Source organism: Sebastes umbrosus, chromosome 17 (assembly GCF_015220745.1).
Source record: "Sebastes umbrosus isolate fSebUmb1 chromosome 17, fSebUmb1.pri, whole genome shotgun sequence".
Lineage (NCBI taxonomy): Eukaryota > Metazoa > Chordata > Actinopteri > Perciformes > Sebastidae > Sebastes > Sebastes umbrosus.
In genome coordinates this window covers 27,425,102-27,497,190 of record NC_051285.1, presented here as the reverse complement: position 1 = coordinate 27,497,190, position 72,089 = coordinate 27,425,102, and the positions used below count along the sequence as shown (strand labels likewise).

The 72,089-nt window shown below is 41.4% G+C and overlaps 2 protein-coding genes and 1 long non-coding RNA gene across 3 annotated transcripts; 2 read left to right on the top strand and 1 right to left on the bottom strand.

Annotated features, from left to right (window-relative positions):
- Positions 1-12,820: 12,820 nt before the first annotated feature.
- Positions 12,821-26,370, bottom strand: LOC119476240. The gene is made up of 3 exons (XR_005203976.1): positions 26,196-26,370; positions 24,096-24,104; positions 12,821-12,884 (listed from the first exon to the last, which is right to left on the bottom strand). It is a non-coding gene; the product is annotated as an uncharacterized LOC119476240 (long non-coding RNA).
- jam3b (junctional adhesion molecule 3b) lies at positions 14,904-56,219 on the top strand. The gene is made up of 9 exons (XM_037749569.1): positions 14,904-15,066; positions 50,712-50,780; positions 50,876-50,989; positions 51,078-51,230; positions 52,322-52,524; positions 53,792-53,891; positions 54,042-54,171; positions 54,287-54,341; positions 55,314-56,219. Exons 1-9 carry the CDS (start codon positions 15,018-15,020, stop codon positions 55,347-55,349), a joined length of 909 nt encoding a protein of 302 aa, XP_037605497.1. The 5' UTR covers positions 14,904-15,017; the 3' UTR covers positions 55,350-56,219.
- Positions 56,220-63,480: 7,261 nt separating this feature from the next.
- LOC119476225 (vacuolar protein sorting-associated protein 26B-like) lies at positions 63,481-71,854 on the top strand. The gene is made up of 6 exons (XM_037749568.1): positions 63,481-64,048; positions 65,695-65,851; positions 66,583-66,747; positions 68,129-68,304; positions 68,428-68,570; positions 68,718-71,854. The coding sequence occupies exons 1-6, from the start codon at positions 63,826-63,828 to the stop codon at positions 68,856-68,858; spliced, it is 1,005 nt and encodes a 334-aa protein (XP_037605496.1). The 5' UTR covers positions 63,481-63,825; the 3' UTR covers positions 68,859-71,854.
- The last annotated feature ends 235 nt before the right edge of the window (positions 71,855-72,089 follow it).

The following is a 72,089-nucleotide window of genomic DNA, read 5'->3' as shown; positions in this document are numbered from 1 at the left end:
TCACGCTCACCTGCAAGTCTTTGGACTGTGGGAGGAAACCTGAGAACCCGGAGAAAACCCACATTTAGCATAAAATAGAATTCACTATTTAGTTGCAATATGGGAAATGTAGGATTGCTTTGACCCATACTTCGAACTAAGAGTTAGTATATCTTAATGATAATTTTTTGTATTATGTTTTTTGGGTCGTCCGTACCAATCTTGTGAACGCGATATCTCAAGAACACATGGAGGGAATTTCTTCAAATTTGGCACAAACATCCACTTGGACTCAAGTATGAACTGATTAGAATTTGTAGGTCAAAGGTAAAAGTCACTGTGACAATTTCACACCAATGTCTAACAGGATAAAATGATGAAGCGATGACATTTTGGACAGAGGTGGATGTAACTTGTTGGCGGAGGCATACAACCGCGAGGTGGCCGCCTGATTCTAGTTTTAAAATCTGTTTCTTGTGAATTTTATTGAGAAAAGCAATACTAAAATTGCTGGAATAGGCCTTTATCATTAGCTAAACCCTGTCCAAACTGCAGTGCGGTAGCCTCGCAGTTACTTTACTTAAACCTTGCTGCACAGGCACACATACATAGGTAAGTGTAGTTAAAATTAGTTTGAATAATGCCATTTATTTCATGATTAGAGGCCATTGCATGACAGCAAATAGTTCTCTTTATCCAGAGCATTAACATAGCAGCAAACAACTATTGTCTATGTGAAGATACAGAGGAGTAATGTCTACCTGAGCAGAGAATGAAGTCTCTCTCCCTCTGTGTGTGTTTTAATCCGAGCTTCTCTGTGCATTGTTTATGTAGCCGGGCGGCCCTGTTCGCGTGTCCCACTAACGGCCGCCGCTCTGCACTGCGCTCATACAGCGGTCCCTCCGAATCCCCTCCAGGTAAACACTTTTAGCTCTGACAGCACTGTTACCGCTGTTTGCACTGTCGGCCGTGTTGAAAGCTGTGTTTAAGCAATGCCTTAATCATAGATTTGCTCTGAATTCCGTGCAGAGCTCCATTAATACATCCGTGAATTGTTCTTCGGATTCATTCTCTTCTTTGTCTATAGAAACAGTAACAGCTTGAACTCTCACCCTTTCTAACCTTGACTCTTTCATCTCAATCCCTATTTTTAATTTGATGTAGGTGAAGTAGGCTCATACACAAAACAGCTGCGGGAAGTGAGTGAGTTCACTTTCAGCAGAGTGCGTCAACTTGTGCAGGTTATTTTGGGATTCTCTCCACCTCTGGTTCCTGTCAGAGAAATCCATTTATCCAGAGGCCAGGCCTAAGTTTCCATTTTCTCACCGGTTATCACTGTAATGTGGACTGCTGGGAGTCTGTACATCATTACCTGAAGCCTGCTCTGACTCACTCACTGTATAAGATTTACAGAGCCTTCACTCTCACCCTGTTTTTCTGCATTTCAGTTTGAGGTGAAAGTTACAGCATCACTGCGCTCGACACACACGTTTGATTCATGTGGACTCGGCGTGTCTGTAAGTGCATTCTCTGCAAAGGCAAGTTAAAACATTTATCACATTCAGTCCGTCCATACTCTTTTACGTGTGTCAAATTCAATTTCCTGTGCAGGGGTTACCATGGTAATGGGTTCCTACAGTATGGTGAGTGGGGAAGGTAGCCTATATGCAGAAGTGGTACAGAGCTAATGTTTGATGGTTAAAGCAGCAGTCGGCGAGATTGGAGCAAATATGATTAACAAAAGTTATTTTTATAAAACGGTCGTTATATCCTGACGAAAAACAACCAGTCAGAGCTGATCTGGAGTCTGCCGTCTATGAGAGCCGGCTGTCAATCACTCGTGAACTCCGATCAAACGGTCAAACTAGGCAGCGCTGATCAAATATGAATCAATATTCTGTTCCTGTAATGCCTATTTCTCTCCTCAAATGTTTTCAGAAACATCTTGTAGTGTACTGTTTAGCTGTGAAATGAGAACGTTTGTGACCCGGTAGCCATGTGGAGGAAATACTAAGCACCGCCCACCAGCCTGAGCACAGCCAATAGGAACGCTCTCTCTCTCTGAAATGACCTGTGATTGGCCAAAGTCTGCTGTCACGAACTAGATTTTTTAAAGCCTGTAAACAGAGCCATGAGGAGGTACAGAAGTCTAGTTTTCTCTCAGAACACTTGAATTACAATATGCTGAAAGGTTAATATGGATTTTTTGCCCAATGATGCCAAAAACTTTCTGCCTACTGAAGCAGATTTTCACTTTTATACTGTCGGTCCAACTAGAGTCGTTTGCCGTTGGATGACTGGCTGTCTCACATGAACATGGTGCATGTCTTGTTTGAAGGTCTTAGAGACTAAAACCTGATTCAAAGATTTAGATCTAAGCACCCGGCATTTCCTGAAAAAAGGCAGCTGTGCCTCACTCGAACACGCTCCTTCTTCTTCCTCCTCCTCTGCCGTAATGACTCGTCTTACAGGGTGCGAGAGGGTAAATGTGTGTGCGCATGGATGATCTCACGTATAAGCTCACCGAGGGGGCTTCATCCTCGCTGACCACCTCCCACAGAGCCATCTGGCACCCTTTTTTTCAGATGATGGAGGCCGATACTCTCTCTATCTGCTTGCTAGTTTATTTGAGTGAGTGCGTGACTCTGCCTGTGTGTGTGTGTGTGTGTGTGTGTGTGTGTGTGCACTGATCCGAGCAGCCAGTATTATGCATGTAAACAGCTCTATGCTGTGATTTATTGATCTCACCTTTTATCTCGCAGTGCAACCTGGAACCTCCAGCGATCCAGGGTGCACATTTTTCACCACCGTCTATTTATTCATTTGTTGATTTATTTTGACAGGTAAACAGAAGTGGAAGCACTGTTTCTATTTGTTTGCCATGCAATCAAAACATCCTTTTATAGGCCTATAAATAGTCCCTGATGAGTATCTAGGATCACCTCTTGATGAAATTAGAAAGAAATCCCAACTATCTAACTAAAAACCTGATGTGCTTCGGTTTGTGGGCGTAGTTTGCATGATAATAACCTTTGCACAATACAGGCCTGGTTGTTGTGTTGAGGTCTACCTCCTCACACTCTGTTTGCAGGTCTAATTTTAGCCCTGACTTGCTTTTCCCCCTTGAGGATCAAGGTTTTGCCTTGGGGGGGTGATGGTAGTATAAATAGTGCTAAATGCAGGAGTTAAGCTCCTGTATGATAACAGCATGGCAGCATCATACTTGATGTTTCCGTGACAGATTTGCCAAGCATGAGAAATGATTACTTGAGACATATTGTGTCCCCCCTGAGAAAAACTGTCCTATTTCTTTGATCTGAATTTATTTTATACTTTCTATTTATTTTCCCGGCCCAAGCTTTTGATTCCCCCCCAGCCTGACATTACGGGCCTGAGTGGGAATTACGGAGACTGGAGAAAAGCTATTATTAACCCGTAGAAATCCAAGAGTCCTCTTTATGCTGCAGATTATTTTTCTGTTTTTTACTTTGGGGGAAGGGAGGGGCGGGGGGGCACAGGGCAAGATGCTGCCATGGAGAATTTTGTGTGACAGAAGCTTTCAGTTTGCCTGTCTATCACTTTGTTAGACGTGAGACATGAGGGATATAAATACACTGCCTAGATACCCTTGTCTCCATCCTTCGCCAATCTTCTCTCATGTGGTCCCTCTGATTGCACACTGCCCGCCTCCCCGTGGCCCTTTGCGGAGGCTGGAGGTCCGTCTGAGTGCTGGGAGTGCTTCACCCTCCATGACTCTGATAAGGACCTCAAAATAGCAAAAGCCTCCCTCATTCTCAAATTGGCCGGCCACAGATCCAAGCGCTTTTATTGCATTAGGCTCGTCTTCACTTCTGTGAGGGGACGTACGCTAAGACAACATGACAAATGTGTAAAACGGCAGGCCGGCGGGCTCCCCGGCAGGTTCATCTGATCGACTATAGGAATTATACCTCTCAGGAGGGATGTGACCTCGCAGCACAGAGTTGTTCAGTTCGGTCTCTGCGTCCATGTCTCGTTTGCTGGTCAAACAAACGTGTAGACAGACAAGCTGAGCTGCACACGCTGATGCAGTGACCCAGATCAAACACCTGGGGGGCCAGAGGGGAAAAGACTGCACACAACAAAAAGCCTCTTCTCTCAAGAGTGGGAGAAAATATATTATATATTGAACATTTTACATTTTCATATTACAGGTGGGGGATTTGTTTTTTCTTTTATGTATCTGAACAAAGTGTGTTTCCACATGTCAATCTCACTCATCTCATCTCTCAGCTACATTTTCATTGAATGTTGTTCAGTTGTTTCATAGAATAAAAAAAACCCAGAACAGGTCACTGTGGTGTAATATAATAATCATGTAATCCCTTACAAATCCCAACAGTACATCTAACTATAAAGCAAGGAATCTCTGTCTGTCACTCTGTGTGTTATTCTTTCCAAACAGCCGCGGCTTGTTTACTGCATGCCGTTCACTTTACTCTTCTTCACTTCTCAGAAGTCAACATGCTGTGATCTGTGTATGTGTTTCCCCCTTTGAGTAAGACGGTATTTCCCCATCGTCAGACTTGATACCAACTTACAACACGACTATAACAGGCTGATGTTACCGCCCGCAAAATACCTCCACTATTTAAACCCATGCTCTACTTTATAACGGCAGTGACTTATCTGCCTATTTGTGTATTTTCACTGACATAGATGAGTAATGTCTACCTGAGCAGAGAATGAAGTCACTCTCCAATTCAATCAAAACGTAACAGCAGTGATCGTTGCAGACACACCTGGTGGAGATCTGCACTTAACTAGTCCAACAATTGTTTGTCCCACTGTAAAGGCTGGGCTGGTTATACTGCACGGATCAACACCTTTGTACAGTGTTCCTTGTTCTCTGTTGGCATGTCATCCTGCTCCACAGGGCAGGTTGAGTACCAAAGCTGGCCACCGAAGCTGATTTCAGTGCTTTCACTTGTTGTCGCCCCTCCCTCCGCTGTCTTGTGAGCTGAAACCACTCAAGTGGCTCCCTTTTGTTGCATTATATGCTTGTCTGGTCTCACCCTCAGCCAAATTACTCCAAAAACACCCTGACACAATACAAATAGGAAAAAGAGACATATTATAATATGTAAAACAATCATTTTTCCGATACACTTTGCAACACAATCCCCAACAAACCACAAGAGAAGCAATAAACGAAATGAAATTGAGATCTGGCAGACACGCGCCTGGATAACTGACAACTTCGTTGTCTCAGGCATAAGCCTCGAGAAAAGGTTTCATTTTTCATAAAAATATGCTTGCCGAGTGCAAAAAGTCCTGAAGTATTAATGTGTGGTGCAATAATGTCGGTACGCTTTCAGAGTCAGAGCAGTAAGCCAAACATTTACAAAATGAATCAGGCTTGTTGACCACAGAGTGCATGCATCATATACTATACCTCTGAGGTTAGAGATGGAGTGAGGCTGCATCATGTGAAAAACCATGTCAGCCTGAGTTAACATATAACTGAAACACTCAGCTGCTGAATCTTTATCAATCAGGGTCTCTCTGTCTGTGTGAGGAGCTGGATCAGCAGAGTCCACAGGGCTTTGACAGCCGCTGCTGCTGTCTGCTCCTTTATCAGCGCCGCAATGGCTTGGCAGCAGAGCCGATCAATAATAGCTCAACTTTGGAGTGTATTACCGCCTCCGCTTTGCTCATCGATGCAGTGTTGCTTATATCTGTAGTAATACATTTCCTACATACATTTAGTTTACGTCGCTTCTAGAGAGAGACACCGGAGCTTCAGCCATACAGTCAGTTATTTTTACACTAAGACCGCTGAATAGACGACAACGTGGCCTCTCAATCATCTTTATCTGCATGCATGTTTCAGAGCACGCTGTGATGTCATGACAGACGTTGCTATGAAACATGAAGATGACTGAATACGTCAGGTTGCTATCAGCCAAACTTGAAACATAAATGTTTGCTGTACATACTAAACAGTGCTGTGAATGTTGACTCTTATTCAAGCCAAGCAAACTGAGAGGCTTTCTCTTGTTCAAACGAGCCAGCGTGTCCATCTGTTATTTGATAAAAGCTGCACATCCCGAGCTGCCGGTCCAATCACAACATTGCAATGTGTTCGATACCGTGGGAACTTCCAAGTGGAGATGTAGGCGAGTGTGAGAGGAGAAACAAATGGCTCGCCTGGGGTGAGAGAGCAGCAGAAGGCTTTGCTTGTGTGCAGTCTGGTGGTCCACATGTCTGGGTTTCACTGTAATGAGGACATCACATGAGTCCCAGTTTGTGGTGTTTACAGAACCTGGTGCAGCTCAAGGTCACTGAGTGCTAAAGCTCATCCAGAAATACATATTTATTTTCTCCCATTTACGTCAGCGAAGTTTAAATTTCCACATACGGTGATTTACACCAAGTCATCAATTATATATGCAGCCTGTGCAGCGTAATCACATTTTCTGATGCCAAACAATGATTTGGCTTCCTGAGGTATTCGCTTACAGAAATCAACCTCCCAAAACTACAGGTAGTCGTTCTTTATGTTTCCCAGAGAAGTGTTTTGTGTTGCTTTCAATTACAGGTAGACAATAGGTGGCCAAATAGTTAAAGAGGACCTATTATATTATTTTCAGATGCATACTTGTATTTAAAAACACTAGCCTGCTCTGTTGTGATTGGTCAATTAATCCAAACTCTTTGGACTTCACTCCACTCCGCTCTAACTATCTTTGTTTGGGGGCATGCCAAACCAACTGTTATGCAAATGTCTTACTCGGTGACATCACCATGTTACAGAATAAAAGGCGGGACTTAAAGCGAGGCCTTTCAGGCAGTTCAGGAGCAGTGTTTCTGTGGGAGAGAGTGACTGCCTTTGGCATGGACTTTGTAACTTTACAGACCTTTTACATCAGAGGTGTCACTGGATGACTTTGCAAAGTGTGCAGAGAAGTCATTAATTCCTTATTTTTCAATAAAATGCACTGCTATTCCTATTTATACACTGTCCTAATAAGAGTAGCAGGCCCTATGCTGGATACGCTATTACAGATCCCACGTGCTTACGTACAGGCTACATGACACAACACTATCAAGAGTAGGCTACTGTTCATGCAGGAGCCGCCGGTGGAAAACATCTTTGTCAAAAAGGAGAAAAGTGGACACAGAGTGTCGGGTTTTCCAAGAAAAATTTACCATTTCCCCCTTCTTCACAGAGATAAATGGGAAGCCAGTGTGCTTGGTGTGTTCACAGCACCTTTCAGTGCTCAAGAAATATAATATTTGGCGCCTCTCTTGGGCTCATCATGGTGAAAAATACAAAACCATGCAAGGAGAACCGAGAGCAGAGAAGATAAATTAATTTTTAGTCGTAGCCGACCATTCATCTCTTTTGTAAATGATGAAAAAATAAGTAAAATAGTTATTATACTTGATTTAGAATATCTAAAAAGTATATTAAAAGTGCCTACAATGTCGTTTTTTACCGTATGTTTGAGGAAAAGACCTCAAGATCCTCAAATACCCTCCCTGTTGTTTTATTCAACCCGGGGTTAATGCATCGCTCGACATCTCTCGCTGCCCGCCGTCCGTCCGATTCTCGACGAGTGTAGTAAAAGTGTAAGCTCAGGATAAGTAAGAGGAGAAAAAAAAGATTTGCGAATACAACGTGGGCTTAGTGCCAGCAGCTTGAGTTTTGAGTGAATGGAGAAAGAGAGGGAGTGTTGTTCTAAGTGCTGGAAGTAAATCAGAGAATTCAATAAGTCTCTAGCCACTTCTATTATTCAAAAGACACAAGGAACACAATGGAAACAAAAGAGGCAACGCAGTGTGTATGGATGTGCATGTGGATACGTGTGTGTGTGTGTGTGTGTGTGGTGCGGGGTTCTACTTCTTCCTATCAGGAAAACTTGATGCATTTGGTGCATAACTTATCTGTGTTGTATCTGTGTACTCTTTGTGGGACACGACATTGTTCTGTGGAGATAAGAAGTACATGTGCAGTTATGTTACTCGCCGGGTAGACGTCTACACTCTAGTCTCTCCCTCAACTTTTGTTGAGCCATGAAATTAGCTCAAAAGATGCTTGTTTGGAATTTATTTAGAAGACTTATGTTACGGTAAATCCAAGATTATTTGAATGACTTTAGTTTAGTATTGTTTTAACCTATAGCAGATTCATCAATATCTTTACTTTGGGTTTTTAGTCACGCTAGAGGTTGTACGTCAAGTACGTCAACTACTCGCTATTACTCCTACTACTTCTACTACTTCTTCATTCTCTGGACTGAGGGCAGACTGGACGCTACAGTGACTCACTATCACCTCTCGAGGAACAAGTGGTATTACAACAGAGGACGGGCCGGGGGCTAGCTGGTTGGCATGCTCATTTTAGTAGACATCTCTGCAATTCAATACATGTTTTTTTAAAGTTTTAAACTAAAATTCTGGCCAGATCCTACACATTGCACCTTTAAATGGATTGATTGGATGGATTGCTTCCCATTTGACTCTAAATGGGACCATGATTCACTAAATGAACATCATGCTGTATTGAAGGAGACTTGAAACTAGCGATTGAGACCATAAACTCACGTTTATCACACCTAAACTTTACTGAGGTAATAAATCAAGTTAGAAGTAGGCTCATTTTCCCATGGACTTCTATACAATCAGACTTCTTTTTGCAACCAGAGGAGTCGCCCCCTGCTGGCTGTTAGAAAGAATGCAAGTTTAAGGCGCTTCAGCGTTGGCTTCACTTTTCAGAAGTGGAGGTCGCCCACTGGGACAAACAAAGAAAATGCTACAACAGAACATCACAGAGAGAAGTATTCTTGCATTTTTTCAAGACTGTGGAAGGCCTTGCAGCTTTTTTTTTACAACTCTACTAAACGCACACCAATCTACTTGATGAAGTGGTGAAACGACGCATTCCACGGGCAGCAGATACCAGATGGAACTGAAACTCAAGGCTTGTTCAGAGCATCATGTTCAGACCATCATGTTCAGACCATCATGGCAGGGATGTCTGCATCTGGCAGCGGCGGTAGACATTCTGAATAGCAGCACGTCAAGCTAAGCCTCTTGACTTTTAGCCATCTTTCATTTGCACAACAACAACCTGGGGAGTTCAAGCTTTGAGCTGATCTTTTTTTCACAAATAGATTTTTTTTTTTATATATATGCCTGCACGATGCAGCTGAAGATAAATCGTGCATTTATTGTACTCTGAATCGTAATTTGGTTATACTGAAGGTATACTGCCATGCCTTGTTTGTTGTGAAGGATTAACTTGGTCTGACAGAAAATAAAAAGACTAGGGCTGGAATCTCAGGTCCAATGGGATGCCATTAGATATTACCATCTGGTTGGTTGATCCATGGATGACTGACCTTTGTACAGAGAGATCCACCAACCATGCAGGAGCTATGGCCACCAAAGGCCCATCTGACTGAAATACAAATGGACTTAACCAGGTAAATATTCATGAGTAAAAACACAATTTAAGTGGCATACAGGTAAATTCTAAGTCAAAGGTCATTATGCAAGCAGTATGAAAATAGCACGTCAGCAGGGACATGAAACAAGCTTCAGCTAAACAAAGAATAATCAGCTTCTTATTGAATCTGGCTTGAAATCCTTCATAATCATTTGTAAACTCACACAGTGAAACCAGCTCTTTCAGTTTTACATCATTTCCCCCGTGGGCTGTGGGAGCAGAGTACATGAAAGCCCGTTGGTCTAATTCTGTTAGACCGAGAGAGAAAAAAAAAACTCTTCCATGATGCACAGTTATTTACCAGCAGGTTTTCCAGGCACGAGCACCCAAAGTAAACACGACGACCCGACCTTACAGAGCAAAGTGTTCCAGTGAACAAGAGAACACATTTATGAGGTACAATGACAGTTGAGCTATCCAGTGTCAGTAATAAACCTCAATGATACACAGAGCCAATATCAAACACGCTGGGAGGAAGTATGTGTTTATTAAACAATGCTTTAAAAAAGAACAGACATAAAGTTCTCTCCTGAATCCAAAAACACATAAACTCCAGTCTCCTCTTCTGTGTTTCTGTTTTAATAGTTTTGATAATACTGCTTTGATATTAATACATCCTTTTGATGTAATTTAACATCAATCATCTGGTATACTGCCTCTTTTTGTCCACTTCTATGTACAGAATCATTATTAAAGCTAGGGTCGGTAATGTTGGAAACTAGCAAGAGTAGGCTAGATTTTAAAAATGATCTAACCGACTTTTCCAATGAAAGTAGCAGCACCAGCACCAAAAGTCACTAAATCTAGAGAGAAAGTCGCCAAGTCAGCAACGCTGACAGTCAGTCCGATCAGGCTCCCGTCTAAAGCAAGCCCTCAGGAAATGCGTCGGTCGTTGATCCCAGCTTACGTAGTGGCCAAACGGCGGTACTGCAACTTCCGGGTCCGTCACGTGATGCCATTGGGCCCAAAAAGACTTCCCATAGACTTACACTGGGAAAGAGATGTCTGTAACTCAGCGGATCATTTCTTTTGAGGTAAATAAACTCCCCTGTACGAACACTCTAATAGTCCTTATTTAAATCATTAAGTTTTAAAAGTTGTAAATCGCACTAATAGCCAAATCCAGAGTTATTTCCCTTCATCCGTTCATGTGAATAAGACCCAGACCGAGGATGGAGCGCCAAGCCGTGACCAGGGACCCCATGAACCGAGTCATGTGACCAAGCGGACGCTACTGCGCATGTTCCTCGTGCCCGAGATCCGGGTACTTTTCCAGGTGGAAGTCGAGCCATTTTGTCTTCATGCGCCACTGAGCAACTTTCATAGGAATGACCGGGGCCCCGCCTCCAACGCTGTATCCAGTTCTCTTAATACATCCATGATATAAACCTAAATTTCCTTCTGGATCAATAAAGTAACTATCCATCTATCTATCTATCTATCTATCTATCTAATGAATGTAAACAACCAAGGCTATTGTTAGTACTCACAGCTGTCAATCTAGCAGCTTGTGGACAACTCTGGTGACGTGTAATGAGAGCACGGGCACAGTGCACGCAGGTATAGGTAGACAAGCAGGCTGTCTGATTGGACAGGCTTATTACAGTCCTGCGACAGCCACAAATAACAGATTTTTGTTTTCTTCTTTTTTTCTTGTCAGGGCATTTGATATATTGATTTCTGTCGGAATATAATGAGAATTTCAATAAATATAATAAAAACAATGTTTCTAAAATACATTACCAACCCTAGCTTTAATGCTATTAATTACACCTGTGCTTTTCCTAACATGACTAATCAAAGTGTGTGCCACAACTAAAGGGTCATAACATCACCTTATAGAAAATATAGTTATTAAGCTTTCAAATTAATAATAAAAAGTGAAAGTAACAGCCCAGGCTAAACCCTTTTTTATCTGCTAAAAATGTCGGAATCATTTCTGACTGTAGCTCTGAGACAATGTTTTTATCTTGAACATCTGTAACCCATTTTATCCAAGCCTGTTTTTCAACCTGCCATATTTTAAGCTTTATTCATCCAGGGTTTGACAAACACATGCAGTACCTGCTCAAATACTCTACATGTGTCTGTGATACACAATCAATTGCTATGCATGAAGAAAAAAAAACTCTATAGTTTTAAGAAACGTACATCTTGAAATAAACATCCATTCACTAAATGCATAAATGCAGATTTAAATTCTCATTTATTCTTTGCAATCACAGTGTTCAGAGTGGTTTAGCTTTCACATGTTATTTCATACTTACTCATTTTAATTACAGCACCTAATGTTGATTAAATAATATTCCCCAAAAAGACATCCTTGTAACACATAAGATTGCCACATACTGACTTATTATACAAACCTAGAGAGCTGAGCGTCAAGGCAACAGCGTGGTTAAAATAACTACACCTGATTCATATTGCTGATTTACATGTGTTATGTAACACAATTCATACACATGCTAGCATAATTAGACATAGCTCTATATTTAGACTTTATTATCACGTTAATGATGTATGCAGTACATTGCGAGTATTATACAGTATTGCGATCATCTCAGTCTCATCCCAGCACACCTACAGTACTGATCATGTCCAACTGTCATGGATTATATTTCTGCACAACACAGATGCAGATATAGAACCTTGTATTTGCCTGTTGGTGGAACAGTTTGGAGAGGTTGAAACTGGAACCGGAGGCCTGCAGAGCACACAATATGACAAAAATACAGGATTCATGTGAAAGGGGTAAGAGTGCTCTGGGCTGACATGGCTGTAGCGCTGCCCTGTCACATGGCTTCCGACATATGAGCAGGCCTACGGTCTCTGACAGGGCTAATATTTACAGTCAGGAAAAAAACGGTGAGTGAATATTTTATTGAAAGCCGGCCGTATGCAGTTGGACGCAGTAGTGACAGTGGCGGATTAAGGTGGTCACGGGCCCCTTCTCATCATGCCATGTGTAAAATAGTGCTAGGAATATTACCACTTTTTATTTTCTTTAGTAGACCTTGGTCACAATGTTCTTTCATATTTTTCTTTCTAACATATTGCCGCTATTCTGTCCAGTAGCAGTGACGAATCAGCTGCTTAATTTTTATTTAAATGTTTCTTAAGGAGCCAATAGGGGTCAAGATTGTTCTTTTTTCCTCTGAAGTACATTTAAATAATTAAAAATAATCTGCCCCTAGGCTGTGCATTAATTCACCCCTGGCGACAGGCTCAACTTTTAACATAATGTATATTTCTGGACGTTCAAATGGCCTAACAACATAACAAAATAACATGCATGACAAGAGGTAAAATTACAGATTAAAGCTTCAGTAAGAAGAAAATCTTTTTTGGCATCATTGGGGAAATAATTCCATAATAACCTTTCAGCATATTGTAATTCAAGTGTTCTGAGAGACTTCTGCACCTCCTCATGGCTCCGTTTCCAGGCTTTAAAAAAATCTAGCCCGTGACGGACGACTTTGACCAATCACAGGTCATTTCAGAGAGAGAGAGCGTTCCTATTGGCTGTGCTCCGGCTGGTGGGCGGTGCTTGGTATTTCCTCAACTTGATCTCAACATGGCTGCCGGGTCATAAACTTTCTCATTTCACAGCTAAACAGTACACTACAAGATGATTCTGAAAACATTTGAGGAGAGAAATAGGCATTACAGTAACAGAATATTGATTCATATTTCATCAGCGCTGCCTAGTTTGACTGTTTGATAAGAGTTGGTGAGTGATTGACAGCTGCTCAGAGACGGCAGACTCCAGATCAGCTCTGACTGGTTGTTTTCCTCCGGTCTGTGAAATCTTGCAGATGCCATTAGGAGCACCGGAGGACACAGAGGCGCATGACATTTTTTTCAGATTACCTGTCTCATGCACTACTTTCAGGTACGACGGAGTTAGGGCCACATTGAGGAAAACAAAATCTGAGATTTCAAGAATAAAGTCAGAATATTACAAGAAAAAAGTCGTAATTTAATGAGAATAAAGTCATAACTTTACGTGGGAAAAAAGTAGTTTCCTCCTCCACAGAGGAGTCAGTTTCCCCATCAGCTCCGTGTGCTTCTTTATTCGGGATAAACGCAGTTTCTTGCACATCTTTTCAAGGTCCTGATACTGATGATAATGTGGCTCTGATGAGGCAAAAGAGGAAGTATTTTGTTATTTGTGAAACCTAAACTAAAGTACAACTTCACAAGATGCTCCATGATCCTCATTTTCACACTATTTCCCCATAAAATAACACGTACAATCACAACTTTAAAATATTATGACTTTATTCTCATACACTGATGACTTTATTCTCATAATATTATGACCTTTTTCTCGTAAACTGGTGACTTTATTCTTGTAATATTATGACTTCATTCTTGAAATCTCCGATTTGGTTTTTATACCTCATTGTGGCCCTGATACTCCGTCATAGTCAGGATATAGTGACCATTTTATACAATTTTTTAATCATATTTGCTCCAATCTCACCTATACTCCTGCCGCTTTAATGTTCATTTACTGTGCAAGAACCTCAAACCATTCCTGCAATTATTATTTAGGACAGGGGTCAGCAAGCTTTACTATCAAAAGAGACATTTAAGGCAAAAACAATGATTATAAATCTGTCTGGAGCCGCAAAACATTTGAGCATTGTGATGAAGGTAACACAGTTTATAGTCTAAGTATATAGTATATAAGTCTAATGCAGTGAGGGCCAAAGAGACAATGTACTACGGAGTATTAGGGCCACATTGAGGGAAAAAACATCTGAGATTTACAGAATAAAGTCAGAATATTACGAGAAAAAAAGTCATAACTTTACGAGAAAATAAGAAATAACACGTAAAATTACTACTTTATAATATTGACTTTATTCTCATAATATTACTCCTTTTTACTCAATGTGGCCCTAATACTTGGTCTTGGTCTATTGTAGGTCTATGGTACCGTCGTACCATAGACCTACAAATAAAATTTAAAATGTAAACAAAAAAAACAGTTATTCATTTCCACAATTTCTTTTTTAAAATCCACAAGGCGCCACTGGAGAGGAGCGAAAGAGCTGCATTTGGCTCCTGAGCCACAGGTTGCAGACCCCTGGTTTAGGAGCTTAACAATGTGTTATTCAACAGTGGAACTATTATAGCTTTTAATGGTTTTTCACTACAATATAAATGTGATATTTTATATTTTCTCTTTTCCTTCCTTTAATTTTAATAAGTGTGAATGTGCTCCTTTAAATATGCTTTGCTGCTCATCTCAACAACAACACATAAAGCTGCCTCCTACCTCCAGTATAAGGCCACAGTAGTAAAAACCTCCCACTCTGTGTCAACTATAAATTCTTCCAGTGTGACTGATGCTTTGGGTAGCCATGGAAACCTAATATAATACCTCCCTCCCTCTCTCTCTCTCTCTCTCCCCCTCTCTCTCCTCCCCTCCCACTCCTCCTCTATGTCTCTCTCCCCTCTCTCCATCCACACCAAAGCTCTTTAAGCTATACTTTGCGCATGTACGAGCCAGTCACAGCATTGCATCGACTCCAAGATGGCGAAAACACGTCTGGTTTGCCTCCTGACTCTCTTCTCAACTCACTGTAAGTACAAAAACACCTCAACCTGCTGCTATTTCTCTCTTTTCCCCCTGTGGTCGTCACATAGCTGCTCTCTTCTTTGTGCTGGGTGTTTTGTGGAGATTTGAACCTCGAGCGCGTCAGAAATAGACTCAGAAGTAACCTGGTAACCTTAAACACACGACTGAGAGAACCGGTCCGTGAAGTGGACTAAATATAGTTATTAATTCTCTTAATGAAATTAGAAAAAAAAAAAAAATAGTCGCCATTTTTGATATAAAAAACTTCGCCTGCTGGTGTCAACATGACAATAAACATAAATATACTGGTGCGTCTTTTACGCGCATCTTTTGTTTTGCGTCAAATCCATTCATTATGGTGTCGCTCTCAGTTTAACCCGGACTAGTGTTTAACATCACAAAGTGTTTCTGGATGCAGCACCACATGTTAGCATGTTAGCAGGACTAAACTGAGTGACATCAGCTGGTTCTTCTTTCTGGAGAAAGAAAAAAAGTTTCCAACCTCTTCCAACCAAGTTTTGGAGACTTTGTTGGATAAAATATGAATTAAGGCAGTTTGCGGTTAACTATTTATTGTGGAGGAGGAGGAAGGGGGTTTATGGAGAGAGATGTAGGAAGTAGTGATGCGAGATAACGGATTTTCCTGCGGTGGAATAAAGCAGGCTGTCCGCGGGAGGAGCCAGGCAGCCAGTGAGTCCTCCGCCTCCTCCTCCTCCTCCTCCTCCTCCTCTCAGACCAGCTCCAGACCTCAGCTGGTTTCAGTCTCCCAGCCTTTACCGACCCCACATAGCCCACTAAGTCTGTCCACCAGTCCTGTATAGCTGGAAGCCTTCAATGCACACCTGTAACACCCCAACACTTCATTTTAACACTCTCTGATCACTTTAAGTACCAAAAGTAAAAGTACTTATTATGCAGAATGGCCCATTGCGCAATATTATATATTATTATAATTAATGTGTTCATCACTTCAATGTTGCGGCTGGTAAAGGTGCTCATTTTAACTACTCTATAGGCTTAAAGGTCCCATATTGTAAAAAGTGAGATTTTCATGTATTTTATATTATAAAACAGGTTTAAGTGCTATATAAATACTGTTAAACTGTCAAAACGTTCAATATAAGGAGAATATATAATATAATTATAGCCCGCTTTTACTCCACTACATCTCAGAGGGAAATGTTGTACTTTTTACTTCAATTATTTATTTATTTGACAATATTAGTTACTAGCTATGTGCAGATTCAGATACTTAAAGGTCCCATGTTGTAAAAAGTGAGATTTTGATGTCTTTTTTATTATAAAGCAGGTCTACATAGAGGTGCTATATAAATACTGTGAAAGTATCGAAAAGCTCAATCCATGAAGAAATACACACAGTCCGTATTCAGAAACTCTGCATTTGAAACAAGCCGTCAGGATTTCTGTACATTTGTGACGTCACAAATATACAATATTTAGACCATTACACGGTTTTAAACGTAAACATTCTAAATGTGTCTCAAAGATAATTTCCTGTTGCAGTGTATGTGAATAACATCAGCTGACAGGAAGTAAGCATGGACCCAAACCGTTACCTAGCAACGCAATTCCGTTCCAATTCCGTTGCAATTCCGTTGAAGTGTACTAAAACGGAGCGTTTCAGAGAGAGGGTAAATACTGGTATATTGAATTTGCAACGGAATTGCGTTGCTAGGAAATAGCTTGGGGTTCCATGTTTACTTCCAGTCAGATGATGTCATTCACATACAGTACATACACTGCAACCGGAAATAAACTGGGACACATTTAGAATGTTTACGTTTAAAAAACTGTGTTATGGTCTTTATATATATATTTATATTGTACATTTGTGACATCGCAAATGTAAAGAAATCCTAACGGCTTGTTTCAAATGCAGAGTTTTTGAATACGAGCTGTGTGTTTTTTCTTCATGGATTGAGCTTTTCGATACTTTCACAGTATTTATATAGCACCTACGTAGACCCGCTTTATAATAAAAAAAAAAAAACATGAATATCTCACTTTTTACAATATGGGACCTTTAAGTATCTGAATCTGCACATAGCCAGTAACTAATATTGTCAAATAAATAAATAATTGAAGTAAAAAGTACAACATTTCCATCTGAGATGTAGTGGAGTAAAAGTGGGCTAAAAAGTTACCCAAATCCCCAGCATGTGTCCTAAACAAACCAAGAAAAAATAAAAATTTAGATATCACACTCATAAAAGAAATGGTAGACATATCTCAAACAAATCCTGATTTTCTAATGTGGGAAATGTGGGACACGGAAAAGTCTGTTAAGTGGCCTAAAAATTACCTTAATTAATGTAGGAAACACTCTAAATGTGCAATGATCCCATGCTCAGTGATTGTACCACTTACAATGTTATTGCTGTTATAAAACCGAGGCTTATGTGTGGATGTTACACGGAGCGTAAGACTATAGACTGATTGTATCTTTATCTCTCTAGTCTGGCTTTCTTGTGGTGGTTGTCTTTTTTTTAATTATTTAAATTTTTTATTTATTTATTTATATCTTTTTTATTATTATTATTTTATTTTATTTTGTATTTGTCATTATTTAAATTATGTTTTTATTTATTATTTTATTTTATGCTTGTTTGACATATAAGAATATATTTTGTTTTGATTTAATAATGATTACTCTGCTTCGGTAATGATTTTCTCCTGAAATGTGTTGATTTTCTTCTGGCTTCCACTTGGACGTAGATGAAGCGAGGTGTGAGAGGATCAAACAGAAGTACAGACATAAGAACCTTCCTGTGATCTCTCACGTGTGGCTTATTCTCTTTGCTTTAATTAGGAGAATAGCGGCGGAGTTTGTTAGAAATCTGTTGCTGTATACTATCAATGCTGTCTCTCTCTCCATAACACCTCCAGGCTGTGATATATTTCAAATTCAGTCCTCTTAATGATGTTCCCCTGAGTGAATCTGTGACATGGCATGGCAGCAGCACAACTGACATTTTCAGAAGGGGTTGGGTGGGGGGTTGGGGAATGGGGTGCGGGGGTCAGGCCTGGACAGGCTTAGCCATGTGGCCGACCGGCTCCCAGCCAGCGTTGCCACTGTCTTTAGAAAGAGGACAAATCTGGCTAAACTAAAGCTGGCCACAAGCCGTGTTATGAATTACTACTTGGTGCTGATACTAATAGGCGCTGACTAAGGGCTGGGCGATACGGCCTAAAAATACAATATCACATTTTTTTCACGTCATATCTGATTTTAGATTTTAATTGTTCTTTAAAACGAAATAGGCCTAAAAAGACAAAGGAATTATTAACTTCCATCAAAATTCACATAATAAAAAATCATCTCATATGAGATACGATGAGAAAATGATTCCGCTAACGTTACCTGTTTTTCAGCAGGTGTTTTTACAGTCTTCAGGCAACCGGCAGTGCCACACACACTTCTCCCGCTCGCCTGCATGCCTCTGTTTGAGACGCTGGAATAAATTAAAGTCGTGCTGCTGCTTTTAGTCGCCACAGACTTCAAACAAACATTACAGAGGACAGTGTTTTGTTCGAGATTGCTGAGGAGACGTGTGCCTTTTTTGGGAATGTTTATATTTTACTTGTGTCTGAAGAGAACCTGCATGTTTACTGTGAACTACTGGAGCTCAAGTCCTAAACCATTAATTTTAATTAATTAAAAGAAATGGATTAATTGCCCAGCTCTACACTGACTGTAATTAGAATTTGTATTTTAGAAAATCTCTGCTCAGTTTTTGATGTTTCACAAAGTGATTTCAGAAGAAGGAGTGCGTGTCGTTTGCTTCGCTTCTTGTTGACACTTCTGTGTCGTGAGATGTGCTTGTTATTTTAAATTCATGACATTCTTTGGTAGCTATCATCTTAATGGCCACGCAAACCCCAGCCCACTCCGAGCGAAGGCTAAACCCGACCCGACTGAACATAGACTGCACATATCAGCCCAGTCATCTGTCAGCAGAATGAAAGATGAGGGCCATTGTTATTTTAAGTACAGCAGACTTTCAATACGATCTAATGGAATGCAACTGACATTTTCCATTGTTGGCTTCACCTGAGCCAGTTCACTTAGATAAAATATTCCAAGGAAAGCAGTACGCTACGCACTTTAAGAGGACATCTGCCAGAAACCCATCCTGCCAAGAGCAGAGCCAAGATATATGGGAGCTTGGAAGATGCTCAGATTGGATTAGTACAGAGCAAATATAAACTTTGAGATCACTGTTCTCTTCTAAGAAACACCTGTGGACATCTGTACATGTCAGACGCTATGATGTGGATCAACAACAGAAAACGTTACCTTATAATAGTGATAACATGGTCACAGACTTAAAGAATGCTAATATTGTTTCAGGCTCGAAGTGTTGAAATCGATTTATCTTCCTGGACAATTGACATTTTTTATGACTTGACATTATCTCTGTTTTCAGTCATGGCTGTCGGCCTGATCCAGCTGGAGCCTCCTTTTATCTGAATGGATAAGATAAGGGGAGAAAGCTGTCCGCTGGGTTGTTGTTGAGCCTCCCCTGTGTTGCTCTGCTGATAAGTCATTGCATCACTTAGAGAGCTTTGAATATCCGCTAACCCACACATAACCGGGGTGCTTATCGGGTGACGTTATTCAGCACACTCTTGAACATTTGTCTATATTAGAGCTCGGTGTCGGCACCTCTCTCATTGTTTTGCATGTGTGGCATAGCCGCTTGGCATGGCAGGAGTCGGTGCGCCCCGAGAAGAAGGCGGATAGCGGCTCCCCCGAGGAGGTGCATGTTGTCAGATGTTTCCCTACCCAACCCAAAGCTTGTGAGCAAATGTTTGGAGCACTCTCTGAATGGCATGTACGGCCCCCGCGGGCAAGTCACATACAGTCTGACATTTTACTGCAGAGACAGTAAATGGCAGAGTAAAACAGGGACAGACAGACGGAAAGCAGTCCCTCGTTGCCGAGCATTTGTTTGTTCTCTCCAGACACCCCTGAGTGAGAGGTGATAGTGGCATAACACATTTATCATAGTTGTCATTTTGGTCTCTCAGCTCAGATGCAACAGCAGGAAGAATCTGTGCAGTCACCATGGGCTTGTTTGTGCTTATTTTTCTAACTGCGAGTTGTGTAATTGCTGTCACAGAATCACACCCTTTTGTAATATATTTTTTAAATCACTGTTGTCAGTCATGTGGACGACAGTCCCTCCACGGGATAAAGTCAATGTGGCACATGGCCCTTACTGTGGAATGACCTGAAACAGCTGAGCAGGAGTGGGTGGTGGTGTTTTGAGCAGCGTTGCAGGCGCAACCAGAAATATCTGCGTCGTCCCTCCCAAACCTGAGTTAGCAAATGCAGCATTCCAAATAGAAAACACATGGAGGGAGAAACCTTCTCATCATATGTGCGCTGACTAACAATCATAACCACCTGTTTTCCTTAGAGATAAAAGGGACCCCTGTTGATGAGTTGGCGGAGGTCAGAGCAGAAAGGGGGTGGGGTGGTTTTGAAGAAAGCTCAGCAGTGTTGCTAGTTGAAGGCGTTCAGAAAACAAGCTGGGTGTGACGATACGTCTCCTGAGACAGGAATCCGATTTAAGTTGACACAGAGAAGGATTCAGCACACCGCCCTGTCCTGTTTTTTATCATTTTGTTTTTCACCTCGCAGTGAGCTACAGCAAATGCCGAGGTTGAAAGGCAAACACGTTCCAGAAATGGCGATGGCATGTGCGTGCCTCAAATGTCAATAAGACTACCATGTGAAAGAACCATTGGTCATAAACTAGAACCGGCCTCCGGGCAGGACATACTGGCCAAAAGCTCCACATGAAGATATTATAAAGGTCTCAGTGTGGAATAGGAATGTTGGAGGTTTTGCCGATGAACTGATAAGACAGGGATTCATGAGAAGAAGAAGTTAATTGTCATTAGGCATGTTAATAATTAATCAACATTAAGAATTTTAACCGATTAATGCTATCGGTTAAACGAGAGTCTGAGCCGGTGTTGCAGGATACAGGAGCTTGGCTTTGGATCTGAGGAGTTGTAGCATTTATTCACCGACAAATAAACTGTATACACACTGCTACTGCTACGTCCACAGCTATAACGCCACGGATAACCCCACCACACCGCCGCCACACACTCACACGGTCTGTCGGACACTCGCTAACGACAATACACGCAGTGTCATGGCTGATACAGTAACTCTCCCAGTCTGGTGAACTGGGGAGTTGTCTCTTGTGCTTATATGCTGCCGCTGGTGATAAATTATGGATTTAACTAGGGATGGGTCATGATTTTCGATTTTTTGAAGTCGTTAAATTATAAAAAAAAAAAAATAGTTTATGCAACTATTCCCATCTTAAAAAAGATATATTTCCCTTGTATTAACCGTTGCAGGCGCTGCCTGGTAGTAACGTTACTACCGGTAAAACGTGTTGGCGCGTTCAGTTCGGTTCTTTTCTGTGTGTTTGTGTGTGTGTGTGCCGCTTGCACAAACCCCCGTGCTCCCTCCGAAGGAGGCGCACGGCAATTATTCAAATAATAATCGACTAATTCCCAGTGATTTTCTAATAGTATTTTTGCTTTGAATACACATCCCTAGATTTAACCTGTTTGTGCATCGGCTTTTGGTCGCAGCTGGGCGGCTTGTTAGCACTCAAACTACATCACCACTCTTGTCTGTTAACGGTTAATAATCGGTCAACGAGGGTCGGTTATCGGTTAGAAAAAAGATTCAGAATCAGCATCCCTAATTGTCGTCCTGTTTAGTCGTAATGAGCTTTTGGGAGTGATTGCTCTTCCTGAAAAGAAGACCTAAGTAGTTGTTTGTTTTTGAGGAGACATCATTCCGTTCAATGTTTAGGCTACTCCAGATCAACAGGATAATCTCCTCCGTACTGGCTGCCTGAGCTTAGGGCAGCACAAGAGGGGTTTCCTGTTTGATGATCTCTATCTGTGGTCACATGGTCCCCGCAGGGAGGAAGTGCCGCAGCAGTTCTCTCGCTCGGTGTGTTCGCTGGATACCGACCGAGTACGTCAATAGGTCAAAAGAGACCGCCATCGATCAAACATTGGGATGCTGTCAGCTTAGTGAAATATTAGGGGTTTCATTAATGACATGGCGGAGGCAATGAACTACATGTGGCTGAGCCACTGTCGCTCTGAAAGGAAAAAGCTGGAGGCTGCGCTCCCGCTGAGAGTCATAACCAGATAATCGCTCTGGATTCATCTTTTGTTTACCAGGCTGTAACAAAAGGGCAATTACTGTCTAAAAATAGCCACAAGGCAGAGTCATCTGACAACCTCAGGTGTTTGATCATTAAAAACATCTACTGTTGGAATGATTATGGGCAAAAAGTCAGATACAGAAGCTTAGCAATATCTCAAACAACTTTATGCTTTTTATTCTGCAGTTCCAGGAAACTTTTTATTTATATGTAAATGATAATAACATGGAAATAAAATACCACTAGGGCTCAGCCCGATGATGTCAGGCCACATAGGGATTTTAAAGGTGAGCCCTAATATCAAACTAAAATATTAAACTCTAAAGGTAGCCTGTGTCTGGCTAAAAGCATTCTGAAACAACAGACAGGCTTTTAACTTTCCTTTCTGACAGAATTTCAGCAATGAAAAGAAATAAAATGGGTAGGATATTGAGGATTAAAAAACGACTTTAAAGACATTTCTTGGCGAGAAGAACAATCCTCTTGACCTGTTTGTCAGAAATTAGATCTGGAGTCTTTAAATCCCTGTTTTTTTGTAAATCTTATTGTCTGGATTATACTGAAGAACCAGTGAAAAGGAATTTCATGGCCACGATAATAAGAAGATAACGGGGGGAGCTTTGGGGGTGATCACAAACTGTGTAGATGTTGTTACCTTGGAGACAAGACCCCGGCTCTCCACCTACCGTACAGCCTCTCAGCACAGGTCGACAGAGCTGAAGAAAAACGACTTTTGGCTGTTGTGGAGTGCAGATTTTTGGGGAGTTTCCTGCTCTGCTCTGCGTCATTGCCTTGGAACAAGATTATAGGGTGGTTTTTGGATTACAATTTCAAAAGTTTTCACTTCATGGTTTATTTTAGAGTGATAACAGAGCGTGTAGAGATCTCATCTGAGGAGCTGTAACATGTGATCGATAGCGATGCTGCAAATAACGTTGGTTTGCCACCAGCTAGTTCAAGAACTCTCCCTGTTAATCAGGAGCAGTTGTGCTGCTTGAAGCTCATTTCCTTTTCTTACATCTGGTAGCCTGTAATTAGGGGTTTCCAGCCCTCCAGGTTCATGTCAGCCTGCAATCTGCTACTGTGGAGGTATAGGGCATGTTGATGCACCTGTCAGACATGTGACTATCAAAATAAAAAAATAAAAAAACATGCAACTAGGGATTTTAATAATTAACCGTTTAACCGTGGTCTGTCGAACACTCGCTAACGTTGCTTTGCGCTGATGGACTTTATGTGTGTGACAACGGCGAGCACGAAGCCACCAGCAATGCTATACAGCCGTAAACCTAGCACAAACCAAACAGGTCTGTCGGACGCTCGCTAACATTACGCCGGGCAGACACACAGCTGACGACCTCGCAGATAAACTAAATGATGCTGTAAAGTGGCTGCATGTTTCCTCCACAATACACGCAGCATCGTGGCTTCTAACCCTCCCGGACGGGTGAACTGGGGACTTAGTTGTCTGTAGCACCGCTGCATGTGACGGAGGCCGTGCTGACGGTTTGTGGTAAATCCAGCCAGAGACACTAAATGTCAGATAGAGGACTTCATGTGAGTTATTGGCATCTTCTGGGGAGGCAGGGCAAAATGGGTTTGAAACAGCACAGCATAGAAATGATAGATGGAGCCTGGTCCGTGAGCGAGACCTAGACCTTGATGCTCTCAACTTAAAAATAAATATGAGGAAATTATTTATTACATGCTGGCAAGCTTGGCCTTTTTGACTCAGCAAGCATTGAGCTTAGAGATGACAATTCAAGACCTAAAATGTAACCCTTCTAATTGAAAAAAGGACAAACTAAACCTTTTTCTTAGTGGTTAGAAATCAATGTCAAAGAGTAATAATGGTGATAAAAATGGTCCTATATTGGCTTTGTAGCCTCAGTCCAGTAAGATGTTCACTATTGAGGTACAGTGAGGTAAAAGATCAGCATCATCTGCAGACGTTCCTTACACTATCTCAAGTTCAGCTTAAAATAATATAGGACAGCTGACTGTGAAAATTGAATCACAAATTAGATTTGGGTTTGAATGAGTTAGCTGCCTCAGCCTGCTCTGCTTGATACTCGAGTATTTCCAACCTGATGGAATTCAAATGTCGCTTTGACTATTTGTGACAAGACATTACACTTAAGAGCTCAGGAAGCCTTTCCTACGTGACCCAAAAGATATATTGTCTTCGACTTCTTCCATTAAAGGAATAGTTCAACATCTAGGGGAAATTCACTTATTCTTATTCTGGCTTGGGAAGATTGATACCACTCTCATTACTGTTCGTATGAAGCTACAGCCAGCAACTGATTAGCTTAGCTTAGCACAAATATTGTAAACATAAAGACACAGCTAACCTGGTTCCAATCTCCAAAACCATTGGCTATCAATCTGGCGTGATTTAGTCTATTTCTGGGGTTCTGGCGTAGATCCTGATAACGGATATCCGCTCCAATACTTTCTCTTGAGTGCTCCAATCGCTGTTTACAGTCTGATTAGCAATTAAGAATGGAGTTGGAGTTGGGAGACGACATCTACGACCCAATTGTTTCCAATTAGCCGAGCTAATAAAAAGCTAAATCAACATCAGACGGCCAATGCATTCCACCCCTTTTGCTCTCAACATGGACTGTTAACCTGCATGCAACCAAAGCGTGATTGGTCAACCCTACTGTCGGCTGATGTTGGGTTGGTGTGTCTGGGCCTTTAGGCCTGTTTGATGGACTATTTCTTACCTGGGATCTTTAACATCCCGTAGTCTCCCAAAATCAAACTAGTAGTGAGTATGAGAAGAGACAGACATGCAAGAGATTTTTACAGCAAATTCCAAAAGCTGTATTGTAGCTCTGATCAGAGGCTCTGCTGTGGTAGAAAGCCCACCAGTACTGTCAGGAGTACGGAGTGCATTCAGCTGACTGGACAGATAGAGTTGGCAGATTGTAACCAGACCATCTGACCATATGGTGTGAAGGCTATCCCTTCTGGGCTACTTAGTGGTAAATATGTTGAGATTGAACTGGAATTAATAACACTATTATGCTATTTTAGAGCTTGCCAAAATATCTCTTGGTAGAGAGTAATCCATTGATCCAAACGGTATTGATCTTTCACACCAATGGCTTTTAGGTCAAATGGTGAAAGAGTTCTGTCAACAAGATGATCACAAAGACCTTTGACCTAGTGTTCTTCCTCTGCGTCCACCAAAAACGCCAGCCGTGTGAAGAACTGTGCTCGTTCAAAGTATTACTGGATGAAACAGGAATAAATACTTAAAGAGAGCTGAAATGTCTGATACGTAGGAGCATTAATGGAATTCCTTGATTCTGTCAGAAAAGATCACGAGTGCCCCGGATCGTCTGCGTGCTTTTTAGGCATTGCCGTGAATCACGTTGGGAGGAGAAGCTCAGCATACACAGCGCTGTTGCCACATGTGTGTGAGGGCATACTTGGGGTAAGTGAGTGCCTCAGATATTTGTCAGGATGCCAGACATAGGCGACGAGTTTGTAATACGGTTGCTGGCCCCTGTCTGAGCTCCAATAGAGGGGGCTTTGCATGTGGGTCGGCTTACTTTCTGTGTTACAGAAAGCAATGGAGGGGACGGAGGAGAAAGCAATTTGGGTGGATTTCATCATGACTCAGTGGTTTGTCAGGCGTTTGTCATCGTTGTAACAGGTCACTCAAAATGGCCAGACTGAAGCCTCAAAGCTGATCAGAGATGTTAGTAGAAAGTTGTGACTGACCCATACTTTTAGCTACAAAACCCTCATGGAGACTTTAGTGAACTGTTGACGTCAACAAGTCCACCAAGCAGCAGCACTTAAAGCTTCAGTATGCAGAATATGTTTGGCATCATTGGGCAAAAATAACCGTTCAGCATATTGTAATTCAAGTGTTCTGAGAGACTTCTGCTCCTCCTCATGGCTCTGTTTTCAGGCTTTCAAAACATCTAGCCCCTGACGGGACACTTTGACCAATCACAGGTCATTTCAGAGAGAGAGAGCGTTCCTATTGGCTGTGCTCCGGCTGGTGGGCGGTGCTTGGTATTTCCTCAGCAGATCTCAACATGGCTGCCGTCACAAACTTCCTCATTTTACAGCTAAATAGTACACTACAAGATGCTTCTGAAAACATCTGAGGAGCCTCTTTCCCAATGGAAGTCTATGGAAAAAGTATTTTTGGACCCAAGGGCATCACGTGACGTACACAGAAGTTTTAATACCGTTGTTTGGCCACTACTAAAGTTGGGATCAACGACCGGCGCTCGGTCCTCCATTTCAATATCTTACTACTACTTCATGCTCACATATTTCACACACACAACAGTATATCCCATCGTAAATATTAAACATGTTAATATATATTTATTTATTTACAATTTGAGATCGGTGCGGCGAGGATGGACTTCCAAGCAAAAAAAACACTCTTATTAACATACGTCACACCACAGGAACATCTGGAAAGATAATCTTTGGAACCATCAAAAAATCTGGGCTTTGCTACGATTGTCCGGAGAATCGGGCCCAAAATCGTTTTGATTCTCGCGTAGCGTGTACCCAGCGTTATGAGCATACGCCCCATGTACCAAGGTTGAGTCTTTGCCGTGGCGGCCCATGGTTCGAATCCAATCTATGGCCCTTTTCCTGCATGTCATCCCCTCTCTCTCTCTCTCTCTCTCTCCCCCTTTCATAACTATCAAAGTCACTATCAATAAAAGGCAAAAAAATAATCTTTAAATAAAACAGCAGCGCTTGGAGGAGCATTGTGTTTTAAATGTATTTTTAAATACTGTACTCTGTATTGACCTAAATGATGGAAAACAAGAGCAGAGAGGAAGAAATTACACAGAAGGAGGACGAGCCAGTGAATACTCCACAGCCCTTCTGTGTTCAGGGATTTCCTGAATCTTTTGCCATTAAGATTGTAATTAAACTAAATTGTCTCTTTCTCAACACATCCTGTAAGAGAGCAGAGTCACTCCCAGAATGACCATGTTATCTACTCTAAGACTGCTCCCCTTTCAAAGTCAGATGAATGTATTTATACAATGGTCATTATCAGAGCTTAAAAGATAACCTTTAAAAAAAAAAATCCCATCTGGAACGTGGAGATTCTTCACTGAGCCATAATTATCACAGAGCTTTATTATGGGACTTAACACAAATTTAAAACTATCCACGCTGTGACGAAAGATGCCAAAACAAATGGAAAAAAAACTCAAGTCGCTAATACAGTTAGATATATTTTAACAAATGTATGTAAAGCTCCATTCTGTCGCTGATCATTGTAGTTAACCCCCCTTAGACGCGCAGTCCCAGCAGACTTTACTGTCTTCCAGAGGCCATGTCATTCTAAGAAGGCTCAGTAAACGCTCCAAAGTTGGGCTAAACGTTGGTGAGGAAAAACTGGCATGGAAAAACCATGCAGTTGGGCAATTGGGCATTACTGTAAAGCTGAGACTCTTGTGGATCCAATGAGCCCAACTGTATTCATGTGTGATGATGTTGGTCCCCATAGGAGACATTTCATTGACCTCACTGTATAAAATGACCTGTGGTGACCTCTAGGATAATCGCAGCCTCATGAAACTTTACAGCCACAAACTAGAGACCTAGAGCATTCAGAGGATGGATGGCTTTCCTAGCTAGATTGACAGTAAGGGGGTTTCTGAGCAGTTTACACAACACAAGTGCTCGCCATCTAATCGCCGAAAAATGCTCCAAATGTCAACATTTTTTTATCCCAAATCACAGCATGGCTTTTTCTCTGGTGTTCCTCAAGGTCTTGTTGTCTTAATGTGGTATTTTGGAGGGATTATTGATCATTTTTATCAATTCTCCAGGAGTAAAAAAAAGGTTAAATTTAGCACCAAATCTGTGTAACAAATGGTATCAACCCAAAAATTGCTGCAACAATTTATGAGACATAATAGAGCATGGGGATGACCATCATATACTTCTATCATAATGTTCTAAACCCTTATACACTTTTACAATTAATTTTAAAACCTTCACAGGTACTGTATTTAACATAAAACAATATGCTCAAATCATAACGTGGCAAACTGCAGCCCAACAGGCAACAACAGCTGTCAGTGTGTCAGTGTGCTGACTTGACTATGACTTGCCCCAAACTGCATGTGATTATCATAAAGTGGGCATGTCTGTAAAGGGGCGACTCGTGGGTACCCATAGAACCCATTTTCATTCACATATCTGGAGGTCGGAGGTCAAGGGACCCCTTTGAAAATGGCCATGGCAGTTCTTCCTCGCCTAAATTTAGCACAAGTTTGGAGCGTTATTTAACCTCCTTCATGACAACCTAGTATGACATGGTTGGTACCAATGGATTCATTAGGTTTTTCTAGTTTCATATTGATGCCAGTATCTTCACTCTAGCTTTAAAACTGAATCACTACAACCTCAGAAAGATTGATTGCATTAACGTGTTAAAGAAATTAGTGGCATTAAAACAAATTTGCCTCAACATTGCGTTAATATCAGCAGATAAGATGCACCTACTGCTTGACAGAAGATCGTAGCTGTATGAAATCTTAAGAATAACTGGGAGTGATTGTGGTGTAGCCTTCTTTTCCAGGGGTCAGAAACATTACTAAGACACTATTGTACCTTGTTCTTCAGGCGCTTTACTACTTCCTCCTTAGTTGCAGTCTACTTCTCGTCTTGCTCGTATAGAAACAAAGCCGCTTCTCAAAGTTATGTCCTCGAACCCAAGAATACACGGAGCACAGATGTGCAGTTCCTAAAATATTCAGCATACAAAAGCAAAGAGCCAACAAATAATTTATTGAGAAAATAAAAAAACAACAGCAGGAAAGAACAAAAGCCATTTAGTCGGCGGGGGTAAAGTTTACGGTGTGTGCCTCTTTGTGAGTGGAGAGGAAACGTACAACAGGCCACCAACCCTGCACTCACCGCACTCCACCCCAAACATGAACTCCCTCTTTTATTCTGGCGAGATCTGGTTTGAGCAAGAACAACAATCTTATGATTTCATGAGGTTTTCCAGCACGCTTTCAGAGGGAATCTGTATCTCCGTGCTGAGGAGTGTCTCTGAACGGCCTCCGTCCAGCAGCCAGCGTTTGGTGTAATGAATCCCCCCCACTTACACCCCCACCCTGCGTCCTTCCCTCCCCTCGCCTAGGTTTGCTCATGCAGAACTGAGCGACTGTACAGTTTTATCTCAGATCATCAACACTCATGATCATCAGTGTTCACATCTGTGGGCGGCTTCCTTTGGGGCAGTTGTTAGCGTGGTAACCTTGTTCAGAGAGAAGCTTGGCTCTGCAGTGAGGGGGATGAGCGCTGAAGGACTGTAGCAATGTGCTGGTACCCAAGTTAAAGGTTCCAGTCACATCGGAGCACACCGATCCTTATGAATGGGACTGAACCACTTACGCCTGCTCTCTTATACCGTTTTCCTGTCAGTGTTGCGATGGATGCATTTAAGCAGATTGAGCCTGGCGTTTCGCCAATCAGCAGTAGTCACGGCTTATCAGGGCCGGGCCTGCTGAGCACACTTCCACAGGATTCAGTGCAGTCTGGATACTCCTTACTGGAGGCAACAGGCTGACTCGTGACTAGTTTCTAATAGATGGAATATTCTGCTTGCTGTGAGTCATTTGTAATTAGGCTATATTTTCCTACGCCCAGCTGAATCAGTCCACATTTATGCTGCACGTAAAGCAGCAAAATCTGTCTGATTTGGGCAGAGATGCACTCCAAGAGGTTAGGATCTCCTGACTGGATCAAGATGTGTGCAGGTTTTTTGTATTTGCATGTAAACCAGGTCTGAAATTCAGCCTGTCACTGTGGCAGGCAAGTGTTGTTTTTATCTACCACAAATCTAAATGAAGGAATAACATTTTAGATCTGATGTAATTTAAAGGGAGTCTGTGGAAGAATCAGAAATTGCTTGTTAAAGTTAAGTCAACAACAGTCCGAGTCCAGTGCTTGTGCTCGCACTACGTAGACGTGAACGAGCCTTATTGGTGTTAGCGGACTCCATTTCTAACCAAACGTTATAGCTATGGTTGCACACTGTTAGCCCCGAAAGCGGAGCTGAAAATAAAGACACTCGCGAGCCCACATGACATCACATCTCTTGGATATTTCCCAGAAAAGAAACGGCCCAGATTTTTCACATTAAAGTCTACAGGTCTCATTTTTTAAGTTAGGTTACGACCTGTTCACACATTGGCAATAAAGAAACAATTCAAAAATGTTTATACGTGTAAAAAACGTACATACAGTCCCTTTAATGTTCGATATATTATACACAAAAAATGTAAGTACTTGTACTCATACTTGGTCTGAAAAAAATCGGTATCGGTGCATCCCTCTCTATTCCCATCCCCAGCATTTTCCCTGCCTGCCAAAGTGGCGGATGGCCTGACGATCCGCCACTGCCAACAATTTACCCCGCATTTGGCGGGTGGCGGGTGCTAATTTCAGACCCTGTATGTAAACACCAGAAAGTGCATTATAATGAATGTGCTCTGTAAAAAAACAAACATATCCCTGCATTCTTCTCCAAAAATATTGAATTGAAAAATGTTTTTTTCCTCATTATTTTCACGTGTGCGTGGCATTAAACAAAAGACATACTATTCTGTGTAAACAGGGCCGTGCATGTACAACATGCTTGAAGCAAGCAGAGACAGCAGGTGATGAGGTCGCCAGCTGTCCTCTTACCATGAAAGCACTTTGGAACTTAGCCATTGTTTCCCGGACCAGTAAATCGCACTGTAACTGTGTACAGCACACCTTTACTTCCTGTGTGTGTGACCGTGCATAGTTCCCGTCGGAGCGTGCAAACAGAATGGGAGGCCTTGAAGTGTTTGGTCGTTGGTCTGTCTGATGCTTCTGTCTGGTATTTCCCACGGAAACCCGTCAAGGATTCCTCCCCGAGCAGGTGATGGAAGTGCGGCTCCAGCGGGAGGGGGGGGGGGGTCAGCAGCAGGAGCCTCAGATGGTTTCCCTCCCCAGCTGTTGTTTAAGCAACATTCCCTGTCCCACAGCTCAGCCAGCCTGTGCAAACTATTTGAGTCCAGAGTATGCCTTTATGCACATTTGTTGTTAGAGGGGGCTGCTCGTTGGCAAATTCTTGCTTGGAAATTGCACACGGTGATGTCTCAATATTTATTTTTGTTTTTTTGTTTTTTTAAATGGAGGCACATTATGTTCATAAACAACTGTCTCTTGAAATGAGTCATGATTTATGTCATGTGTCTTGCAAAATGGAATTTGGAAGTCTGTTTTCAATATGTGGCTCACGAGCAGGCGTCTCCACCCTTTTAATAGGGAGTTATATCAGAGATCGGAATGAACAGCAAAATTAAAAAAAAATTAGTTTAGTAAATATTTAATTGCATCTCTCTCAAATACAAACTTGTAATTAAAATAAGACAATGAATAATTACTTGTTGTGTAATGTACATATTCCACCACAAGTTTGCACATCAACCAGAAAGTCTCTTTTTCTATATAATAATGCTCATCGTGTGTCTGTGTGACTTTCTCTATTGAAAGTCTTGTGTAAAGATCATGTGGTTGCATTAAGTGACCCCCCCGTCCCCTCCACCATGCCTGCCTGTCAAAGCTCATTTCACCTGTGACCAGTCATCCCCACACAGTCACACACTTTTTTTGGCGACCTCACATTCTGCACTCCTCTTCATGTACTCCACATTAGTGCTTACTAAGGAACAATGAAAACAGTCAGGATTGCCTCCCACAGCGTTTATACAGCAACATGCAGGCCAGTTGGCGTAGTTTCACGAGGGGTTTGCTTTAAAGGCAATCTTTGTCAAAGACTAAATCTTTGCAGCAGTGACGTGTTTGGCCCCTTGACCGTCAGCAGGCACTCCCTTAAAACTGTAATCAGATGCTGAGTACACTTCTCTAAAACTCTCTTTCTACCTTGTATATCCTTAAACAACTTCTGGATTTTGTTCATTGGGATCGATGGTCTGATTTACAACCTGATGTTCTGTAGTTACGCTACATCAGCTTTTTAATGCTGGAGACTATTACTGATCTTTGTGCAGCCTATGGTTTGTGGAAAACTGTTAAATCAAATGGCATGTGTGGTATATTATATATATATATATGATATATTCTCAATATGCATATTTACATTCAGTTTATTCATTTGCAATACTGTCTACCACAAATGTCTTTATTTTATATATTTTTAAGGGCTGTCAAAGTTAATAATAACTCGTAATATAATTACCCTTGACCTCTGACCTCCAGATATGTGAATGTAAATGGGTTCTATGGGTACCCACGAGTCTCCCCTTTACAGACATGCCCACTTTATGATAATCACATGCAGTTTGGGGCAAGTCATAGTCAAGTCAGCACACTGACACACTGACAGCTGTTGTTGCCTGTTGGGCTGCAGTTTGCCATGTTATGATTTGAGCATATTGTTTTATGCTAAATGCAGTACCTGTGAGGGTTTCTGGACAATATCTGTCATTGTTTTGTGTTGTTAATTGATCTCCAATAATAAATATATATTGCAAACATATATGCCCACTCCCATGTTGATAAGAGTATTTCAATTATTGCGATTAATTGAAATTAACTATGCAAGCAATTAATCACGATTAAATGTTTGAATCGATCGATAGCCCTTTTAATTGCATGGTTTTCCTTTCTTTTTTTTAAATACATATATATATATGTATATAATGAGCATTGTTGGAAGGAACCTGAGATCCAAGATGTTCATAGCCAATGGGAATGATGAAAGAATTTGAAACTTGGTCCTGCTGGATTACAGCAGCAGTGGGTAGAAATGGAACAAATGTGATTAAAAAAAAGTTATTTTTATAAAACGGTCGCTATATCCTGACAGTAGTGCATAAGACAGGTCATCTGAAAAAAATCATGGTCCTCCGGTGTTCCTAACGGCATCTGTAGGATTTCACAGACTGGAGGAAAACAAGCAGTCAGAGCTGATCCCGAGTCTGCCGTTTTTGAGAGCCGGCTGTCAATCACTCGCAAACTCCGACCAAACGGTCAAACTAGGCAGCGCTGATGAAATATGAATCAATATTATGTTACGTTAATGCCTATTTCTCTCTTCAGATGTGTTCAGAAACATTTTGTAATGTACTGTTTAGCTGTAAAATGAGAAAGTTTGTGACCCGGCTCCGCGCACCAGCTGGGCACAGCCAATAGGAACGCTCTCTCTCTGAAATGACCTGTGATTGGTTAGATGTTCTTAAAGCCTGTAAACAGAGCCATGAGGAGGTGTAGAAGTCTCTCAGAACACTTGGATTACAATATGCTGAAAGGTTATAATGGAGTTTTTGCCCAACGATGCCAGAAACATTCTGCCTACTGAAGCTTTAATGAAAGAATAACGAGCCATCTGTTAAACAAGAGCTCTAATAACACATTCTTATTGCTTGTAAACCTGGGAAAGAGAGGCTTTGTGAAATATCGTCCCAATCGGTGATCAGACGTGCATCATGTGAGTCTAACAGCCTTTCCAGTATTCAGACTTCCACTACACAAGATAGCTTTTGTTCCAGAGTGAAAACAAAGGCACGGTTAATAGGCCGGGCTGTGGGACGCCACTGTTGTAAGAGTAGACGTTTAGAAACACTGGGATTTGTCCTGGGCCTGCTGTTTCAAAGCTGATAGCATCTTGATGACTGAGCTGAACACTGCTGGGAGGCCCTATTATGAAGACTTTATAAGCTTCCTGCTTCCATCTCACACATTATGCTCCTGAGTGCCAGAAATGTGCGACTAACGCAGCTCAAGACATGAGTGCATCTGGCTACACTCCTGTCGTGTGTGTTTAATGCACTGTTACATTCGTCTGTTGGCATTCATGCGTAGTTGGTTAGTTGTCATTTAGTGACAACGAGCCCGGATGAGATGACTCCCAGTGCAGAGGCATTAACAAAAACACTCCGGTCCATGCTGTAGAGATGTGCGGGCTGGGGGAATATATAACTCATGAAAACAGTTCAAAATAAAAGTCAGCAGAGTTGTATAAAAAGTTAGCATATCCCTAAAGGCACCCTTTCAGTTCAGCTCTTTTCAGCCCACAGCGGGCATCCTTGGAGCACGCAGGAAGTGAGGCAGATTAAACCTTTTGGACCCGCTAAGTCAACACGTCTCTGCTGCGCGGTGTTGTATTATTGTTCAGTTGTCAGTCGAGCCTTAGCTCATCGTGGTCGGCTACGCTCGCCGTCCACGCACTCAACAATGAGCGCTTATCTCTGCAGCCTGTGGCCGGAGCGGCTCATCTCTCTCTCTGTCAGTGTGCCGGCCAAATGAGCATTATTAGGTAAAGGAAGTGCTGGCTGGTCAAAAAAAAATACATGTTAATATCCCAGCATCCAGATTAGCCTGATATCTGCAGATGTGAGTGTTTCCAGATCTTTATATGATGTAGAGGAATTATTGGTTAATCCGTTGTGGCGTGCCGATGGAAAGCTTTAGAAAAGGGTGAATATTCCTGTTGAGGATTGAATGTGTGTGTGTGTGTGTGTGTGTGTGTGTGTGTGTAGTGTGTGTTTGCGGGTGTAAGAATCCCGGGTGGGGGAGGTTTTGGCGTGTCTGGTTGAAAGGACAGGCAGCAGACTGTTATCCAGGGATTTACCACCATGTATTATTATCTGACCAGTTCATTGTTGACTCACAGGGAGGATATATAGGTTAGTGCACAGTAGCAAGAGTTCACGTATAAAACCCCGCTCTAGTGATCGCTTTAAAATGGTGGACTCGTGGAATCATGGAATAATACTACCCGTAAGTCACTGCCGTAGCCATACAAACGTTTATTTTCATCATGCTTGAAAAAGGGCCTGTGTGGAAATTGCATTCCTAATTAGGATTAAGGAAGGGGTCAGGCAGCCTGGACTAGAATGCGAAGCATTTGCAACGAGCGCTGCTGATGCCATCTGTGCAGAGTGTGGTGAGGAGCTAATTCTGGCACCGAGTGTGGCGTGATTTAACACAGATTTTTTTTTTTTTTTTGTGGTAGCAGCTTCAATTCAAGCATAGGATTTGACTCGGACTGCCGTCCAAAAGACTGTTGTCGTGAATTGAATTTGCCCCCTTCCCCCACCACCCCTCCTGTTAGGGCTCCTCTAAAGCCGACGCCACGGAGCTCCCCAATTCATTTGGACATCCAACATGTGTGGCATGTCAAATTGTTCGCATAACAGAGACGCTGCGCCAGGGGAGGCCCGCTCACTTATGCTTCGATCTGTTTTGACAAGGCGTTCTCACTGTCTCCCTCAAGAGGCTGACCTGGGATAGCGAAAAGATGAGCAGCCAATTATTTGATGATGAGGAACGGTCAAGGCTTCCCAGGGTGCCTGGTGAAAGTCATGGAGAGCTACCGCTGCTTACACTTCTTACCTGGGAGGGATCCCAATTAGCAGACAGCGGGGGCTCTGGCTGGTGCTGACAGACTATAAATAGTGGCTGGGCATTTGAATGCTGACCTGTTCTCACTGTAGAGAGGGAAAGCTCATGAGTAGGGATGGATATCCTTAAAAAAATGAAGATGCCAGTACCAATACCCAGCGTCGGCGTTAGGGGCGGGCCATGGGGGTCCAGGCCCGTCCAAAAAGGTCACTGTGCCCCCTCAGCTGAATTCTCTCCTGACAAAAAACTAAACTGAAATAACAGCTAGGTCTAAATAAAATTAAGTCATTCAGTTTGGTAATGGAAGGACTTAACACTGCAATGCAAAATAAAGCACAAAACAGTGATAGTTTTGCATTTAGGGAACAACTAGGACATGTACTTCGGCTTGATTACATTGTTTTCTATTGGAGTGTCCTAACTGGCTGCGAACAACACGGCGCTGCGCAGCAACACGGCGCTGCGCAGCAACACGGCGCTGCGCAGCGCGGCGTGACGTTTTGTCTGAACTTCTATCAGATACACGGTTCCTATTTTTTCCTGTCACTCATATTGAGAGGAACGGCTGATTAGTTTAGATAAAATGAGCCGAGAAAACCGGGTCAGTTGTCCTGGATGTAAATGAAAATATTAACTTGATTACTGACACTTTCAGCACAGGCATTGACGCTCGCAGTTATAGGCGTAGCGTTAACTAGGTAAACTTTATTACGAGCTACCTGTCAAAAAATATAACAGCCACCTCACTAATGGTTCAAATAAAACACAAACACATAGCGCAAAGAGACAACTATGGAAACTCTGGGAAATATGAGCCGTCACTACAATATTTCAGTAAGAAGCCTCGTTTTGATCCGCTCCGTTTGCATGTTTTTTTGTTGTTTTTTTTTCAATCTAGCTCAATAGAAAAAATGAGAGAAAGTAGACCTACAAACCTGGTGCATTAAAGCACAATTAGGACCAAGAGAGTAAAAAACATCCTGTGCTCCTCTCACATCTTACTTTTTCTACCTGTTTGGATTATTCTGTTCAGTATTGTGGAATAAAACAATGGACTAATGTTACACTACAGCAGGCTGAGCAGAGACAACAACTGAGTGAAACATCCATTAAATTATATTATGAAGAAATCAGTCAGACTGTTAGATTACTGTGTTGTTTAACTCCCTGTTTACTGTATCTCGGCACCTGCGTATGTGCACATTTTGACCCTGGCACTAGCAAGACGCAGGGCGTGCCAGGGCGTGCCAGGGCGTGCCAGGGCGTGCCAGGGCGTGCCAGGGCGTGCCAGGGCGTGCCTGAGGAGTTATCTGTAGCCTCCAGTACCTCCTCATTTCAAAACAGAAACCAAAATAAGATGGCAGCTGGCTGGAGAAGATAACTAGATAACAACCTACTTGCTATATCGTATGTTATTTCCAGTAAATATCAAAAATAAAATGTGTGTTTTCTGATAAAAAAAAAAAGTAAGTAGGAAGATAACAAGTACTACTAACCCATCTTTGAGGTGGTTATGTCTTCAGCTCCAGTCTGATCTGGAGCTCACAGCTGATACAGGTGTATGTTCCTGGTTTGTTTACATGATGTAACAGAAGTGCAGATTTAACGTATTCAGTGTGGACAGAGAGCGTCAGATGCTACGCGATGCAGCGCGATAGTCGGACACTCGCATCCAGTTAGGACACGGTGTTAGTTTATAACCTGTTTTTGTGGACATAACAGCACGTGTATGCGTGCGTGCGCGCCTGTGCGCATAAGTGGCAGTATGTATACACCTCTCTGTCAGTTTATTTCTTTCATGAAACATGATAATGTTAAAGATACACTTAATAAAGGCTATATGAGGTGAAAAAAATGCCCCCCCTGTCAAAGCTGATTGCCCATCCGCCCCTAACACTCTGGCGCCGACCCTGCCAATACCAGTACCCTGGGAGTGATAGCGATACCAGCAGAGTTCTTCATTTGATACCCATCGTGTGAATTGAAGCTGTGTGTGTGTGTGTGTGTTTCATAGGAATGAACGGGGCCCCGCCTACAACGCTTTATCCAGTTCTCTTAATACATCCATGGTCCACGACAATACACGCAGCCTCATGGCTGCTACAGTAACTCTACCGGTCTGGTGAACCGGGGACTCAGTTGTCTGTTGTGCTCCTACACTGCAGCTGGTGATAAATGATGGATTTAACCTGTTTATGGGTCGGCTTTTCGTTGCAGCTGGGCGGCTTGTTAGGCACTAAAAATAGCACGGCTGCGTGCGACGCACTTATCTTGTCGGTTAATGATCGGTTAACGAGGGTCGGTTATCGGTTAGAAGAAAAATTCAAAATCAGCATCCCTATAGGGAGATTTTATTTAAATTCTTACATTTTGTCTCTCATGAAACAGAACTCATTGCACAGGTGACAGACGTCGTCATGTTGCTAATAACTCCCGTTGAGAAAGCTGGAGGAGGTGTTTCAGCAGAGAGTGCAATACTGGAATGACACCGCATCGCAAATAGAACTCTATGGATGGATCATGTTTTCCATGAGGATCTCATGACTGGATTTTTTGGTCAATAGATTTAGATAGTCTACACTTCCTCAGTGTATGTGTGTCCTCAGTCACAATACCCATCGACCATTGCCCTGTTTAATTAAGCATTCATTCACTGCTCACTGCTTGAAACTGTGTCACAAAACAAAGGCCTCCATTGGCATGCACGGCTGCTGGGAACACGAGGCAGCGTGACCCCAGACAACAGCACTACAGTATTTTTATACAGCAGCCAGGATCTGATGATCTCTAACTGATGATCTTTCAGTGAATATCAGTTCCTTTCTAAATGCATTATTGTCAAAGCATGAGAGGATACATGGTTAAAGAACAGGAGCCTTATGTGTTAAAGATGCTCGCACACAACATTTCTTTATAATGTGCATCAGCAGTAATGTTGCAGATATAATAATAATAAAGGGATTAAAATAATTGTAATTATATAACAGCATATAATATAAACAATGACATGCAGTAATGTCAGTGTCTATTATTCAGACTTACTCTGATCCGTCCGTGGGTTTAAATATATCATTAATAGCACTACATGTATCTTTTGTCATGTTTTCCGGCAACAAATATTCAATTCAATGAAAATAATGAATCATATGTGACATGCTCTCCGGAGACAGGAAGACAGGAAGACAGGATAGGAGTCTGCCTTCCTGTTCTGAACAATGACAAGATTTGAAGATATTTTTTTATGCCAACTGCAACTTCCCATGTTGCAGATTTATTAGGAATAAAATCCCTAAATGGGAACTTAACTTATTCATTCAGGAGATAAAGACCTGAGTCATGTGGGAAGAGTTTAAAGTTCAGTGGGATTTTTAGACATTATTCTCAACTCAGTGACGATCGAAAGGTTCTGCATGTGAGGTGGAGGAGTAAAAGTTGCTTTTCCTCCTCTGTGGTCCGGTCCTGTGAGCGAGTCGTACTTAGCTTGAGGTCAAAGTGAGCGCGGGCCAGATGCAGACGCTAACACTGACACAAAGTGACAGGTTCCCAGGCATGCAGTGACACCATCGGCTCCTCCCTTACCCCCCTCCCACCCTCCGTCCTCTCATTGGCTCAGACCGAGTCTTTGACCCTGCCTAGATCAGAGGGCTCACCAGCAGTAAGGCACATGGGTTGCCCCGGCCTTACCGGGCTCACGGATCAGGGCCTGCGGCGGCTTGCTATGTAAATGCAGAATAAATGAATACACAAGGAGCCCTCGTGGGAAAAGCTGAACCGTGTCTGAGCACACCTGGAAAAGATAGGATGCATTTGAATGAACTCCTGATACCCGGATACAACTTTTAGTCAGACAGAATGAGTTTATCCAGCGGGGGTAGGATGGGTGTGTCTGGGACATCACAATTGTGAGTCTTCCTAACTCAGTTTAATTCAAATGCAACCTTTTAGATGTTGAAAAAATTGCTTTTTATTAGGGATGCACCAATACCACTTTTTTTCAGACCGAGTACAAGTACTTACATTTGGGTACTCTCCGATACAGACCCACCCGACCCGTCTTTAAACACGGACCAAGGAGTCTAACGCACATACGAGTCAGAGGGTGCGAGCAAAACCCTGTGGCGCAATGAAAGTGAGGGCCTGCGCACGCCGGTTAAAGTGGGATCCCGACCCGTCTCGCCCGCACCGCCGGGGAGCTGGAGCGTGAGCGATAGGACCCGAAAGATGGTGACGAGAGGTTAACGTCACGCTGCCGTAAAGTGGTATCGGTGCCGTTGAATCAGAGCCGTTTTGCAAGTACAAGTACATGAGCACAGTATCGGACCCGATACCCGATACTGATATCGGTATCGGTGCATCCCTACTTTTTATATTCTGATGACTTTTCATCCAAACTAGGAAGTGCCATATTAATGTAAACCACCTGCTCGTCGTCTTCAGGATTTCACTTTGCTCCTGTGTTTATTAAAGCTGATTGTATGCACCCCCACACACACACACACACTTAGCATTCTGAACATAATGTCTGTCTGATCGCTCTCATCTCCGACCATTAGAAGTCTGCAGGCAGGAAGAGGCACTGTGACTCTGACGTCTGTACTGTAAACATGAACCTATGGTGAGCAGCTTAGCAGTTAGCACAGCACAGAATGCCAACAGAATATGCTTATATTATATAATCAATATTTTTGACATAGTGATTTATGTTCACCAGTCACATGAAAGCTGTCAACTCTCTCTCTCTCTCCTCGGCCTTTCCAGGAAACTTCTCAAACTCTGACCCAGATACTGAGGTGCTGTACGTGGACCGCTTCACCCCTGTTCAGCATGTGATGCATTTATGCATAGGTTTTATATAGCTGCGTGTTTTACATAGACTTGACAAGCCGCTCTGAGGACATCCGTTTATTCGCTCAAACGTGGTGACATTTGCTCGGCAGCTGAAGGAGCATCTGATGCATTTAATATGGTGGAGACAAGTTCAACATCTCTACATGTGCATTTCCCTAGACTTCATCCTTTTGACACATTTTGGGATGTTTTCACACGGATAGACAGTCCTCCCAGAGGCTCTTTTTAAGTCGTGTAATAGATAAAGTGAATGTAGACTACTAAATGTCTTTTGTAGTTCATCTCCAGCTCAGAGGAACGAACGTCTGTAGTTAAAGACTTCAGTATGTAATGAAAAAGAAAGAGCTAAATTGTTTTCTCTAACCAGTCGAAGGGGGATTTCCCCAGTCGATCAGACAAAGAGATTACTCAGCCGGAAATCTTACCATGTTTTATTTGAGCTCATAAATAGTTTGTCTGTGGTAATCTGAAATATCCATGAGTTTCGACAGAGCTGTCACAACATACCGACGCCGGAGAGGTAAAAAGTAAGTGTGAGTTGGGAGAGGAAAGTTGAAGGATGGGATGAGTCCGACACTGGTGGACGACCACAGCTGTAACAATACAACCTGGGGGTCCTTCTCCCCGCCAGCTCAGCCCTAAACCTCGTTGTCATCGCGTCACAAGCTTACTGTTTTCACGAGTTAGTCACTTTCTCCCACAGCTACCAAAACAGGTGGGATCCTGTCTATAGCGTTGGTTACCTTTGGGGGGGAAAAGAATCCAGTTACTATGGAAATATCACAAATATCGCTATAAGAGCTGGAGCACCAGACCAGATGCAGCTGTAATCGTCTCTCAGAAAGAAGCTTATGGTAATATGTGATGCTCTTATGAATTAATTTATCAGGCTTTGTGTCCCAGCTGACATCATAAATGGAAATTAGCCTTCTCCTGGCTTTGGCTATATTGTGCTCGGGACTCACATTAAACTTTTGAGCACTGTGACCAGAAACAGAAGCGGTGATTTGTGTGTGGTGCCAAAACCTCCAACATAAACATTTAAAAGATGTTCTGTGTGCAGAGACTTCTTAAAGGGAGTGAAATCCCACAGGAGACACAGCAACCTCTTAACACATCATCAACTGTGAAGGGCAGGTCCTTATCCTTATCTGGGGTTCCTAAAGGAGCCGACTAAGTCATTAAGTCATTCTCAGGGAATTCAATCACTGGAGCGATCTAATAATTAGGCCTGTCAATTGATTAAAATATTAATCGCACATTTTTTATCTGTTCAAAATGTTCCTTAAAGGGAGATTTGTCAAGTATTTAATACTCTTATCAACATGGGAGTGGGCAAATATGCTGCTTTATGCAAATGTGTGTGTATAATTATTATTAGAAATCAATTAATAACACAAAACAATGACAGATATTGTCCAGAAACCCTCACAGGTACTGCATTTAGCATAAAACAATATGCTCAAATCATAACATGGCAAACTGCAGCCCAACAGGCAACAACAGCTGTCAGTGTGTCTTTGAGATTGAGACATTTTGCAGAATTATCCAAATCCTAATTGTTCAGATACATTTTTGTACGTGGTAATTGACTCCTTAACTCGTGCTAAATGCATTTGAAAATATGTTAAACTACAGCTGAAACCATTAGGTGACTAATAGATTAGACGATCAACAAAAAGCCCTGCTTACAGCATCGTAATATATCGCAGTATATGGAATTGTAACCCGTCTGTATCATGATACATATTGTGTTGCCAGATTCTTGCCAATACACAGCCCTACTTTTGTCTCATAAACCCACAGATTTGCATTGCTAATGACCTGTTTGCTTGTGTTTTCTTGTTGAGCTTTTGATGTGATGAACACGTTTCTTGCCCTTTTTTTTGCTTTGCTTTTGCAGTGAAGTTTTATTCAGAGCTTGTGGAGAGAACCAGCAGCGTAGGGTGATGTGTTACTGAATGATGAACCAATGCTCTCCGTTTGGTTTCTCCCTCAGCATTTATCTTCTTTTTTTTTACAATTTTCTCTCCACCACACTCCTCACCAGCTATCTCTGCCTGCATGGTTTGCTTGTAAATTGGATCCATGGTGCTGAATACGTATCGGGGTTAACCAGGACATGGTATTCATGTAACATTAGCTACACACGGTGAATATATAGCACGTATGTTCTCACGTCCGTGCACCTGGCTCTCCGCACGTGCGACTGGATGCACATGTTCGTTCTGCTAAAGGTGTGATGTCCTTAATGCAGCGCAGAAAATGTGTGACACACATATATAGTATCTCTCGTGATGTCATTTTTATAAAGTGGTTAAAATCATTCGGAGGACACGGCCTTGGAGATGTCAGTGGTTGATGTGACTGGTCGGCCGGTCAGGGAGCAGGAGATGACCAGCCGTTTCTGTTGGACTAGGGAAGAAATTCATTGCTCAATCTGCTCTTATTGAACACTCGTCCTCGGGGGAATCAATTGGATCCAGCAATAATGAATAAAATAATAGAATATTAGCAGCCTCCTGGTTGGTCACATCAACAGCACATTCACTCACAGAAAGCCAGACTCGGCGTAGAGGTACTGCGCAGCTAAAGAAGCGCTGCAATACGTGACGAGTTTCCAAACAGCAACTGGTTGATAGTAAGTGAAACTGTGTGTGTGTGTACTTTGATGTCTGAGCTTCCAAAGGGGCGTGGGAATATTCTCCACAGGCATGAGGCAGAGATGTTCCACAGGGAATACCACTAGGTTGCTTAATTGAACTTTTCTATTTATGGCAGCGGCCTCACCTCTCTGGAATCGGCGAACAGCGGTACAGGAAACAAGCGTGGTTTCCCCAAGGGGAACAACAGAAAGAAGGAGGGATTCATTACACAGCGCAGGCATCAGGAAATACCCAGCTCCTCTGTGCCTATTGTATTATTCAGAGATGTAAAACCTGTGGGGTTTATGAGGGCCTTACACTGAGATTACAGAGAAAACACTGCGCCCTGCATCAGGACGGAGAGGAAGATTAAATAAATCGATTCACCTATTGTATCGCAAATATCTTTATGATTTAGAAATTTTCTTAATGCCAGAATCTGCTTCATTTGAGTCTGAGTAACGTGACGTCCGATCCGTTCCGTATCCGTCAACCAAAGCAAACCGCAGCGAGCCAAAAAAGACTAAGTAGAAAACGTTGGAGTGTCCGCGTGGATACAACCTGCACCCTCACATGTTAAATCCAGCGTGGGAAACACTAAACATCCAGTAAAGGATGGAAATACTTTGGGTTTCACACATTGCAGGAAAAGCAGAGCTAGACATCACGGTTAAAGCTGCATGCTAACTCTGTCACGGACAGGAAACGTTATCGTATCGCGGTATGTAACATATACTGACATTTATGTTAAAAGCATTCAAACGGCCCCGATGGAGCTGACCATGGATGTATAAAGAGAACGGAGCTGACGGGAGAGCTAGAGACCACCTTGGAGAAGGTAGAGGACACGTGGGACTACGTCCGGTTTTCAAAATAAGGTGTTAACAAAGGGAACTGTATATACAAAATACATATACAGAAATAAGATTGATTGGATTATATTCACCAGAAGTATAAAACATTACATGTCCCTTATAAATTAAAAAGAAAATACCACTAATTTGTGAGGGAAATGTCTTTATTCTTTGATTTTTGGGTTGCTGGAAAAGTTTTTTATAAATAATTCCTGACAATGACTGATATATTTGACTTCTCTGACTACATACATGCTGAAAATCAAACATTTTTACTGGATTCATTTAGAGATTTTCCAAAGTAAAAGTTCCTAAAAGTGCATGATTCTCCTTTTTCTCATGGTCTAGTGTTAAAAAAGTTAACAAGAATCGCAATAAATCGCAATACTTAAAAATCGCAATACATATCGAATCGGCACCCAGGTATAGTGATAGTATGGAATCGGTCGGGAGATAGTTATATCGTCCCAGCCCCAGCAGACTGCCAGATCTCACACAGCAGTGTCCAACCGAAAAAAACAGAGAAGTGTAAACGCCGTATGTAGGTCACTGAGCACCTGCATGGTTACAAAGCTAATAATCTACATCGCACACATTTTACACACAGACCCGGCCATGTGTGACATCAGTGTGTCAGAGAGTAAATAAAATGTACTGTAGTTATCACCTGTACGAGAGATGAAGGTGAGACCTTCGAGGCTATTCCAGAAGACACAGACAGGATCAGGATGTGTCCGACAGTCAGCACTTCCTGAGCTTTCATCAAACTCACATGTTTTAGAATTAAAGACGCAGACCTTTGCAGAAAGGAGACCCAGAGGGAAGCGGTTTTTAATTGATTGCTCAAATAATTAGGAGGGGAGTCAAAATGTCACTATCGCTGCTATCAGCATCATTATTATATTACGAGATTTCTTCTGATCCACCGCCACTTCATTTGTTCATCCTCGCTTTACCTTCTCCCAGTAAATGATGAGGAATTCAGCATTCGGGCCAGAGAGGCTTCGCACATTAAATTATTTTCATCCGTCAATAATTCCGCTGTTATTTTCTCGGATAATTTATTGAATGTTTTGTCCATAAAATTATAGAAATTCCTGAAAAATGCCTAGTTTCAAAAAGTCTTCGGTTTTGTCCGACCAACAGACCAAAACCCAAAGAGAATCATTTTACTATCATATAATACTGTAATAAATAGCAAATATTCATACGTGAGAGGCTGGTACAATGTACACTTTGGCATTTTCGCGTGAAAAATTACTCAAACAATTAATTGATTAAGATGATTAATATCCTGTTGGTTGACTAATCAATGAATCTACTTTTCTTCCCGCTCTACAAATGACTCAAGGCTGCATGTTAGTACCTTAAAGGGAGATTTGTTCAGTATTTAATCCTCTTATCAACATGGGAGTGGACAAATATGCTGCTCTATGCAAATATATGTATATATTTATTATTTTAAATCAATCAACAACACAAAACAATGACAGATATTGTGACGCCAAAATTTAGCGTGAGTTTGGAGCGTTATTTATCCTCCTTCCCGACAAGCTAGTATGACATGGTTGGTACCGATGGATTCATCAGGTTTTCTAGTTTCATATGATACCAGTATCTCTTCAATCTACCTTTTAAAGTTGAGCCCACAACAACAACTATTGAGTCAGAAGTCCTAACTGGTTGATTCTTCCTGTTTACTGGCTGGGGTTATAATGTTCAGTAGATGAAGCTCAGTCAGTGTGAGTGGGGGTTTCATGTGTTTTCCTGGACAGCTGTTTCCATGGCAGACCTCTCAAGCTTTTTATGTCTACGTCAAACTCACTTAGGCACCTAATCTGCACTAATACTCTCCGAATTAAGGAGGAGCACAGGGACAGGGGGGCTAAACTCCATTAGCGCTGTCAGACCAGAAAAAACAAACAGTGAGTGAGTGCTGCCTTTAATGGAAAGTCATCGTACAAATGAATCACCTGGAATCATTTATTGTGGATTCTATTTCAACCTATTCTGATATGTTGGACTCTCGGCATGCTTGGCCTAGTTAGATTTGGTATTAAGTTGCACATTACATGCTGTGTATTTAAAACCCACACCCAAAAGTGAGCAGTGACATGCCTCACATACACGAGGAGAAGCAGTGAAATGCATATTTCTAAGTTAACTGACAGGGATTCTCCCCATTTTGTAAACAGTCCTATTTCTACCTCTCAGTGTGAAAGACAGATTCAGTTACTTCTCATCCGTTTGCATTTCTACAAGAATGTATCTGCGGTACAAGGAGCTCTCAGAAACACACGGCGTTTAACTCTTGCATGTTAGCACGGTGGAGAGGAAGCTAAATAGGTGACGACTGGATCGGTGCCGCTTTGACTGTCGCACTTCTGAAAAAGGAGTGCAGATTCATGTCTGTGCTTCTTTATAATTCTTTTGTTAAAGTTCTCAGTTAGAAAAAAAAGTACTTTTTTTTAGGTTGTCAAGAACTTTTTTGATTTGGTGCTGTAGAGCTAAACTTATTCCACCTGGGACCGAGTGTTGTTGTCTTTGCTGCGGTAGCACAGAGTGGAATAAATTGCGTTGAGATGCAAAGCCGAATCAAAGGTTTATGAAGATTATTAGAATATTTTTGGCATCATTGGGTAAAAAAATCCATATTTATTGTTACTGCGACACCAAAATGAGTTGAATGGAGCTGGTATGACTCCTGATCTCTTGTGCTTGGAGGTAGTACAACATGCTGTCTGTGTTTTTCACCATCAGTCAGTGAAATCAGACAAGAAAAGATCTTGGAAATGTGATATGTTGGAAGATGTTATGACATGTGGGCTTAAACCTGCAGTAGGCAGAATATTTTTGGCATCATTGGGCAAAAATTCCATAATAATCTTTCTGCATATTGTAATTCAAGTGTTCTTAGAGACTTCTGCTCCTCCTCATGGCTCTGTTTTCAGACTTTAAAACATCTAGCCCGTGACAGGAGACTTTGACCAATCACAGGTCATTTCAGAGAGAGACCGGAGGACACCAGAGGACACAGAGACACATGATTTGTTTCAGATTAGCTGTCTCACTACTGTCAGGATATAGTGACTGATTTCTTCCCGCTGCAGCTTTAACATTAGCAATCAGAACAAATGAAGGTTTCACTTTTGTGTTGAACGGTTGAGCTGTGTTTCCCTACAAGTAGCTTCAGGAAGGAAGGTCAGGCTGGGTCGGAGCTCCTTGTCCCTGGATGTTTGTGTCGAAGGCTGCTTGAAACCAAGTTTTCTAACCAAACACTTGTCGTAATACTTATTATTTGTCACAAACATACTGAAAGAATTTCATCTCTGCTTTCATGTAGAATTGATCACAATCAGCACATCAATATGGCCTGTGAAAATGATTTTACCATGTTAAAACCTGTATCGTATCTGATACGGGAATATTAATAAAGTCGGAACAAAAGATCTTTTTATTGTCAAGCGTAGGTGTGACCTACTTCTGACCTCCGTGCAGTCTTATTACCGTCAGCAGCAGCTACAAACAAGCTGTCGTCTTGTCATGATCTCCAGAAAGGCCGTGGGCTAATCAGCTTAGCCTGTCTGCTTTAGCAGGTGACCCCAGACGCTGCTGTGTGTCCACATGACAGTTGGTGGAGATCAGGTTATACCCGTTTGAATGAGAGGCCCATACAGGACCATCTTCAACACTAATTAGTAGCAGACTACACCTACTGTACTGTATGCACCATTCAGGGTCCCTTTTCTGCTCATTTTGTGTCACCTTTTCTGGTCCTTTTGTCCTTTCATTGTGGGTCGTTGTTTGTCCCTTTCTGGTCGTTGTTTGTTTCTTTGTGGTCGTTGTTTGTCTCTTTGTGGTCGTTTTTATTTTCATTGTAGTTGTCGTTTGTCTCTTTGTGGTCGTTTTAATTCTCATTGTAGTCGTCGTTTGTCTCTTTGTGGTCGTTGTTTGTCTCTTTGTGGTCGTTTTTATTTTCATTGTAGTTGTCGTTTGTCTCTTTGTGGTCGTTTTAATTCTCATTGTAGTCGTCGTTTGTCTCTTTGTGGTCGTTGTTTGTCTCTTTGTGGTCGTTTTTATTTTCATTGTAGTCGTCGTTTGTCTTTGTGGTCGTCGTTTGTCTCTGTGGTCGTTTTTATTCTCATTGTAGTCGTCGTTTGTCTCTTTGTGGTCGTTTTAATTCTCATTGTAGTCGTCGTTTGTCTCTTTGTGGTCGTTGTTTGTCTCTTTGTGGTCGTTGTTTGTCTCTTTGGGATCGTTTTTATTCTCATTGTAGTCGTCGTTTGTCTCTTTGTGGTCGTTGTTTGTCTCTTTGGGGTCATTTTTATTCTCATTGTAGTCGTTGTTTGTCTCTTTGTGGTCGTTGTTTGTCTCTTTGGGATCGTTTTTATTCTCATTGTAGTCTTTGTTTGTCTCTTTGTGGTCGTTTTAATTCTCATTGTAGTCGTTGTTTGTCTCTTTGTGGTCGTTTGTCTCTTTGTGGTCGTTTTAATTCTCATTGTAGTCGTCGTTTGTCTCTTTGTGGTCGTTTTTATTCTCATTGTAGTCGGCGTTTGTGTCTTTGTGGTCGTCGTTTGTCTCATTGTAGTTGTCGTTTGTGTCTTTGTGATCATTTTTTGTCTCTTTGTGGCGTAGGCGGCGCCTGGAAGGGGCTCGGTTGTGCTGTAGCTATCCCTGCGATAGCCATAGCACCCTCCTAGCACCTCCAATAAATGTCTGTGGTGTAATAATATTTTAATGCCTTTGAATAGATTTTATTGAGTGGTTTTTTTTTAGTCTCAATGTGCGTGCACATGAGTTTCTGACAGGGGATTCCCGGCGGGTCACATGGAGAGAACACATCAGACGATTAGGTGCTAAAAAACTAAACTGTCATCACAAACAAAGCATTATTTGTTTAGGCTATATTTAATAATCAGAGCATTCAATAATCTCTTTCTATCTCTCTCTGTCTATGTCTGTCTCTCTCTCGTTGAACACTACAGTCGGTCGTGACGTGATCACTATTCGATGCTCGTTCATATAACATCTCTATGGAACAGAATAGTGTTGATTCATTAGTGGAGATGTTGGTAACTTGTTGGTAACTGACAGAATGACTTTGTGATCTCAGAATCTGTAGCTGAAATGTGAACAAACCTGTCTGTTGCCTGCTGTTTGTGTGCGAGGCCTGTCGGTGGCATATTGTGGCATAAATGTGTGTAATTGTGTACTGAGGTGTGTTTCCGTAGGCAGGCTTCTAACCTTACATCTCTGTCCCTTCAGCAGAATATCTCGCCTTGTGTTTAACACAGAATGACATCGTTACTATCACGGAGTGGGTAGCCTACTGTGTATATCCGTCTTTGTCTCTTTGTGCTTGTTTTTTTGTCTCTATGCTCGTTTTTGTCGCAAACTTGTTTTTTGTCTCGTGGTTGTTTTTTTGTCTCATCGTGGTCCTTTTTTGTCTCTTTGTCATCACTTTGTGTCGCTTTGTGATCATTTTGTGTCTCTATGACTTTCCAAAAGAAGTGTCAAAAGTCACGTCATGCAGGGGTTCTGGTCCAGGTGGCCTGCACCCAGTCGGTTCACTCAGTAATCCATCGATGATACAATACCAATAAGTCAATATGTGTGCATCATAACGGAGGTCACATTGATGTTATAATCCATTTCTATACAATGGACCACTGAGATGTAGCGCGGCTGGAGTGGCCTGTATGCTGCAGGCATATAAATCATTCCATAATGAACTACTATTACTTCTTTTTAAGATTCAGCCAGGGGCTGGCAGCAAGAGAGGTTGCACATATGGAGATTAGGCATCTCATAGATTTTCAGTGACAGTACAATCTGCACAAGTGACCCTGCATTCAAAGAGCCAGACCATCATTTTAGGTCTCTGGAAAGTGTTTGTGAGCACGTTCTGCAGTTAACATTCATGTGGAAGTGACTTTGTGTGGATTTGTTTGTGGACCAGGCTGTCAGGATGATTCAGCAGTGCCCCCTCCCAAGGCCCTAGCCCTCCTCACCGCATACCAACACTGATCTTTCCGGGGTGCTTTTGCACCATTAGTCCCACATGGGCAACAGCATCAGGCTCAGAGAGAGAGAGGGAGAGAGAGAGAGAGAGAGAGGGAGAGAGAGAGAGAGAGGGAAAGAGAGAGAGAGAGAGAGAGAGAGAGAGAGAGAGGGAATGAGAGAGAGAGAGGGGCTCGGCAGGCGGTTGAACTACTGGCATGGTGAGCTTGCCCTGAAAAGGGCACATGCCTCCCTGCGCAATTATTCACTGTGCATAGAAACAGCACCCCCACCCTCAACACACACACACACACACACACTCACACTCACACACACACACACACACAATGGTTTGACCAACACAACTAAACACGGAAGCTGGCCGGTAACAGGACATGGCCAAAGAGCACCAGGATGATAAGATCATCACTGATGTAGGATTGACATTTATCTTCACCTTAATTGTGTTGTGAAATTGAAGAGGAATGAACATGGAACAAACATCCTGAAGGAGAGTGTTAAAATAAGCTCAGCACGTCAGTGGATGTCAGCTGGTATTGTGCATAGCGCATGAGATATCATCACCGTATCATGAAAATTCATGCTCCGGAGAGTCTCACGTTGCTTTGCTTCTTCTCTCTGCTGTTGCAGGCTACTTCAGCGTGTTGGCAGTGGTCCTGAAAACAAACAACGAGTCGCCGTGGACCGACGAGTTTGACAGTAAGAGCTAATGAGCAAATACCCCCACAAAAATAATGCAAAAAATAAATGTTTTCACTTGAATTCATTTCTTGTCATTTCTTTTCATCCTGCAGAAATTGAGTTGTCATGTTTGATTGAGTCCATTTCTACAACCAACCCCAGAATTGAGTGGAAGAAGATAACCAACGAGGGACCAAGTTATGTGTACTTTGACAAGAAGATCTCAGGTAATGTATAAAATGCTCTCCTCTAATCTACTACAGTTTTCCACACATTTCATAGCTGACATTGTTGAACGTGTTTTTCTTGCGACAGGTGACCTGGAGAAAAGAGCGATGATCAGAGAACCTGCCACATTACTGATAACCAATGCCACGAGATCGGACACGGCCAAATACCGCTGCGAGGTCACCGCCGCTGATGACCAGAAGTCATTCGATGAGATTGTGATTGACCTTGTTGTAAGAGGTACTCCCACTTACCCGCATCATGGGCCTGTATTGCATGTAGAAGACATGACATATGAAAACACGATAGAGATTCTTCTAAATGCACAAAACATAGTGTCCTTAAAGGAGCTCTATGTAAGAATGAGAAATGACTTGTGACACCTGTGGCGGTTAAGTCAACAGTCAGCGTCCTGTGAGGCGACACACACGAGACTGAATGTGTTTAACAGGCATCATGTTGATTAACGTTAGCAACATCAGCAGCTAAAACCACAATATCACTATATATTGCACATGCTTGGCAGTAATGTTAGCTCACCAGACGAAGGTCCCTCCATGAATGGAAGGACGATGTTAATCCTAGTTTTCCTCCGACGTCGGTCACTTCGTTAGATATAACTTTTTTTTGTGCTTCCGTGGAGTTTGTGTTTGAGTCTGAGTTGTGTTGGGGGCAGGTCGTTTGTTGGCGTGAGTGGTTAGTAGCATGTGAGCGTGCTTGACATCACATACGTTCTCCTGGGTTCATCACATTAAAAGCAATCTACAGGCTGAGAGAGGAAACCCAGAAAGTCGTGGGAGGTCTCATTTTTAATGTTTAGGTTACAACCTGTTCACACATTGGCAATAAAAAGCGATTAAAAACGTACATACAGTCCCTTTAAAGATAGACCTTGCTTAGTGATTCACACTTTAGATGCTGTAAGATGAAACCGTGTTGTAGGTCGCACCAACCCTTTGGCACACATACACGACGATGTGTTATGACCAGACCTGCCCAGCTGCAAAGGCGTGTTCTGGGCTATAAGAGGAAACCTCTGAAACTGCATCTGCTCTGAATTGCAGTGCTAAAGAAAGCGAGCGCTGCGTGTTTTAGTGGCGTTTTTTGGCACGGGCCAAAAATCATGTACCCGTCTGGCACTGTCGATGCCGTCAGTCCAGTATGAGTCAGGGTGACTTTGTTCTGTTAAAGCATCAGAGTCAATCATAGACCGAGCAGCATCGTGAAAGAACGTGTCCGTTTGTTTGTCGCTGTGATGCTTAAAGAACATAATCTGAAGTGTGGATGAAGACTTAATACAGTGACGATGATCATGTTTTATCTGACCACAGTAAAGCCGGTGGTGCCAAAATGCAGTGTCCCAAAGTCAGTGCCTTTTGGGAAGTCAGCTGAGCTGAGCTGCGTGGAGGACGAGGGCTTCCCCAAGTCTCAGTACCAATGGTTCAAGAACAAGGAGGAGATCCCCGACGACCCAAAGTCCAGCCTCAAGTTCTTCAACTCCTCGTACACGCTCAACGCCGACTCAGGAGCTCTGGTTAGTATATGCGGGCATGTGTTTGGACAAGGACACACACACATGAGCGGCAAGGGCGGGGCAGCAGGGGACGGTGGCCTGACGCCCAGGGGTGGGGGCAGATATTTTGGGGAGACAGTTGATGGTGCGAGAGGGCCTGAGCCTCGAGGGGGAACCTACTGTCCTCGTTTGCACATTCCTCAGTTCTCGCTTGCTTTGCAGCGCAGCTCGATCCGCTCAGCGGCTCGCCTCGAACGCTCTCCTGTCGACCTTCATGCCGGCCTCCAAGATGTGACACACCAAAGCAGTGTTTGTCTTTGTGTGGAATTCAAGTTGTTGCAGCTCAATGAAACAAAAGACTGACGTTCGCAGTCATAAACATTAAAAAAAACAGGATGTTTTTTCTACCGTCCTTATCTGGTTTTTATTTTTAGAGTGTTCACAGAAACAGTTATCACTCCTCTGCTGCTCCCATATGAGGAAGTAATGTCCACCGACTGATTTAGAAATCTATTATTGTTTGGTATTAGATTAGATTACATTATTTAGCCTGGAGAGCTTCATTTCTTTTGGAAACTTGAAGAAACCCAAAGAATTTCTTGTTTATCATGTTTTAGTTTTTTCCATAATCAACATGTCATGTCATTATTTTATGGATAATGTTAAGTTAATAATAATGCATTAGTAATTGCAATAATAATTGCAATAACAACTTGCAATTTTTAGGTTGTAGCAGTTTTAAAGTGAAGATACTCACTATAACGCTCCAAACTTACACTAAATTTAGGCGAGAAAAAACTGTCATAGACATTTTCAAAGGGGTCCCTTGACTTCTGACCTCCAGATCAGTGAATGTAAATGGGTTCTATGGGTACCCACGAGTCTCCCCTTTACAGACATGCCCACTTTATGATAATCACATGCAGTTTGGGGCAAGTCATAGTCAAGTCAGCACACTGACACACTGACAGCTGTTGTTGCCTGTTGGGCTGCAGTTTGCCATGTTATGATGTGAGCATATTGTTTTATGCTAAATGCAGTACCTGTGAGGGTTTCTGGACGATATCTGTCATTGTCTGGTCTTGTTAATTGATTTCCAATAATAAATATATACATACATTTGCATAAAGCAGCATATTTGCCCACTCCCATGTTGATAAGAGTATTAAATACTTGACAAATCTCCCTTTAATATGCAGTATTTTGGGTTGGCACCTCTTTATTGGTATGAGTATTAGGGGGTTTTGCATTAATCACCTTTATTTTGTCTGTGATTTCTCCGATGCAGAAGTTCATCGCAGTCAGAAAAGAAGACGCAGGCGACTACTTCTGCCGAGCGAAGAACGACGCAGGATACGCCGAGTGTCCACCGCAGCAGATGGAAGTCTGTAAGTGTGTCACACATGCGTCGTTAAGATATACGTCCTACGTGCTGATGGGATGGATAATCAGGCCTCATAGACACATTTAAAGACATATTGAAGACTCTACCATGTCATCCAGTGTTTCATTTCTACATTGTTACTTGAACTCCACAGATGACATCGATATTGTGGGGATTGTAATGGGAGTGCTGGTGGTGGTCGTAGTGCTCTTATGTATAACAGCAGGGATCTGCTGCGCGTACAAGCGAGGCTACTTCTCCAGCCAAAAACAGACGGGGAACAAGTAAGACTCCCTCCCCATTCAACATGATCAACAAATACATGATGTGTTCCTCTGTAGCCAGCACTAATCCAACCTGTCATCCATAACACCACAATGTGCCTTTTGTATCTTTTAGTTACAAGGTTCCAGCTAAAGGAGACGGAGTGGACTACGTCAGGACGGAGGATGAGGTTTGTAGATAGCAGTTAGATTTAGATGCCTATTAAAAGAGAATATAGTCCATTTAAAACTGGGGAGACACTACAGGTGAATAGTAATAACTAATAGAGATCACCATGGAACTTCCCCGGTTGATTACTTACATTAAGACAGGTATTTTTTGTATTACAAGTTTTCTGAAATGTTAAAAAAAATATGCAAATGAGGTATTACCTTAACAAATATGTGCTAATTTGCACACATTTCCAGAACAGAAAGTCTTGTTTCATTTTGTTAACATATTCGAATCAAAGGTTTTTATCGATTAAAATATTGAATCGCAAAAACAATTTTTATCTGTTCAAAATGTACCTTAAAGGAAGATTTTGTCAGGTATTTAATACTCAAAATATGCTGCTTTATGCAAATGTATGCTTATATTTATTATTGGACATCAATTAACAACACAAAACAATGACAGATATTGTCCAGAAACCCTCACAGGTACTGCATTTAGCATAAAATCTGGAGGTCAGAGGTCAAGGGACCCCTTTGAAAATGGCCATGACAGTTTTTCCTCGCCAAAATTTAGCGTAAGTTTGGAGTGTTATGTAACCTCCTTCACGACAAGCTAGTATGACATGGTTGGTACCGATGGATTCTTTAGGTTTTCTCGTTTCATATGATACCAGTATCTTCAACCTCGTTACAACCTCCGAAACCTCCGACCTTAAAACCAAATTTGCATTAACGCGTTATTATCGTGTTCATTTTGACAGCCCTACTTTTTAAGAGAGGGAAAGTCTCCCATCACTAGTCTAGATTTTCTAAAGCCTGAAAACAGCCATGAGGAGGTGCAGAAGTCTCTCAGAACACTTGAATTACAATATGCTGAAAGGTTATTATGGATGTGTGGGAGGAAAGTGGAAGAAGAATATCTGTATTACTTCTGCAATACGATGAATTCTTAAATACGACTCCTGTTTGGCCTACGCTCTCTGCAGGGGGATTTCCGACACAAGTCGTCATTTGTGATCTGAAAAGGGAGAGGACGATGAGGGGCGCCATGCTGAGAGGAAGACGTGACATGTGGGACTGCGCTCCACGCTGTCTGACTAACGGAGCTGCCACAGTTCGTGCTCGGAGCTCTCAGCATGACTGAAATCCAACTACTCAAGTTTGCCAAAGGTGACAAGATTTCACAGGACGACGACATGTCAAAACTATTACACGTGTAGGGACTGAGATTCATTTGTCGACTTTTATCACCACCCACCGAATTTTCTTTTGCTAAATTACGGAGTTCTTACTTTACAGTTATTGCATGGTTTTAAACACCAACTGAGGTGGAGAGCAAAGGAGGAGTCTCTTTCCTCCGAACGTCAGTCAATCATGACGCCTTTCTACTTCTGCTTCAAAACCTTTCGTCATTTGTATAACATTTCTTTTCTACTGTTGAAATTTGTCAGACTATTTTTGATGGAATATATTTTAAAATGCCTATAGATAAAGGTTTACTTTTTTAAATATTTGTAAAATACTAACATGTGTTGTTTTTTTTTATTTGGTTGTGGATAAAAAAAAAAAAACTATGTAACACTTTTAGCCACATCAAGCTGTCAGCATTTACACCTTTGCGATCAGAAGAAAGAAAGACAGATGACTTCATATCGAGATGTGGTTCTTGATCGGCGGTCTTACATATTTAATTTCTCCGCTGGGAATTCCCACTTTTCTGTTGTGAGAGACTTCCGTGTTCATGTTTTGTAGATAGTCTTAGTAAGAGGCTTTGAAGAGTGCCAGTCAAATGCTGTGAAACACTGCGCACAATCAGTGCTGCATTTTCTTGATTTTAAGTGTCCTTCTATGCTTGCTGTTAATCTTGTATATATTGAATTTACTGTCCAGGATAGAGTTTTGTTGTCATATGTACGTTCAGTATTACACTATAATAATGATAATAATAGTATTAATACAGGGTTTGTAAGTTAACCTTCCAGACCCAAACAAGACTAAGTTGTAAAACTAGACGTACATTTTACTGTGTAAAAGCCTCGATTTGAATTCTGAATAGAAACAAATTGGATGACCTGACACGGAGAACAAAGAGCTTTCTGTTACTGTGAGTGACAGTTTGTTATTTTAACTACTGACTCGCCTTTATTCAAGCTACATTTACTAAAGGTCTACAGTACATTACACAGTCTATTACAGCACATTATACACAACCATTGACATGAATCCTGGTTGATATTTGCTGATGCCCGGTCTGTTTACAAACTATCTTTTGCTAATATTTGTGCTAATTAGAGAGTAGACCTCATCTAACATTTCTAACCTTTAGTCGTGGCTAAATGTTTTAGTTGGAAAGAAAGATAATGGTAGGCAAAACAGACGTGACCCAGTGAGATACAGCTGGGGTCTGGAGGGTTAACCGTTGTACTGATTGTATATAGATATTAGTTAGATATTATTTTTCTCTCTCTCAAGATTATGTAAAGTGGTGAAAAATGTCCTATTTGAGGCGATATGAAACTCTTTCCATTTGTAAGACTGAGAAAAGGTTTTTAAACATTTGATCGTATCATTCATAACACGTTAAATACAGAAGCCCTGAGAGCCAAGTGAGAATTTATATTGTTTAATCTCCTGTGGTTATGACTTTAAAAAGGGTTTTGCCTGGTGGATTTTTTATTTATTTATTTGTTTTGCCAGGATCATTTTTCCTTTTTTTTTCATTTGTGAAAAAAAAGAATATTTGGGAGGTGAAAATCATAATTTTTCTCAAGATCATTTTGAGATCTCAAGTTTGTTGTTGTAATTGTGATTTCACTCTAAACACAAAGAACATATATGGTGCCTTCAAATTAGGTCCGTGTTTACGAGTTGGGCCCATATGAACGCCCCCCTCATGTCGTATTCACAACCTCGGAAGTGGAAAGTTTCTCATTTTATAATAGGTCTTAGGAAAATGTTGATATTCCCAACGGCGTCATCTTTCTCCTCTGTCATTATACCTTTGCATTTACTGCATCATGTTACCCACTTGCTAGCTCGCTAAATAGTTAGCAGCGCGACTTGAACGCCAAGCATATTGTGTACACAACTTCCCATGTTGTGAACACGAGCTCACGAGTTTCATTTGAAGGCACCAATACTGTGTGTTAGCAAGTTATGTGAATTAAAGCTCTCCTGGAAGAAAACATGAGCCTCTTGTGGCCAAAATGAGTATTACAACAACAAACACTTCAGAAATTATTATTACATATAGATTATCCTGGCAAAACCTTTTTCTGCCTGTTCTTAAGTTCATAAACACAGGAGAGAAAATCAGAGAAATGGATCCCCAGAATGTTAGCCTGGCCTCTCGGGGCTTCCGTACTTGAACAAGAGCTTCTTGATAGCAGCATGGCAAATTCAGTCATGATTCAGCCCTCGTATTCAGAACAAACCGCTCAGTGTTTCATAGTTCTGTTGCTTTCGGCTCCTTCTCGTCATCGTTTTGAGCTGAGCTGACGTATCAGTATTTCATGTGACTTCCACGCAGCTCATACGAATCTCTTGTTCAGCTGTTACGAATGTTTGATAATCATCAAGTGTGGTAAAATGTTAACTTAATATCAGTCGTGGTAGAGACGATGTGCCCAACGTTTGCACACAGGAAGAAGAAACCCTGCTCTGTCTTCTTCCAAGTTGCATTGAAGAACCAAGAGAAAACGTTTCTGAGTTCACAATGACTCCTGTTACAGGTACATTACAGTATATATGGTGAGATCACACAGATGCATACATTTCCCCCCCCCCCCACCCTCAGTTGTACAAATTTCATTCCTCTTAAGTGCCTTCTGCCTCTGCAGTAGTCCAGTTTCTCTACAGCCATGCTCTCTTCCTCCTCTCCATCGCTACGATTCTGTCGGAGGCTTCATGTTTCATTTAACCACACGCACGGCGTTTGAGAGGAATGATATCATCGCAAACTTCCACTTCCCTTCCTTCCATACGTATCTGCAAATTTGTAAATAGCTTTTTTTTTCATAGATTTGAAGGTGTAGACACGTTGAAGTAGAAATATAAATATATTAGTGCCTAAATATAGTGGGAATTATTTTTGGTAAAGACACATAGCACTATTAGGCAAAAGAAAAAAGATGGATACCCAAAGCAGGGATGTTTATATATGAGCTCTGGTTTATAAAGACACACTGTCCTGACTAACTGAGGTATGTTTTTCATTTATAACACCGACAGCCGGGGGGGATTTTGATTTTTGAAACCCACCACTGCTCCACCGCTTTCAGCGATGAACACAATGTTGACTCAGTATTCATGAAAGTGACGTGCAGCTGTAATGGAGCTCTAATTATTCCGGCATTGTGAGTGTTTTATAAAGCAGAGTTCATGCAAAGTGTCAGCCACACAACAACAAAATTCATGTGCAGCAGCTCCATGTAGGCCTACATTTACCCCCCCACAGGCAGCCCTGAACCAAGTCTGTCTGTAATCTGGCTGGATGCTGTCAGGCAGCGGTGGTGCAGACTGAGGACTGGTACAACAGGATGTTCTCAACCAAACTCACATACAGTAGAATGTCCATGTGGGGCCTGCTGGGGTTGTTGGTTGGTTGTTTTTTTTTGTTTTTCATTTTCGAACCACTCTGTGATTAATAAAACTCACTTCTAATATTACTGGAGACATTTGTGTTAGCTTTTTTTGTGTGTATGTGTGTGAGGATTCTGCATCTGTGCTACCACTCTTGTCATTTCATAATTTTCTTCCAACCCTCCTCGACTTCCCCAGAGTCTCCCGCTGTGCACGGAAATCCTGTTCAGTATGAAATTCCATCAAATGTCCCACTGACAGCATCTTTGTTGATCTAAAGCCGTAATCTATTAGTGGGAGTTAAGCCATTTCCACTTTTCTACGCTGAAAACAGCTTTCTTGTTCCTCTCTGGTAAATGTGCCAACTGACAGCAAGTTCCTGGATGAAGAGCGTTGCAGTCTATGAGCTCAGCGGGGTAATAATAATAAATGTACAGTATATGCTGTATAATAATATGTTGTAGTCTGCAGCAGAGACACTTCTATTTAATTCACAGAAAAATCGTTGGATGAAAACACACCTCTAAAAACACTTGAAGTATTTCTTTGTGCATTACACCTTCATTATTTTATTCGAGGCGACAGGAAGTGACCAGGTAGAGATTAAGAGCAAAGGTCTCCAGCGGAATTTGAACAGGGATGTTGTGGTTTGCCGGCGGGCTCACTTTGGAGCTAGAGTTAAGATACTGGTATCATATCAAACTAGAAAACCTGATGAATCCATCGGTACCAACCATGTCATACTAGCTTGTAAGGAAAACATAAAAATAACGCTCCAAAGTTACGCTAGATTTTGGCGAGGAAAAACTGGCAGGGCCATTTTCAAAGGGGTCCCTTAACCTCCGACCTCCAGATATGTGAATGAAAATGGGTTCTATGGGTACCCACGAGTCTCCCCTTTACAGACATGCCCACTTTATGATAATCACATACACTTTTAGACTTTTGAATTACATAAAGTGGGTATCACTGTAAAGCTGAGACTCTTGTGGATCTAATGAGCCCAACTGTATTCATGTGTGATGATGTTAGTCCCCGTAGGAGACATTTCATTGACCTCACTGTATAAAATGACCTGTGGTGACCTCTAGGATAATCACAGCCTCATGAAACTTTACAGCCACAAACTAGAGACCTAGAGCATTCAGAGGATGGATGGCTTTCCTAGCTAGATTGACATAAAGGGGGTTTCTGAGCAGTTTACGCAACAGAAGTGCAACGCCATCCAATCGCTGGAAAATTTGATTCTTGTAGAAATCTCCAAATGACAAAAGTTTTTGATCCCAAAATCAAAGCATGGCTTTTTCTGTGGTGTTCCTCAAGGCCTTGGTGTCTTAATGTGGTATTTTGGATGGATTATTGATAATTTTTTACAATTTTTCGAGTGGAAAAAATTGTTAAATTTAGCACTAAATCCGTGTAACAAATGGTATCAACCCAAAAATTGCTGCAGCAAATTATGAGACATAAAAGAGCATGGGGATGATCATCATATACTTCTATCATAATGCTCTAAATATAGACATTATAGATATATTCCAGTTTTTCTGTCGACGGCTGTAGTGAACAGACAGACAGAGCAGAGAGCTGCAAACACAAGTGTGTTCAGAGCAGACACCGTAGTGAGGAGAAAAAGAGACGGATGTAGCCTGTTTAGAAAATATCACAGCACGATGTGATGAACTGACACACTGACAAGACATTTGTCTGAATCAGAGCGAGGCTACAGCTGCACCAACTGCTCCCAACCGTACATGGACAATTGGTTTCAGCTAAGGGCTCTGCTTGTTAAAGGTTTGAAGTTATCTGTCCAAACACGAGAGGGAGTTGTAGAATTTCACCGTGTGACACTCAGATGTTCCAGCAGGCTGTTGAGGGACAATTTTAGACTTCTTTTACCGTCTCAAAAGTGAGTCATTATTATGAAAGAACGTTGTTACGACTCGGTTCGTGCAAAAATAAAAGCCCCCAGGGGAGTCATTTAACTGTTGTCAAGTTTGATTATAAAACTATTCACAAAGGAGGATCATTATAATCTTTTTTTTCACAAGTCACCAGAACTAATTACACATTTAAGAAAATCTGTTCCCAGAGGAGCCTTGTAATGAGCTAAAGTGACACACACATATACATAATAACCACTTCTTCCTCTGTACACATCATATTTCATATTGTTGTAGATGTGTCAGTGCATATGTGTGTGAAACATGGTGTTGACTGACGTATAAGATTATTGGCACATTTGCTTTTTAATCAAAAATGTGGCAATGACCAGTTTAAAAAGCTTTTTTTATCCTATCAAGAATGTTTTTTTAAATGTTTCCATGTGCAAATGGAAATGTTAAAATACTGAATATTGGCTTCAAATATCAGGAATGCAAAAACCTTAACTGAAGTTGAACTATAACGAGGGCTCTTGGGTTGATCCGTGTCCTGTTGTTATTTAACTCTGCTCTCTAGTGGTGCAGCACCGCCATCACAGAGCTGCTTCTTTTCCCCTCATTGGAGAGACTGAGTGAAAGTCAATGCAAGAAAAACAATCATAAATTGACAGTAAATGTTAATATTGATACACAGATGCATTTATTGTTAATGTGACAATTTCAGACACCAAAATAAGTTTAATGGAGCTGCATCAAAATTGTACATCTCTTGTGCTTAGAGGTAGTACAACATGCTGTCTGTGTTTTTCACCATCAGTCAGTGAAATTAGAAAAGAAAAGAGAAAAAAAAAAGATCTTGGAAATGTGATAATGTTGGAAGATGTTATGACATGTAGGCTTGAACCTCATTTTACAGCTAAACAGTACAGAGATTTTTTTTATTTCAAAAGTTCAATACAATATAATCACATGTTCACACTGTTCATTACAATACTGCAAAAATCTTTTACAGTATAAAGATAATATAAAAATAAATTGTAAATTATACGACAAATAAAATGTATGAATGTAATGAATAAAAACAAAATAAAATAAAACACAAACAAAAAACAAAAAACATTCGGGGTCTGCTAAACAATTGAAATCAATTTGAAATGTCTAAACAATTTAATAGTTTTAGTCAATTTTGAATTTTTGGGGTTTTAAGTTATCATTCATAGTCAAATATGTTTTAAAATCAGTATCTTTAAAAATAAAAAGGAGGGTATTATTTTAAGCAATATCATTTTATGTATATAATATTTTGCTAGGATAATAATCAAATTAATTATGTAAATCTCATCTGCCAAAAAACTGGGATTGTTGACGCTGAGATAAACAGGAGATGATCTACAAGATAATGAAGAGTACCTGAAAGGCAGTACTCCGGGCATCAAGGACTCGAATAGGTAGATTGTTTTCATGCAACTTCTTTTCGGTTTAATTTACAGAAGAATCTCTCAACAACATTTCGAAAAAAATATCATACTAACAAAGATTGAGATATTACTCACTGTCAACAATCCCAGTTTTTCTGCAGATGAGATTTACATAATTAATTTGATTATTATCCTAGCAAAAATATTACATACATAAAATGATATAGCTTAAAAGAATACCCTTCTTTTTTATTTTTAAAGATACTGATTTTAAAACATATTTGATCATGATTGATGACTTAAAACTCAAAAATGTTAAATTGAATAAAACTATTAAATTGTTTAGACATTTTAAATTGATTCCAATTGTTTAACAGACCCCGAATGTTTTTTTGTTTTTTATTTTGTTTTTATTCATCTTTTCCTTTCATTACAGTTTATTTGTTGTGCAGTTTATAATTTATTTTTATATTATTTTTAGACTGTATAATATTGCTCACCATCCAATCACCGAAAAATACAATTCTTGCAGAAATTATGATGAATCCCAAATCACAGCATGGCTTTCTCTATGGTGTTCCTCAAGGTCTTGTTGTCTTAATGTGGTATTTTGGAGGATCATTGATCATTTTTATCAATTCTCCAGTGGTAAAAAAAAATGTTAAATTTAGCGCCAAATCTGTGTAACAAATGGTGTCACCCAAAAATTGATGCAACAACTTATGAGACATAATAGAGCATGGGGATGACCTCTGTCATAATGTTCTAAACCCTTATACACTTTCACAATTTATTTTAATTGATTAATTAATTTCTGTTTCTTATTTTTTTCGAGCATTTTTTGCAGAATTTGAATGAAAAATCTGAACATGCAATTATATTGTATTGAACTTCTGAAATAAAGTATTAAAAAAAAAAAGGACTCAAATGTATGGGTTTATTTGTTGTATAGTTTATAATTCATTTTTATATTATTTTTATATTGTATAATATTTTTTGCAGAATTTTAATGAAAAATCTGAACATGCGATTATATTGTATTGAACTTTTAAAATAAAGTATTAAAAAAAAGGACTTAAATAGACGGTGTTTCTTATATATACATATATATATATATATATATATTATTTTATATAATTTTATATTGTATAATTTTTTTGCAGAATTTTAATGAAAAATCTGAACATGTGATTATATTGTATTGAACTTTTGAAATAAAGTATTAAAAAAAAAAAGGACTCAAATAGACGGTGTTTCTACTGCCTGTTGATCAAGGCCTATTGAAGGAGGTTAGGATCACGCGTCATCATCACGTCATGTGATTGGGGTACCACACATGCGCAGTAAAATCTGGTATGCACACAGCTACACTGCGCATGCGTCCTATCGCTTGTGACCTAACCTCCTTTAATAGGCCTTGCTGTTGATACCGTGGATTTGATTGGTTAATACCATCACGTGACTGTCCGCGCATGCGCACTCAACCGGTTGTAACTGGAAATATTCAATAATCTGGGAAGCAGTTTTCACTTGAACCCTCTGAGCAACAACCTGTCTGTCTCTGTCTCTGTCTGTCTCTGTCTCCGGGGGACAGACAGCCTCACCGACCAGCAGCCATGAGCTTCTTCGGTTTCGGTCAAAGCGCGGACATCGACATCGTCCTGAACGACGCCGAGACGAGAAAGAAAGCCGAGCACAAGAGCGAAGACGGCAGGAAGGACAAATATTTCCTGTTCTACGACGGAGAGACGGTGTCCGGCAGGCTCAACGTGACGCTGAAGCACCCGGGCAAGAGGCTGGAGCACAACGGCGTCAAGATAGAGTTCATCGGGCAGATAGGTGAGCTGCTGGTGGAGCTACAGCTGCTGTCTGCACCAATAAACACTCTTTATTCCGTGTGTCTGGACGGTGTGAAGCACGTGAACGTCTCACCGTCGTTCACAAGTGTCAGTTTGAAGTGTCAGTTGGTAGTGTCAGTTGGTCTCGTGACAGATGTTGGGTGCAAGCTGACGTCAGCTGACACATCATCAGCCATTGGCTAGCTGTGTCATTAACCTTTGACCCTTGTGTTGTTGTTTTTAAATGTGGAGCTGTTCTGTCAGATCAGTACTGTGATTTTCATACTAAGAAGTTGACAGGTGGTAGTCCAGGGCTGATATTAAACATCATGCAACTGGTAGTGGCAAAGAAATGTTGCTGTTGTGCTATATTAGCAAACTGATCTTGAATATACAAAAACTGCTCTAACTGATGAATTCAGCAGTGGAATAATGTAAATAATCAAAACATTTATCACACATTTTTTATCTGTTCAAAATGTACCTTAAAGGGAGAGTTGTCAAGTATTTAATGCTCTTATCAACATGGGAGTGGACAAATATGCTGCTTTATGCAAATTAATGTATATATTTATTATTGGAAATCAATTAACAACACAAAACAATGACAGATATTGTCCAGAAACCCTCACAGATATTGCATTTAGCATAAAACAATATGCTCAAATCATAACATGGCAAACTGCAGCCCAACAGGCAACAACAGCTGTCAGTGTGTCAGTGTGCTGACTTGACTATGACTTGCCCCAAAACTGCATGTGATCATCATAAAGTGGGCATGTCTGTAAAGGGGCGACTCGTGGGTACCCATAGAACCCATTTACATTCACATATCTGGAGGTCAGAGGTCAAGAGACCCCTTTGAAAATGGCCATGACAGTTTTTCCTCACCAAAATTTAGCGCAAGTTTGGAGCGTTATTTAACCTCCTTCGCGACAAGCTAGTATGACATGGTTGGTACCGATGGATTCTTTAGGTTTTCTCGTTTCATATGATACTAGGATCTTCAATCTAGCTTTAAACCTGAGCTCGTTACAACCTCCGAAAGATTGCATTAAAGAAATTAGTGACCTTAAAACAAACCAACCTAAACCTTTGTTTAGTGTAGCTACAGCTTGTTTGCATCCTTTTTAAGGTACATACTGTTTGATTTTAATTTATTGTTTTAATTGATTAAAATTCAGCCTGCCTAGTTAAGCTGAGTTTGCAGCAGCAATAGGGACTTCCTCTTATTTTGTCCTCACCAGACCCATCGAGCATAAATGCATCTTGACATTTAACATCACCCCACCCTTTTCCCTTTTTCTGTTCACAACCATTTGTCTCCAAATAAAGGAGAAGCAGAAGTACTTTGGATCAGGGGTGGAAGGGCAAAATGGAAGCCTTAAATGGCCTTTGTAAAAAAAAAAAAAAAAATTAAAAAAGAAACTGAGGTAGTTAATATAGATTGTTACAGATTGTTTAGAGCTGCAGTGGATGAAATAAGATGAACAATATTCAAGACAAACCTATTACCATTTTCTTCTGTCATCAGATCATATCTTGACTCTATTCATCTGTCAGCACTGAAGGAAAAGCTTGTGCAAACTCTTTCTTATCAAACTGCTCCACTGTAGCTGTCTGATGCTGGTAATGTGTCTTTTCCAGAGCTGTACTATGACAGAGGGAACCACCACGAGTTTGTGTCTCTTGTGAAAGACTTGGCTCGGCCAGGGGAGCTCACGCAGTCGCAGACGTTTGACTTTGAGTTCACACATGTGGAGAAACCCTACGAGTCTTACACGGGTCAGAACGTCAAGTTACGGTAAGCTCTGCTGTGCATGAATTATTTGCAATGTATATTTTGTAGATATTTCCACATGCACCGTACACTTCTATTTAAAAGCACTGTAACATAATAGTTCATATCAACATTCATGTTGGCGGGCAAACGGTTTTCCACTAGTTTGAATCTTAAAGGGAAAATTCGCCACCTTTTATGTGGATCAGTGTTGATGGTAAATGTAGTTGATTGAAGCAATAAATTCCCCAGTGCGTGCTGTATTCACCCAGAAAGCTGAGTTCTCCTGCTCTCAGAGCTGTGTCAGCTCTGCCTACATGTACCAGGATGCATTGCCCGTGAGTTTCTGACACCTGGAGGGTCCCCGCCGGGCGTCAGAAATGTCCTCTTGCACGACTTATGCAGCCGCAGCCTCGGCCTGATATAGCTGTTACATGTTAACGGCTAAGGAATAGTTAACATAGTATAGTATAGTTATAACATGTTAAGGAATAGTTTGAGAGTTATGAGAAGATTAATACCACTCTCATTTGTTATATAGGGTTATGTGAAGGGCTTTGTCCCAATGTGGCCAGTGTAAAGAGGATACCCCACAACTTATTAAGTTTGTCGTTCCATTTTTCATTCATCCATCAACTTCTGTTGGTTGTGTACTGAGCAGTGCAGCCCAACAGGGCCTCTCGCTGATTATAGTGTTACATACAGTCTGGTAGTCTTGTTTCATAGCCATGTGACCTTTTTCTTTTTTCTTGCAGCTACTTTCTGAGGGCGACAGTAAGCCGGAGACTGAATGACATCAGCAAAGAGCTGGACATTGTGGTGCACACACTCAGCTCCTACCCTGAGCTCAACTCCTCCATCAAGATGGAAGTGGGGATCGAGGACTGCCTACACATAGAGTTCGAGTACAATAAATCCAAGTATGATTTTCTAATATCCACTAAAATAACTCTAACTATCTTACACCAAAGCGGCGCAGCGCAACTGTCATTTGCTAGTTTCAGACCAACGCAGTTGTCATTTTCACGCCCAGCGTCCACATTGTGCAAGTAGCAGATGTACTGGCGCCCATCTATGCACCCATGGGCGTGTTGGTCTTAAAATGAGTTGTGGTCAGGTGCTTTGTTGGTACATTGTTATCTTGAGGCAGCAGAAAGCGATTGCGCCAACAGTAACCTGGTCTAAAGCCTGGCGCAGGATTTTCCTGCTATTTAAATAGTAAGATGCGTCTACAGGAAGGTTCACAACACGTGTACACTCTGCTTGTTACACACACAGGGACGCAGCAGCAGCTCCTCTTCCTCAGTTAAATAGTGTCGGCGCTAGAACATGTTTTTATTTATCTCAAGGAAAACACTAAATTCAGGCGACAATTCAGAATGTAATAAAGTGAGGCTCTCAGGTATTCTGTACTGTTCATCCTTCAGCGCTCTCAGCGCTCCTCGCCGTGACCAGAGAGATCACGGAGCATCTGTGGCGTCTCCTCTCATCATCCCTCTGTGCGAGTGTAGACGTCGACTACTTCAAAGTTTGCGGGCCCTCTCCCCCTAAACGGCAGGGTTTTGAGGCTGAGGGATCCGTGCGTTACGCACCGCCTCTCCAACAGCGCCCCGCTGCAAAGAGAATTCCATTCAGCCGGTCTGAGCCACCCCCCCAGTGGGTTGCATCTGAAAGTAATACAGTTTTCATTATTTACCAATACATGTTTATCATATTTAGCCTGGTGCTTATTATCATATAATAAATTGTGCCTCCTGCGCCGGTTAAATAGGTTACCAGTCAGATGGAGTTGTTGATGGAACAGAGGATTGGCAGACGGCGGAGGCAGAGGGTCCACCGACCAACGACCACATACATCTGCTCGCACACTTTCACTTCCCACACAAGCAGATCCGTTTCCTCAGCAGAAAACCAATCGCTTCTCCAATCTGCCGAAAATGCCTTTTAAATAGCGATGCGCCCAGTGCAGGAACACCTGACTTTAAAAGGGAATGGGAGACGACTCTCAGATTGGTTTAATTCCTGTTACAACCAAAACACACCTATGATTAATTAAGAGATCAAATGGATATTATTATGCGCCGCTTAACTAGCAAAAGAGGAGCTGGACACGCCCTAAATGCGCCATGATGCACTTTAGACCGTGCGCTGTACAGTAGATTGTTTAAATAGGATCCTAAGTTCTTTCCTTTTGATCAGAATTGTATCTTAATTCATTTATGCCTGTTTTCTTTAGGAAAGCAAGATAGAGCGGGAAAACGGCTGCTTGGTTTTGACAGATCATACCGTTTTGCTTTGCAGGTATCACCTTAGAGATGTGATTGTCGGGAAGATTTACTTCCTGCTGGTGAGGATTAAGATCAGACATATGGAGATTGACATCATCAAGCGGGAGACGACTGGCACAGGGCCCAACGTCTACCACGAGAACGACACCATCGCAAAGTATGAAATCATGGACGGTGCACCAGTCAGAGGTAACGTTTTAATGATGATCCTCAGTTGATAATGTTATGTAATGTACCTGATAATGAACTGTGTTTCGATTGTGAGTTTAGTTGTCACACGCTTACATCTGCTTCTGCCTTCTTGTGCTGCAGGAGAGTCCATCCCCATCAGGCTGTTTCTAGCAGGCTATGAGATGACGCCCACCATGAGGGACATTAACAAGAAGTTCTCGGTGCGGTACTACCTCAACCTGGTCCTCATTGATGAGGAGGAACGACGCTATTTCAAACAGCAGGTACGCACACTGCACTGATGCCTTCATGTTGGCTCGGAAGTTATCTGTGCTTCATTCAACAGCTCTTATGGGAGTCATTGGCACAATCCCCTCTATTCCATACCATGTTGTACAGTATATCATTAGTCTTGTATTGTATGGTTGCAGGAGATTACCCTGTGGAGGAAAGGTGACATAGTGAGGAAGAGTATGTCTCACCAGGCGATCATCGCCTCCCAGCGCTTCGAAGGCACCTCCCATCCAGAGAAGAACCTGACGCAGAGCAACGAGGAGGAAGAGGACAGCTAAAGCCCAGCATGCACTTCACCCTCGCGTAGTGAGTGTCTGAGCGAACACGGCGCAGAAATTGTCAGCAAACTCTGAATGTGAATCTCATGTGTCTGCGTTGAGATGGAATGTGCTGCAGTGTTTTTCAAGATGTGTGTGAGAGTGTGAGAGAGGTGTGTGTGTCAAGGGAACAAACAGTCCGACTTAGACTGTAGTTACAAGTCATTCTGTTTGTTTTAACCACCTTGAAGTACCAGCTGGGTGGAGTTTACCACATTAGGACTGATTAGACGGTGTCAGCTAATTTCTCTGTCTACACAAAATTTACTTTTTTCAAGTGCTTGATTAAACCTTTATGGCATTTATTATACAGTTCAGTGGGGCAAACTTCACCCGTTAGATGCACTTAAATAGAATGTGCAAATACTGTTTGACCAATAACGTGAATTCACGTGTGTGCGTGTGTATGAATGTTCAGTATGAGAGTCACCACGGGTGTATTTCTAACAACTTTTCCTTCAGACTACTTACTCGGCTGGAAGATTGCGCTGTGCAGAAACTGTAGTCCTTTACAGTAGGTTCCTAAAAAAGTGGGTAAACATTGACAATAGATCTCACAGTACATCTCTGTATGTCTCCTCAAAGGAATGGGACATTAATTCATTTCAGATTATTTAGAGAAACAGACCCCCTAATTTGGTTTTAAAAAATGTGCCTCTTAATTTTAAAAAGTGAGCAATTACTTAAGTATAAGACTTAAAAAAAATGCTCTAAATGAAGAAATATACATTTACATATTTGTATAAGACGATGCTTAAAATATTTTCATACATTCCAAGGCTCTCACCAGAAATAGGCATAACTGTAGAGTATTTATTTTTTAACAAAAAATCCATTTTTAAACAGCATTTTCCACGCGTGATCATGCTTCAGTTTGGTCGGGGGCTCGTTGTCAGGCGCTGCCACCGCTGCTAGAACAAACGTGGCACACGTGAGCGCTGTGGGATTCTTCTTCCAACGTTGTAACCGTGTCTGTCTCTGATAGTTTGAAGCCCTGCTTTCTTATTTGCACTATGATCTCATTCTGCTTTTATTCTGCTCTCAGTGCTGTTTATAAACTGGACTCATGGCAGTGTTCAGAAGTAGAGTGAAAAATCTGACTCTTCAAATCTAACATGGACAGTATTATACCTGTGTTTATAGATGCTTAATAGGCTAGTTAGCTTTGTGCCTGAGGGTTTATTGCCAAAAATGATTCAGTGCAGAGAACATTCACCGCACTGCTGCACCCTTTCTCCCCCATTTCTCCCACTTTTCATGAAATAAAAAAAAAATGGGTTTAGTGCCAAGAAGGTTTCAAATAATGTTATTGTGAAAAAAAATTATGTATAAAAAATGCAACTCTGTCATATTGAGAACTTAAATTAAAGTTCTGAAACTCTCTATATTTTCCAAATAAGTATAATCAGGTTTTTGTGTTGCTTCTGGTCAGGGAGAGGAGATAATGGAGTTCCTGTGCCGTTAATCCATTCTGAAACACTTGAGTACAAAGTGTGAAGCACTGAAACCGACCCCAGCACCCTGGCCTGATACTTTATGCTTGACAAGCTTACGCTGTGCAGCTTTGCAAAATCCATCACCGTGTATCATATTAAAGTTTTAGACATTTTTTTTATATTTCATACTTTTACTGGCAGAGTAAGGCGAGTTTTAGTATTCTGTTGTCGTCCACTGAGAATACGGGATAACGTGATATGAGCAGACGAGATACTTTTATTTCTATTCCCGTAGCTTGACTTAAAGGACCAGTATGTAACATTTAGGGGGATCTATTGGCAGAAATGGTATATAATATTAATAAGTATGTTTTCTTTAGCGTATAATCACCTGATAATAACAATCGTTGTGTTTTCGTTAGCTTAGACTGACCCGTTTATATCTACATGGGGAGTCCGCAGTGTTGCACCGCCATGTTTCTACAGTAGCCCAGAACGGACAAACCAAACTCTGTTAACTTTTCCTGCTTGGGCCAGAGTCGATTACTCGCTCCTTTCACCGCCGCCGCTGCTCTCTCTCTCTCTTGCTTCACCACTCACCTCCCCCATACACACTGGCTCTGCTCCAACTGGCTCTAGAGAGGGTCATCCGCGTTTTCACGTCGGTCACCAGAGCTCTCCAACACGCTTGGCACACAGAAGAAGCTGCAGATTTCCTTCAGCTTCAGGAGTTTTCCTTCTTGAAAGATTTATTCCTTTGGCATGCTATTGATGGTGGCAGAAATCACAGACAGCCGGACAGTTAGTACATTGGCTGTCTGAGGTGAATAAACACAAATGACCCTGTGCTCAAATTAGCACGTATGAAGCAGGGCAAAAATGTATGTCTGAACACATATTTAGAAAGATTTATGACACCTTGGTCCTACTGGCCACTATTAAATAAAGCCTTGATTAAGAAGACATGATTGTTGTCCTCTCATGTGGCACCTTTATGATCACACAAACTTATGTCTTTTTTTTTTAGTAAACTTATCAAGAATAGGATTACGTAAAATATAGATCTTGGGTATGGAAAATTGTCATAATTTTCTTACAGTTCTTAAGTTGTAGAGAATGTATTCTGCAATATTTTGACATTTATTTTGGCTGTTACCTCCATTGATATAATAACACTTCACTGAAATCTGTTGAAGGAAAAAAAAGTACCATACAAGAAAGCCAAAGCAAGTTTGGAGTATATACAGTATGTGTCTCTTTAGTTGTTCTTTTATGTGACTGTGATTTTACTGGTACAGACACACAGCAGCTAAACTAACCCAGCTTGTAATAGAGAGTAAACTGAGATTGAAACAGGAAAGAATAATGAAATGTACAGTGTAAATGCAAAATGTAAATGCAATCCTCCTCCTATTTTGTTTATTTTCACATCATATTTTATCTCCCTGTCTATAAATGTTGATTTAAAATCATTTTATATTCCTGTTTTACTTTGAATTAAAAGGGAGCAACTGGAAAATGTATCTTCTCTGTGTTTTGATTTTCATTCTCTTCCTGGGTCCTGATTAACACATCTATCGTTTCAGGCACTGGTTCAACTGCCCAAGCTCAATCCTCTCTCACTAATATGGATGCTGTCACATATTTTTGCATATTTTTCTTCCTAAAAACCTCAAAATGACAGATATTAGACTACGCTGTAGTGTGCCAGGGCAGCAGGGAGAAGGCGGCCGACGCTAACAGACTCAACGAGGTC

Excerpts from the sequence above, each read along its gene's own strand:
- LOC119476225 (XM_037749568.1), top strand. The coding sequence starts at position 63,826 with ATGAGCTTCTTCGGTTTCGGTCAAAGCGCGGACATCGACATCGTCCTG. Across the intron at positions 68,305-68,427 it reads GGACGGTGCACCAGTCAGAG|GAGAGTCCATCCCCATCAGG; the intron begins GTAACGTTTTAA and ends CTTGTGCTGCAG. Across the intron at positions 68,571-68,717 it reads GACGCTATTTCAAACAGCAG|GAGATTACCCTGTGGAGGAA; the intron begins GTACGCACACTG and ends GTATGGTTGCAG.
- jam3b (XM_037749569.1), top strand. The coding sequence starts at position 15,018 with ATGGCGAAAACACGTCTGGTTTGCCTCCTGACTCTCTTCTCAACTCAC. Across the intron at positions 50,781-50,875 it reads GTGGACCGACGAGTTTGACA|AAATTGAGTTGTCATGTTTG; the intron begins GTAAGAGCTAAT and ends TTCATCCTGCAG. Across the intron at positions 52,525-53,791 it reads ACGCCGACTCAGGAGCTCTG|AAGTTCATCGCAGTCAGAAA; the intron begins GTTAGTATATGC and ends TCTCCGATGCAG.